A 72,089-nucleotide genomic window follows, 5' to 3' on the forward strand; every position below is an offset into this window, starting at 1 on the left:
CCTCCTTCCCTTCGCACCCTATTTAAACCCTAACCCTAATCCCCCACCACCACTAACCACCACGACACCGCAATAAAAAAACGTAAAAAACAACCAACCACAACCCAAATCTACCCACCACAACCTCGACAACCCAACCCCCAAAATCTGTACTCCAACAACCGCCACCACCACCGCCATAAATTTGAAAAAAAAATCGCAAAAAACAACAAAATTAAATCAAAATTAAGGGAAAAAAGAGATAAATACCTTAATTTGACCGAACAAAACCTCAAAAACCGGGTTTATAAAGCCAAATTTGACCATGCAAATTTTAGATCTAGAGTTTTCATGGTCGAATTTGATCTGAAAACCTTGTTAATGTCTTTGTTGTTGTTGTTGTTCATGCGGTGTTGATTTTGTTGTTTATCGGCATAGGTGTTGTTGTTTAGCGGCGATGGTGGGTGTTGGCCGGAGAAGAAAGAAGAAGAAGAGAGGAAAAAATCTGGCGAGAAAGAGAAGAGGAAACAAAACGAGAAGAGGAGAGAGAAGGATCAAGTTGAGGACAAGAAGAAGAGGAGTAGAGAGAAGGATAACGTTGAGGAGAGAGAGGAGAATGAAGAGCAGATTGAAGAGGTGAGAGAAGAAGGGGAAATAAAAGGAGAAGAGGGGAAGGAGAAAAAAAAAGAGGTGGTCAACAAAACGGCAACTAACCTATAAGGGTTTTCTTAAAAAAATATTCCGACGAATTTTCGATGGAATCTTTGATTCCGTCGGAAATTTCCGACATAATAAAAATTCGTTGAAAATTTTGATATTTCCGACGGATTTACGTGTCCATCAAAACTATTCCGTTGGAATTCAACCTGATTCTAGTAGTGTTATTATATATTAACTTTATTCACTTATTCATTTTTAATCAACAAAACTTTTGTTCTAATCTCCATTTCAATTTGTCTCATTTTCCTAGTTAGTAAACCCTTATTCTCTTCATCTTAAAATAGTAATATTTGGAAAAAAATAATTTCAATATAATAATAATAAGTTTGTTTCATCAAAAATAATTTTTTTATTGTAAAAATCAGTAACTTTAAGAACTTAAAATAAAAAAAAATCCGTATAACTCTTCAATAAACAAATATAATTAAAAAATCGGTAAAAAAATTGGGATCAATAAAAAATAGTTTTAGTTTAGCATAATCAAGGTAAAAATAATATTAAATAAGGATGGATTAATTATTATCGAAAATCAAGGCCTGTTCACTTCAGCTTAATTTCAATTCAGTTCAGTTTAGCTCCAATCAGTTCAATTCAGTTTAGTTCAACTCCAACCAGGTCAATTCAGTTCAGTTCAGCTCCTAATTTCCTTTTCTCATAAAATATTCATTTCAGCTCTGTTTAGTTCAGTTCAGTTCAGTTCAGCTCCAATCAGTTCAGTTTAGTTCATCTCAGTTCAGTAAATGTGAATAGACGTAAGACATATATGCCAATCATACTGAATTATTCAAAACCCTAAGAGTAAGGGTCTGTTCTGATTTACTAAACTAAGTTGAACTGAACTGAATTGATTTGAGCTTAACTGAATATTTTATGAGAGAAGGAAATTAGGAACTGAACTAAACTAAACTGATTAGAGTTGAGCCGAGCTGAAATTAAGCTGAAAAGAACAAGCCATAGTAATAAACCATTTTTAAACATTTATTTACATATTTTTAATTTGTTTTATAAATAATTAATATTCTAGTTTTTAGTATACTGCAATCAAATTCAAAAGTACTCTGATCCATATGTTCCATGAATTATAATTAATATTCTAGCGCGGCTTTGGTGTTGCGTTACGCGCCCGCGCATTGTAGCTGCGTGTCCGCGCACAAACCATGCATAGGATTTGCCTCCATTTTGAAATTTGCTTCTTGTGCGCGCCATCTCACAGAGCAGCGTGCCCACACAAAAGCTTAGATTTCCGCAACACATCAGAAACCGCTGTGCCAAGGCTGCAACATGCTGCTACCTAATTTACTGCTTCTTCGCTTGTGCGCGCCCTCTACCTTGCTTTCTTCGATTCTTCACTCGTGCTTCCTTGGATTCTTCTTTGCAATTCTTTAAAATCCTAAGCACAAACACCAAGGGAAGCAATAAGGTAGAGTAACAGTATGAACACGCAATAAAGGCAAGCATTCAAGCACAAGCTAAGCGCAATTTCAACCAAAATACATCGAGACATGAATGCACGATTATTTGAACAAAACAACATAAGACAAGATAAAACAAAGCAAAAATATTATCTTAAGAGTGATTTAAGTCTCACACATCAAAATCCAAAAATAAGGTTAAATTTAGAAAAATTAAAACTAAAGAATTGTTCTTCGATCAATTTATGTTCTTCAACGTTCTTCATCATGGATGAAATAACCAACTAATTTATGATCTTTATCCCTTAAATTCACTCACACATCGATGGAGAATGAACACATGCCCCAATTTACACACCATTTATGATTTTTGTTGTTTTCGGAAATCGGGGTTCGTGCAAATCTGAGTTGTTTCTTAATCCTTGAATAGTACATATAATTATACAATCTCAATCAAGGGATGCGAAATCAACAATTTTATGTATTCGTAAATATTAAATTTTCACTTTTTCGATAATCTGGGTATGTGAAGAAAATCTTGGAAGAAACTATAAAATATTTTCTTCAAAACCTTATTTAATCTAAAATAAAAGAAGCCTGAATTTTAGATTAAATACCTAGCATATTGATGAATACCTAATACGGAATACCTAGCATTCAATATAAAATTCAGGCTTCTTTTAGGGATATTAGCCTGACTTTTGTAATTATATTTATGTTATCATCAAACAATATTCATTAGATTATCAATGCAAATTAAATTTAACTATTAAATTGATGAGAAATACATTGAATACTTGAACTATTAAATTAATTGATTATCAACTTTTTAATTTTAATATTTTTAATTTAATCTTATGTTTGAATTTTATTAAAAACTGAATTTATATAATTATGAATTAAAATATTTTTGAAAAATAAAAAATTAATTTCCAAAAAAAAAGAAATGATTTTCTAAAAAAAGAAAAAAAATTAAAAAGAAGTTTGACCAAGTATTTTAAAAAAAGAAAATCAACCAATAGGATTTTAGAGTTATGATGCTTATAATAAGGATGACCATAGTAGAAGCATCTATTACCTATTGGTTGGAGTATTAAAAAATTATAAAACAAAAATAATACGGTAATAGTTTATTAAAAAATAGTATATAGTATATATGAGAGAAAAGAAACATACAAAAATGTACTTGTATTACTCCCTCCGTGTTATTATAAATGTTACATTTTCTTTATTGGCAAAAAATTATATTTTTAAAATTATATCTTTCTTCTTTCATAATCCCCACCTAAATTGCACTAGTACTTTTTTTCCAGTCAAAGTTTGACACTTATTAAAATACAGAGGGATTAATAAATTTGGGTATAGACAATGAGATATGAAATTTAAATATAGATTTTTACCAAAAAAAATAAGTGTAACACAAAACCAAAAAAAAAACACCCCGTATTTCGTAGGGTAAAACCCGGTATTCAAATGCCTAATTCTGCAGCTCAAACTGTTAGTTTTTTCATCCACCCTCAGTCATTGGGTTGGGATTCTACTAAAGTGCACGACTGATTTGTGCCAGTGGATGCTTCTGCAATCCTTGCATCGGAAGCACCTGATTCGACTCAAGATGACTTTCGTTATTGGGCAGGTACCCGTTCGAGTAGTTATTCGGTGAAAACAAGCTACACAGTGCTTCAACGACAACTTTCTCCAGAGGCGACTATTTCTTCTTCTCCTTCTTTCTGGATAGTTCTTTGGTCTCTCCAGTTACAACCAAAATGGAAGTTGTTCCTATGAAAACTGCTCCATCATGCACTAGCAATTAAGGTGGAGCTTAATCACAGAGGAGTTTCGGTTCTAGATATGACATGTGACCTCTGTCATTCAAAACCCGAGGATTTACAGCATCTCTTTAGAATGTGCTTTAATGCAAGCTTAGTTTGGAGGGGTGGATGCCTTGGTATCCGCTCAGAATTTAATGGAGACCTTTCTCTCTCAGATTGGATCCAAAATTATATCCAACTTTTTATTAGTCAGGACGGGCCTTCCAGTGCTTGCTTAGGTTCCTCGTTGGCACACTTTGGAGTTTGTGGTTATGTCGGAACTCCACAATATTTAGGGATTCTTCTGCTTTGAGGCCCTTTGATTCACAGTTTGCGGAGGACATGGACACTCATTCAGTCATTGTTTCCTCGGCAGATTCGGCTAATTCCCTTAATATTGCAATAGGTGACGTAGATGCCTCTCCTTTGCCTGGGTTTTACTCACCTCACTACTACAAAAAGCTGTTTTTTGGACGCTTTTTAAGTCTTATTTCGACGCTAAAAAGCGTAAAAAAAAAAATTTCTCGACGCTGCTAAAAAGCGTCGAGAATCCGTGAGTCGAGAATTTTGAGGGACACAGAAAAGCGTCGAGAATTTCGACGCTTTTTTTGTGTCTAAACTAATATACGAAGTGTCAGAAAATACTAATTTCGCGCATTTTCACAACTTTGTATAGTTTTTAGCGACGCTTTTACATGTCCACATACTCAAATTTAGCGACTCTTTTTGTAGTCTTGCGTTTATTCGTGTCAGCCTTTGGTATGGCGTGAAACTTTTAAAATTTGAAAATATGAAAAATATGTAGACATTAAAAAGCGTCTAAAATTTTTTTTTAAGCTTTTTTTTATTTTTTTTCCTTTTATTAAATTATTACCATCATACATACAATAGTTATTTAAATTTATCATAAATTTAATTAATAACATTATAATTAGAGTAAACAAATATTCTATATAACTAGATCAGATTACAAAAAAAAAAACAAAAAAAAAACAAAAAATAATTAATCAACAATAATAAGAGTACATAGTTAATTAAATTACCAAATTTATAAACGAAAACATCAACACAATTAATTATTAAAAAAAAGGTCGCATATTATAGTAGCTTGTCCCTAAATAAATACATCACTAATATAATTAAGACTAAAAACCAAAATAGATAGATGATGGCGTTATAGAAGATGTAGTCGCTTGTTTTGATGCTCAAGTGTTCTGGCCTATTCTCTTGTTGCACCTACATTGCCTTTTCCAATCTTCAAAAAAAAAAAAATACAAAGTATAAATTAGTACATTACACAATATAAGCTTATTAACACACACATACACACATAAGCTTATAATTCCATCTTTCCATTGCTAGCAACCACCACGTACGAAGATAAATCAGCAATCGAAATGAGGAGCACAACCAAATACTAGGGTACCACCAACGGGCTGTCCATGATTATCCACTACAATGCCCGAATTATCAACTAGTAGAAGTACCTTCTTATTTTTTGACAACAATTTGAGACAAGGAATAGCGGCCGTGTTAGGCAGAACAACATGAATTGTAAATACCAAAATTACCAGATTGGTTTTTGTATCTAGTTGATCTGCAATCAAATACCAGAATTGCCAAATACCAGTGTACCACCAACTCAGCAACTGATCTGCATGGATCTGCAATTGTTACAGCCTGTGAAAATATCAAATCAACATGCCCTGTAATACAGGACATCAAACTATAAGCATTATCAATCCCTAAAATCAATGAATCATCAAGCCACGCCATACTCTTCACACCATCAATACACGACATTTCCTTCAAAACCACGAACAAACCACGTTTCCCATCGACCTCTTGATCATGCTTACTACTGCCTGAATTCAGCTCAATGAACACCACTTTCTTCCCCATTGCCACCACAAAAAGGTAGGCACCATTATTATCCACTCCCCTAGAACTGAATTCCTTAACCCTCGCCCCATTCGATCTAACCCCGCCACCTAACTTTTTCATAAGCCTCCCACCTACACTACTACCACTACTACTAACTCCCTGTTCATTAATCCAATTAGAATTTCCAGATTCAGTACTACAAACCCTTCTAGCAACAACATTAACACCCTTCAGAATCCCTAACTTTTTCACAGGTTATAACAATTGCAGATCAACTAGATACAAAAACCTATCAGATAGAACCAAAATTCTACCAATTTGATTAACAACATGAATTGAATTAATACCAGAATGACTGATACTAACACATCAGATATAATTTTTTTGCATTCAGATGCATTTGAAGCACAATAATCCTATAAGATTATTAACAACTTAAAATACCCATTTCATTCACCAATTGTAAATAAGCTTTAAGCATACAAGAACTCAAGAGTGAACTTGATTGCATGAAAGACCAAACACATATTGAAATCAGATTAGTCTACTAAGCAACAACTTAATAGTTAAGTATAAATGTATCAAATCTGATTTTCAGATCTGAAATTTAGTTTTGAACTTCAGATCTGAAATTCAGCTCTGAATTCAGTTCTGAAATTCAACTCTGAATTCAGTTCTAAAATTCAGCTCATAATTCAGTTATGAAATTCAGCGCTGAATTCAGAACTGAAATTCAGCGCTGAATTCAGTTCTGAAATTCAGATCTGAATTCAGTTCTTAAATTCAGCTCTAATTCAGTTCTGAAATTCAGAGCTGGATTCAGTTCTAGATTTCATCTTAGTATTCAGTTTAAGGGTAACGTAGATAATGAGCCGAGGCAAGCACGGGTTCCTCTGCTTACCTCAGTCCAAAGCTCAGAAATTAAAGGCACTGCACTCGGCTTAAGCTATGGAAACAAGATGGAGCCAATATTAATTAATTATAAACCCCCTAAATAATTCATAAGCAATAAGCCTTTTGGTCCAAGTTAATACAACCATCAATATGAGCCATGCAATTATAAGACTTTTGGTCCACAATAATGTTTTCAATCATAAAGCAAAGCAAGCAAATGTTTATAAAATTAAACAGCTTAAACCAGCTGCTAATGAATGAGTAGAACCATCAATATGAGCCATGCAATTATAAGAGTTTTGGTCTACAATAACATTTACAACCAAAGAGAAAAACAAGCAAATGTCTATATATAAAAGGACACAGCTCAAACCACCTTCTAATGAATGTGGAGGAAATTATAATGCGGAAAAAAAAAATACCAATGAACAAAGATATCATGTCTCTTAAGCAAGTTTGAGATTGCTCATGGTTCATAAAGATATCATGTCTCATTATGACTTTAGCAAAGCCACAAAGATTTCAGAAAACCAAGTCAATCTAGTTCTAGGTCAATCTATTTTTCATCAGACTAATAAAGAAATTACACAATTCAATACTTACCATGCAAAGATATACTTCATCAAATATAAATAGGGACTCTAGCATCTAAGCACAAAGAGAAATGCAACCTTGTTACCTGGTGGTTTGCCATTTCTAAGAATTCAGGTGTTTTCTTTAGAAGAATTGGAGATCTATTCCCTTGACGAACTGCACCTACAATATCATAAAACTGTCCAACAAGTGCATTAAGAAGAAAATTACTGTGTCCGACTAGTAATCACCTCTCATAGTATTCTACATAAAATGTGACATAGAGTTGCTACATTATTAAAATATTAACTAGCTAAAACAAAAGTCCAATAAACGAAAGTTTAATAATGCAAGCTAAGCTAAGATACAGAGGCTATACAATGTAACTTTTAGGGGAAAAAATGTATAAACAATATCTTCCATCTATCCTTTATCAATATTGTTACTCAAAATTTTCACAAAAAAAGAAAACTCAAATTTCAAGGAAAATAAAGAGTAATGCAGAGCTATATACCTTCAAATCTGTAACGACACCTAAGGTAAATGAAGGCTAATTTTTCCAGAATTTTATCTGAACAGAAAAAAAAAACAGATTGTTCTTAAGTAATAGCAGGTGAGTAGCCAACTCAAAATGGTGCTTCGCTCAAACATAGAATAAAAGAACAGTAGCACAAAATTGAACTCAAAAGGCTAATTTTTCCAGAATTTTATCTGAACAGTAGCAGAAAATTGAACTCAATAATATGTATAAACAAACCCTAAAATATCAATTGCTCATGAATCAAACCCATTTCAGACCAAATTTTCGTGAAATTATTGCAAAATAAACTCTATAAACAAGCTATAGGACTCGAATCGAAGAAAAACTGAAGCCCCAAAGGAAAGGATGTACCTCGATTTTATCGGCAAAGAGAGGACGAAATTAAACACCATTGAAGGCCAGCGGGAAGAGAAAATTAGGCAAGCAAAATTATTGTTGAGCAGTGCAAAGGGAACGAATTGATGATCTGACATTGAAATCCATGATTTTCTGAATCACTTTGCAGAATTTCGTAAGATATAGGAGAGATGAATAGTAAGGGTTTTCAAGTTTAGTACTGTGGGCAGTTTTATTATTTCCGAAATTTTAAAACCGTACGTGGGTAGAGCCAATTAAACTCACGATCCCTGCACGTGTTGTTCTCGACGCTTATTTATGTCGAAAATCAATCTAGGCGTCGAGAAAACACGCATATTGTATTTACCACCTGACGCTTATGCCTAAGCGTCGAGGCTAAAGCGTTGAGAAAAGACTCATTTTATAGTAGTGTTAGCTAGGTCAGAGTAACCATGGGGGTTCTTTATTGTCACTACAAGTTGATGGTGCTTGGTTCCAAGACTCTCGTCATGCTGGGATAGGTTGGTGCTTGGATAATAATGACCCGTTGGATGCCCGAATCATTCGAGGAAGTAACTTCGGGGTGTGTACATCAACTTTACATGTGGAAGCTTTGGCATGCTTGTATGGGCTACAATGGACTTCTGATCGTCGGTTTCATTCTATCACGGTTTTTACTGACTCTTATAATCTTGAAACCCTTCTTCGGGAGGATGGCCATGGTGATGTGGATAACCTCTGGATTATCCGCAAGATTCAACTGCTTGGCTCAACCTTTCAGTATTGTAGCATACATAAGGCGGATCGTCCGCGCGTTCATCGAGCTCATCAAATTACCGGGGAAGCGGCGGTGAATTTTATTTGCTTTAGTATTAGTATGGAATTTGTTTGTATCCGTTGTGAAAAAAAAAAAAAAAAAAACTTTAAAAAGCATGGAGAGGGAATATTATTGCCAAGCTACTAGATATCGTCGTGGCGTGAAATTGTTCGCCGGGCAAAAAATTAACTTGTGGAGCCACTAATGTAGTAATAGACGGTTGGAGATGATCTAATTAACGTATCAAATTACTAGTAATAAAAACCAAAAGCTAGAAACTTCTTGATCCCTCTTGTAAGTACGTTCAAAGCATCCCTCTTTATTGATTCACTACTTGAGCTTTATATTAACATATATCCCACGCCAATTTCAGTGATCATCGCAATCAACTAATAAGAAAAGCCTAAATTTCTCTTTATCTTCAACGTACTCTAAAGTTTTTTGCAAGGTATGTATATAATATGCAACTCCCATTTTCATGATCTAATACTTTATTGCCGAAAGAACTAATTGCCATATTATTTTATATCGTCGCCTTCTTTTAATTAGTCAAATTGTAGTTTTAAACTAACTGTCTCATATTCTCATTTCCCATTCTTATATATATATGTATAAATGATATTGGAGTATAAATGTATAATGTATCACTAATAATAATTCAAATGCTAACTTGTAGAGAGGGATACAATGAGGATGACATACCCAAGTGTTAGCAAGGAATATCAGGAAGCAGTAGAGAAATGTAAGAGGAAACTTAGAGCTCTCATCCAAGAGAAGCAGTGTGCTCCAATTATTCTTCGCTTAGCGTAAGTTACTGTTGACAACTATATACATATATTAAAGTAGTGTCTTTATTGGAGAGAATTTTCTACCCAAAACTCTACTCACTCCATTCCTTAATACAAAGCCTCTTTGTAGCATTTTTAACTCACATTTTTTTTTTTTGAAGCAAACTAGAAACATGGATTAATTAAGGGACAAAACGTCCATAAGTACATATGGAGAAACATCTTGAGGACAATGGTTTTCCCAAGTTTGTTCAAAACCAAAAGGAACTAGTTTAGCTAAATTATGAGCAACGGTATTACCATCACGTCTCACATGAGACCAACCAACAGACGAGAAATCAGAGCAAAGGGCGAGAATATCACCAAGGACCCCATCCACCTCCAAGGACAGTGCATTCTTTGAAAGCTTTGCAATAACAAATTTGCAATCCGACTCAAGCAAAACATCCAAAAAACCATACCTTTTTCCAATTTTAAGAGCAAACAGCAAGGCCTTTGCTTCGGCAATTTCAGGGGACCAGAAAGCACGACATCTTCTTGTTGCAGCCACTAAAACTTGTCCCTCGTGGTTCCTAGCAACAACTCCAAGGCCAATCCACCCCTCAACAGATAAGCAGGCATCAGCATTTATCTTGATGATGTTCTCAGGTGGCGCATTCCATTTGTTTGGGCTGGGAACAGGAAGGAGGCCAACTGCTCCATAAATTCGAGTTGCATAGCTCCCTTGCTCCTCCACGTATCTAGCAACACGCCCACAAGTTACAGCATTCGGAGTTTCTTTATCTTGAAACACTTTAAGATTCCTATCCCCCCAAATACACCAAGCTAGAAACATACCACGTTGAACAACCTTTGGGTCGAGATGTTTCCAACTTATCACGAGATCACATATGGAGTCGAATTCACCCCAGTTCGCCATCTGAGGACAGTAGCAGTCCTCCCAAAGGCCTTGAACACGACAGCAATCCACAAAGGCATGGCTAATGGTTTCGGATTCATGGTTGCACCAGGGACAGGAGGCATCAGTTGTAAGGTGTCTATAGTGCAGAAGACTCTTCACAGGTAGAGTATTGGAGCAGAGTTTCCAGAAGAAGAGACGCACCTTCGGGGTAACATTTGCTTTCCAGATTTCGACCCATGCCTGGTGGAAAAGGTCTAAGTCACACCCTTTCCCTAGTAGATATGCGGATTTAACAGTATACTCATCTGGTTTGGAGAAAGCCTAGGAGGCATCTGATATGCGGATTTTTAACTCACATAATAAAGAGAAAGAAGCTTTGTATTAAGGGACGGAGGGAGTTCTTTATTATACTTATTCATTTATAAAATTATTAATTTGCCTAAGAACTTTATTTACTTATTCATCATTGCTATGATAAACTTTTGAGCTAGAAATTTCTGTATTTGAATTTCAATTACCATGTTTTAAAAACCTAAGCTACATGGCTAGAGAATTATCTAGACTTTGATAAATATGTCCTCTTGTTATACGGAGTATATATGAAGCACAAATGATAATTTCTTGTTAGACCCTGTTTGATTCACCTTAAAAAAATAATATTAAGTAAAAATAATTTCAGTTCAGTAAAAATATGTTCAGTTCAGTAAAATTAATTTCAGTTCAGTAAAAATAATTTCAGTTCAGTAAAAATAAGTTCAATTCAGTAAAATTCAGTTTTATTAAAGAAGAATTATAATAGAAAATCAGTAAAAATTATTTTAGATCAGTAAAAATAATTTAAGTTCGGTAAAAATAATTTCAGTTCAGTAAAATTAAGTTCAGTTCAGTAAAAATAAGTTCAATTCACTAAAAATAATTTCAGTTCAGCAAAATTAAGGTGAATCAAACAGGGTCTTAGTCTTAGTTCTTGGAATTTTTAACGCATGTCCAAGTTTTAATTTTAACTACTTGGTGATACTTGAGTTTACCGTAGGCTACCAAACTGTAACTTTTTTTATTTCGTTATAATCGCAACACTTATTTATTTATTTTTATCTCTTTCATAATAATTGCAATATTTCCTTATTTGAAAAGAATCCATTACTATTTTATTACAGTATTTCTCTATTATCTTTTGGTATTATTTCTCTCTCATATTAAAAATTAAATAACTAACTAAATTTTATATTATCAAATAATCCCTTTGGTCCTCGTGTCCTCCCTATTGTTGCGATTATTACGAATCTAATAGAGTAATGGTTACTCCTTTATTTTATAATTAAATGTTACACTTTGTTCTACGCATAGCTTTAGGTAAATTAATTAATTTTAATACTTCCTCCGTTAACCATTATATGCAACTTTGGACATAATCACGGACTCCTAGGCAAAATTTGCTAATGTTGTTTAGGAAATGTTAGGGAAAGTAATTAAAACAAAGAAGAGAGAGAAAGTGGGACTGCCCACGTGTTTCTTTTGCATGAAATCTGATTTTGGAGGGGAAACTTTTTTCCCTCACTTTTTAGCCAAAATTTAAAATTTTACCCAAATTTTTCCCCACCAACATAAACTTTAACTTTTCCAACATCATTATAGTGGCTTATAAATACCAGCCACCACATTTAATGTTCATCACCATATTCTTGTTTCACCAATAATACAGTCCAAAATACAGACATGTTTCCCAAAAAAATAAGTTAGCATTAATTACACTTCATAATCCCATATTTACCCAAAAGACTACATACCCCTGATCTAAATTAGTGCTCTAATATAATCAGCACCATCTTCATTGTGCTCTCAAAATCGTGGCAACTTCACCAGCACCAAAAAACGACTTCAGCCACCACCTTTTCTTCTTCCTTCCACTCTGAAAATTAAAAAAAAAAACAGTCAGTGTTCAAAAAAAAAAAAATACCAATTACAGAACAATGGATGATCATTATGGATATGATGATTATTTCTATGGAGTTGATCAAATGTTGATGGATGAAGAAGATGCAGAAGATGCTTATGAGTTTTCAGACCTTGAATCTGAAAATGATGAAGATAACAACCAGCAACAGCAGTCACAGAACAATCAAGAAGCTGATGCATTTCAAGAAGCAGATGCATTTCAACAACCACAACCAACATCAAGAAAACAACTGAATTTGGATAAAAAAAAAAGAGAAATCATTGATGCAATGTTACTTAAAATGCAAGATGGTCAGCTAAGAAGGGGACTCAAGGCTCAATTTGCATTGAGATTTGAAGTCCATAAGTCAACAATCACAAGAGTATTTGACGATCTAAAGAAGCAGATGTCAGAGGGAAATGTCATTGATGTCAGAAACAAGAAGTTGGGGACATGTGGGAGAAAACCAGTGGAATATTCAAATGAATTTCTCCAATCAGTGCCTCTGTACAAGAGAACTACTGAGAGAAGCTATGCAGCATCTTTGAAGATATTACATGTCACCATACACAATCTGAAGAAAAGAGGCAGACTCAGAACTCACACAAGCACCAACAGACCAACACTTACTTCTAATCATAAAGTTGCAAGGTTAAAGTGGGCTTTAGCTCATGTTAATCCAATTCCTGCAGTTAGGGACCCAACATTTGTGAACATGCAAGAGACAATTCACATTGATGAAAAGTGGTTCTGGCTGAACCCAGAAACAAGGAGGTTTTACTTGCTGCCAATAGAAGAAAATCCATATAGGTGCCAACAGTCCAGAAGGTTCAAAATCAAAGCCATGTTTATGGCAGTGGTTGGTAAACCTCTATATGATGCTAACAAAAACTTGTTACATGATGGAAAATATGGAATTTTCCCTTTTGTGTTAAAAAAAAAAGAGCATTAAAGTCAAGTAAAAACAGAGTTGCAGGAACAATGGAAACAAAGGCAATAGAGAGTGTCACCAAGGAAGTGACAAGGAAAATGTTGATTGAGAAAGTTATACCAGCAACCAAGAGCAAGTGGCATCCAAGCCTACCTAAAAATGTATTCATACAATGGGATAATGCAAGACCACACCAAATCCCAACATATGCAGAGTTTCAAGAAGCATGCACATCAGATGGTTTCAACATACAGATGGTTTTCCAGCCACCCTAGTCCCCTGATCTGAATGTGCTTGATCTAGGACTGTTTACCTCAATCCAATCCATCCAATATCAATCTTTTCCAGAAAATTTGGATGATTTGGTTAAGAAGGTAAATGAGGCTTATGCTGTTTTTGATCCTAAAGTCAATAGGAATACATGGATCACATTGCAAAAATGTATGTCTGAGATAATGATTAAGAATGGAGGCAATAACTACCCACTACCACATATGGGCAAAAATAGGTTAGAAAACCAAGGGATTCTGCCAGAACAGTTAGAGGTCAGTAGGGACATCATTCAACAAGCAGTGGAACATCTCAACACTTTGTTCAGGCAAGTAAACCAAGCAGAAGATGAAGACACACAAATGCAGGTAGATGCAGATTAGAAAAAAAAGCAATGATCAGCAACCTTTTGGGACATAGACTGCCACACATAACCACATTATTTTGTGTAAGAAAAAACAAGTTGTAGTAGGGTACTTGTAACTTTTAGCTTATCTTTTGGGTGGTTAGGTGTATTTTGGTTATTAGGAACAGAGGAATGTCCAAGGCAGTCATGTAAGAGCAGTGGTTGTATTTAGGACTCAGCTTTTGTAATGGAACAACATGAATGAAAATCAAACTTTTGGCTATAAATTTGGGACTCATTTTTTTTACTTTCATTCAATTATTCCACTACTCAATGTTCAAGAAAGGCAGAACTTTTTCCCTCAAAAGGATTATTCTTTTATTTTCTCAACACCTTATGTGCAAGTGATTTCCTCAACAACTTTCATCACAGAAGTTGGAGCTAATGACACTTACCAAAGGTACATCAAATGAGTCCCTTCATCACTTGGAAATGACATACACACAACAATAAAATTGTGTGGCATCCATTATCAACCTTAAAGTAACAGAAAAGAGAGGCAACCAACATGCTTAACCTACAAATTTGGGACTCATATGTTCTCTCATATAATGGTCATTGAGAACAACATCAAATGTGGGACAACCATAGATCATACATCAATGCACATCATACATGTATCATCATTCATCAATCACATTTCCTCTTACTCTAGCACAACAACATCAACATAGCAAAACAGCAAACCAACATAACCAATTCTCAGGGACTCATAAACAAATCAATCCACAACACAAATACACATCAACACCAGTATCAGCCAACAAGAATGAATAAATGATTTGGGACTCATAAACAAAATGAAAGAATAAGAAAGTTAGGTTTAGACATCGTTACTGAATGCTTCATTCAGTTGGGGAAAGCACAACTCCCAGCTCATCCTCGGTATCATGCCCTTCAGGGACTCCATCATTTGGATCTTCAGGAGGAGGAGCACCAGAACCACCGACTTCATGGGCCACCACAGCAGGAGGAGCACCATCCCCAACACCACCTTGATTAGGGTCTTCATCATTAGAAATGTCAATCACCCCAGTCAGCTTAGCCCCACGAATTCTGCTTCTAGCAACCAAACTAGCACGGTGCCTAGATCTGATAGTGGTAGGAGGTGCCTTAGAAACCTCAGATCTGGGATTCTTCGCAGCAGAAGAACCCTCACCCTCACCAGACGCTCTCTCCTTGGTAAAATCAAGCGCCCTTTTGCTTCGACGCCTGATTTCCTGTCTCCTAGCTTCCTCAACGTCATCAATGGATTGCAGAACTTCCCGAAGGGCTTTCCAGGTGTAATCGCTTATGTATGGACCCCTATCCCCAGCATCGTACATCCTACGAAGCCAAGGGGCGTCAGTGTTGAAGGAGTGAATCAGCATTTGAATGATATTTCCTTCCTCTTCAACATCAGTCGCAAAGAAGGCATCGTGAAGTTGATCTAGGTTAATCATTTTTAAAGGGACTCAATTGTAAAGAGGAATCAACCCTCAATTTGACAGAACCAAAGAGAGAGAGCACAAGTAACAGATCTGGGAGATTAACCCAGAAAAGAAGAGATAGAGTGTCAAAACCTAGAAAAGAAGACATAGAGATGAACCCAGAAACGACAAGAGGAGAGAGAATGAGGAAGAAGATGAACATGTTTAAAGGGAGATGAAGAACCATAGATTGTTCTTCCAATTAATGCAGGCAGTTGGGGAAATGATTTAATGTGGGCAATTGAAGTGGGGTGATTGTATGGGAAATTGGTGGGAATGGTTAGGGTAATCCTAAAATCTGATTAATTGATCAAATATGATTAGTGAAGATAATAGGCATATTTAGATTTTTATATAAGAGCATTTTAGTCATTTTGCTATGTTTTTTTTACTAAAAATGGAAAAAAAATTGTTACACATAATGTTTAGGGTCCAAAATTAGTAAAAGTTGCAGATAATGGTTAACGGAGGAAGTATAAAAAGCTAGTGGGGTACGGTTGTTGGGATATATTAAACAAAAATATAAGAAAAAATTAATTTTAGTTCAGTAAAAAAAAATAACAATTTAGTAAAATTCAGTAATTTTAAGAAAAAAAATTTAATGGAAAATTAATATAAATAATTTCAACTCAGCAAAAAAAATTTCTGTATAGTAAAAATAATTTCAGTTGAGCAAAAATGAAGTAAATGAAACACGGCCTAACACTTAAAGGATACAAAGGGAGTATGATTATATTTAGCTAAGAATAAATGCAAATAAAAAGATTAGATTGTATCAATCTAATCTGCGTTTTACTTAAATAAGCTAATACAGTATCAATTTTTTTTTTAAATAAAAACAATACTGTATCAAAATTAAGCATTATATTAAGCGACTTTGATTTTGGAAAAGCATTGTGTTTTAAATTTACAAGTCTAAAAAGTTAAAACACCATATAGTTGTTCTCCTTTTCAATTTGAACTATATGAAGTTTTATACTCCCTCCATCACTAAAAACATGAAAATTTTGACTTTTTTAATTTCCACTATTCATGCATTAGGTCTAGTCATAATTTTTTTATTAACATAATACGTATTAATAAAAATAATGTTGTTAAATAGGTATTAATGTAAAGTTTTATATAATTTATAAAATAATTTTCATTAATTTTTAATCATATAAAATTAAAGTCAAATCAGTTCATTGACATGCATGTATGTGTGTAATGCTCACTGTATCATACATTTTTGGGACAGATGAAGTACTCCTATATTAATAAATTGTTGGTAAAATAATTGTTGAAATCAATAACAAACAAAAAGATTAGAACTTTCCTGAATTGAAGATCCTAAACTCACAGTCGCGTCGTGGAACAATAATCCACTACCTTAGAAGCGAAATACGCCACCACCAATACAAGTTTCCTAGTGACGCACGCCCCCCAAGTTTAACACAACTCTCTCGTAATCCGTGCACCCGAACCCGAAGAGTGGAATTGCTCAAGAACTGTTCAGATCTCTAAGGGTAGGTTTGTGTTTTTGGTTTTGAAAGTGAATGAATGAAGATAGAGAGGCAATGCTCATATTTATATGAGTCCCGAAAATCGGAGACAAATAAAATAAACCGACCTAGGAAAAAAGGCGGGGCCGATCGGGCAAGCAGCCGTCCGATCGGGCGCGAGATGAAGTTTTCCAAACCTGGTGTCTCTCCCGGTCGGATGATCTTGAAAACCCACCTCGGGCGAGAAATCGGGCGAGAGCCGCCCGATCGGGCTCGTCAAAGCTCGACTCTGTCGCCCGACCCGCCCGATCGGGCGAGAGAGCCCTTCTTTTTCCTTAGCCAACTCCGCCTGATCGGGCGCGAGAATCCATTTGCATTACCATTTCTAACATAAATTAATGTTGGGACGGCCAAAAAAAGATAATATGATATGAAAGCCAAAAAAAAATAAAAAAAAATATATAAAAAAAAAATAAAAGATACATTTCTTAATTAGATGACTACAAATTATTGGTAAGTTCAAGAACTTCAGCTTTTACTATAACCTATGTAAGTTTAATTACTTCATTTTTTACATGAAACAATGGTTTGTATTGATTACATCATAAACTGAAATACTAAATATCTGAATGGCCGGGAAAATTGTAGATGGCACTCAGCTGGGACATTTGACGTAAACTCGAAAACCGGCGGCCCGTTTGGGACGATAAAGAACCCACAGGAGCTGGCTCATTCTGCAAATAATGGTCTGGATATCGCTGTTAGACTGCTGCAGCCAATCAAAGACCAGTTTCCACTACTAAGCTATGCTGACTTCTACCAGGTAAACCTATATTCAGCTACATTTTCATTTTGTAATTTGGTTCATAAGCTACATTTTTTTCTGTTGCATATGAAGTACATGCTTATTGTAAATTGACATATTGTATGTATTGATCATTCATAAGTTTATGTTTTATATTTTTCTCTATATATTTTAAAGTTGGCTGGAGTAGTTGCAGTTGAGGTTACAGGAGGGCCTGAGATACCATTTCACCCTGGGAGACATGTAAGTGGACTCTAAATTATATTGTTTGAGAAATATGTGATAGTAATGCATGATTTTGTTCACATTGTGATTTGCTATGGATGCATTATGATTTTACCTCATCTTACATGTTACTAAGTGTTTCCTTCGTTTTCTTTTACTTGCAATATAGGTTTTAGGCACACATTTTTAAAGGTAACTAGTTTTGAGCTTGGGCGATTCTAAGGGTCTGTTCTCTTCAGCTTAATTTTATTTCAGTTTTGCTCCAATTAGTTCAGTTCCTAATTTCATTCTCTCATAAACAATTCAATTCAGTTTAGTTCAACAACATCCTATCAGTTCAATTCAATTCAACTTGGTTCATTAAATCAGAATAAGCCCTAAATTATTGCGTCATTTTCCTGGTAGAAATATTTACTAATATTCTATTTTAATAGAAAGGGAAATAATATAGCAATAGTTTAGTGGCTAATAGCTTAGAAGTTAATAGAGCAAATAGTTTTTAATAGAGCAAGTATATAAACTCTTAAATCTCAAATTGGTTTAAGAGGCAAGATTAGATCAACTATCTCATGATAACTAAGGTTAGCGGAACAAGCCTTTATAAATGTAGTTTTGTATATTTTTTTTTTTTGGTTTAATTTTTTTAATCAATTCATAACCTTAATACGTGGTAACATGAGTATAAAAACTATCAATTCATAAACTTTTTTTTTTTTTTTTGAAAAAAAAATCAATTCATAAACTTAATACGGAGTAATTCGAGTATAACTTTTACGAACCAAATGTTCATAATTTTGTTAACCTTGAAAAAATGATATGCTATCAACATTGTAAACTTAATTATTAATACGAGTATAATTTTATATTTTCGCATATAAATGACAAAAAATAACAATAAATATATTCATAAACCAGGTTACATAATTTCATATATAAATTTGTGTGGTTTTTTATTTGAAGGATCTATAATTATTAATAAAAACAAAGAAAGGTATTTAAATTAATTTTGAAGTCATTGTATGTCTATGCCGGAAATGAACATTAAGTATTTTTCTCATGTATCCGGTGTCAATTGAAAGTTCCAAATTTATCTCACATAATTTCATATATAAATTTGTGTGGTTTTTTATTTGAAGGATCTATAATTATTAATAAAAACAAAGAAAGGTATTTAAATTAATTTTGACGTCATTGTATGTCTATGCCGGAAATGAACATTAAGTATTTTTCTCATGTATCTGGTGTCAATTGAAAGTTCCAAATTTATCTCAAATTTCATTGTGTTTTGTAACATGATTTTTAGGACAAAACTGAATCACCACCGGAAGGCCGCTTTGTTGGTTGTGTGCTTCAAAGTAGTGGATGTGGGGGGTTTAATTTAGCATATTATTAGGAGTCATTGTTAGTGGGACTAGGTTGTATTCATTGGACGTGGGTTTACTCCCTTAGTTTTAGGGAAGTAGTTGTCATTAGTTTTCTTATATATTTGCTCTTGTACTTTGTTATTAAAATGCATAATATCAGTTTCGTAATTCTTTCCTATCTCTCATCTCTCTCTTTAGTTTCAACACGCTTGCCTGATGCCGAGAAAGGTTAGTTTTTGTGTTTTAAGCCTACATTATTAGACATACAAGTACTCTTAGTTCTTTTATTTCCTCTTTGTCATTTGTATAATATTTGTTGTATAAACTCTGGACCTTATGAATGTAGGATCTGACCATTTGCGAGAAGTATTTTACCGAATGGGTTTATCTGATAAGGATATTGTAGCACTATCTGGTGGTCACACCTTGGTTAGTCATTATGTTCATCTATTTAATTTGGTATTTTCCTGTTTACAGCAATTACAAATATGCAAATAACAACTTAATTACTAATTGTCAATTGTGTAGGGAAGGTGTCATAAGGAGAGGTCTGGCCATGAAGGATCTTGGACCAATAATCCTTTGGTGTTTGACAACTCCTATTTCAAGTATACTTCGTTATAACCGTAAATAGACATGTTGTTATTGAATAGGCTTAGCCCATTGAGTTTTGATTTTGGGTTAAGATTATAAAAGGGTTTTACATGTGACAGGCTCAATGTAGGAGCAAGATAAAAGAGTATTTTATTGGACAAATTCAAAATAGAGATGCAATATTACCTCAATTTAATTAAAAAAATACCAAGCAAAGCTTGTTGAAGTTGGTGGGGAACTCACCTTGTAACTTTGAGGTCATGAGTTCAAGCCCCATCAACTTCAAAATGCTTGGAATTAGGGGGATTTCCTTACCTCCTCTAGTCCTCTCCTCTGCTCTCAAAAGATGACCAGTGGAGCTGACTACCTAAACTTGTGAGAGGTGTTGGTTCTTGTTTACACATGTTAACTCAAATGTTCTTGTTTACACATGTTAACTCAAATTTCATAACAGGGAGCTTCTTAGTGGAGAAAAGGAAGGTCTTATCCAACTGCCATTGTAGTCTCAAGGTGTTGATGAATTTCTTGTGATGTCCTGATATTATTATTGTAGGATGAGGATGCCTTCTTTACTGATTATGCTGAAGAAGCTCATTTGAAGCTTTCCGAGCTTGGGTGAGTTTTACTATTCTCATTTAACAAAACTTTTTTTGGTGTTAACTTTCATTTTTGGCTATAATTAAGATTTGCGGAGGAAGTATGAGGGTGTACAAAGTTGGACCGATGCATTGCAATACAAATTCTTTTAAGAGCTTTGTTGTAGAAGTACCGTATCCTGTACAAAACTTACTGAATTTCTAGCTATGTTCTTATGTAATGTATTTTTGGAAGTATTTATGATTGTAGTATGGAATAGCAATGTTGTGCTTTTTTAGTGTAATCAATTACATTATACTAAAGGCGATACTTAGAGAACACTTGGCAAAATATTATAAAAAGTTTTTCCTCCCAAACCACTTACTAAAAAAAAACTTATTTTAATTAAATTATGACTTTTAGTTTGTATGTATTTGTTAAAAAAAAAAAAATGTAATCATTATTTGAGTTCAAATAAGCCTATTTGGGTCGGTCATTAAATTACCCAAAGCCCAAGGGTTCAACCCTCCAAATGTCATATAAATTTTACACTACACCCTAGCTTAGATACTGCTCCCTACGACCCTACACCCCTTTACACGTCGTCGTATTTTAAATAGTCTAACCTTTCCAGATTATCTCCCTTCCTTATATTCATCCTTCTTTTTCTCCTCTCTTCTTTTTGTTCGCCATTGCTAACTGATCGTTCTCATAAATGCGTTCGTTGCAAGCTTCGTCGATATCTGTATGGGAGGATACCGATAACTGCTACAGTGCCGATAACCAAACTTTGAGAGACTAAACAGGCTTGGGTTTTTAGTGATAATACCAATATCGGCACTGACATATAACGACATACTATACATATCGGCGCCTCTTAAAACTGAGCACGTGGTGTTGATTAATCGACACTTGGCGTAAAAGTGGTTTGCATGGCATGCAACCATTTGCCATTTGAAGTTATTATAAATAGATAAGATTATCCATAAAAAGGTAGCATTTATTACACACACTCTCTCTCTCTTTCTCTTTCTGTATTTCTCTCTTTTCATATCGTCCTCTCTTTTCTCTTAAACACATTCTAAGTTTATCATCGGAGTGGTTATCCCCGGATTCACCATGGGGTTAGCTAATCTTCTCTTCATGTGTAGGTGTGTAGCCAGACGATAGGGTGTTCACGGATCTCAGATACGGACAATCGGATCTGAATTGGAACAATTTGGCGCTAGAAGGAGGGGATAGTGATTACTTCTATCGCCTAAGGACCTCACGCAGAGAAGTTATGGTTGGTCAAAGAAACACTTGGAAGTAACAATGGAGCAAGTAGGATAATCAACCCTAGAGCTGGAGCACTGCCGGAGGTGGAAATAGAAGATGAAACCCACACTTTGGAGGAAAATCAATTTAATATGCCTATAACTCCAGAGCGGCATATTGTTGTAGTGGCAGATCTCATGTCCGAGTTTACCCCGGAGGATTTGGAGATAGTGGCCAAGGTAATGTCAGCCCTGAGCAAGAAAAGAAAGGAAGCCGAGGCAGGAACCACCAGGGCTGCAGGAGGGGTGCCCATTGTAAATCTAAATAGTCAAATCAATCAAGCAGTAAACTCATCGAGGCAACCCCGTAGAGAAATGTCGCCTCAAGGGACACATGCAATCTCTCAAGAGACAGAGGCACAATCCTCTAGTTGTGCCGTTAACACCAGAAATCAGCGGCAGAGAAGGTCGCCGAATGAAAGGCAGGGGTGATTCGAACATTGTTCAGCTGAGGGCATTGCCGTTTACACAGGAAATTTTGGATCAGTCGATGGAAAAGATTAAAATGTCAACATGCAAATATGATGGAAGAGGTGATCCAAGCAGCTTCATAATGTCCTTTGAGGGACGTATAATTTTGTACACCAACTCAGACGCGGTTTGGTGCAAGGTCTTTTCGACCACCTTAACCGGGGCAGTAGACGATTGGTTCAATAACCTGGAAAGTGGTACGGTGGATAGCTTTGAAAGGCTAACAAAAATGTTCGTGGGGCAATATATCAGCAACAGTGTTTGGCAGAGAACCTCATGGGAGTTAATGGCTATAGGGCAGAAAGCGGAAGAGTCTCTAAAGGACTACATCAGGAGGTTCTATAATGAGGCAAACACAATTCCAAAGTTGCAGCAGGAGATAGCCGTTATGGCACTAATGAATGGCTTGAATGACTCTGAGTTCAAGCGGTACCTAACAAGAAAAAAAAAAATTCCGACAGTGGAAGCAGCTTTTAACATAGCTCATGATTATATAAAGAGCGAAGAGTTGATGAAAACAAGTAGCCGAGTTGTCCTGGCCAATAAAGTACCGCATTCATCTGAGGGGGCAGCCTCAAGAAGTGGAAGGCCGAAAAATCCGGCCCCAATGAGGGGAGGAGGAAATCGGTAGAAGGTTAGAGGTGCAAAAGCACCGATGCAATACAGTGCATACACTCTGCTGAATACGCCCAAGGCTGCCATATACTCAGTCAACTAGAACAGGGAGGGATGGGTGAAACCTATGCCCATGAAAGCCAAGGGAAGAGATGCTACGAAGTATTGCATGTTCCACCGAGATGTCGGGCACTATACTAAAGAGTGCACGCAATTGAAAGATAACATTGAATAGCTGATAAAAAGGGTCATTTGACTTAATACCAGCTACATGCGGGGGGAACCACCACCATATCGGCAGCCAGAGCGTCATCAAATAGAGGCAAGGCCTTAAAGGCAGCAGGTGAAAATAAGTCGGCAAGGAGATGGTGTGAAACCACCATTGTCAATTGGGAAGAAGATTGAAGTGATAATTGGTGGGCCAATTCACGAAGGAACAATAAGTGGAGCATAGAAGCATTTTTCGGAGCACCACAACATAGTGAATGCATTGGATGCCGACAGCCACCCTCGACCGGCATGAATACCTGATGTGATGTTTACAAAAGAGGATGCAAGGGGAATTGTCTTTTTGCACGATGATCCCCTAATGCTGATAACGACGATCAACGGGGCCGACATCAAGCGGGTCTTGGTGGATGGAGGCAGGTCAGCTAATGTCCTATTTTTGCAGGCATTCAATTAAATGACACTACAAGAAAAAGGCGAATTAGCGACGGCCAAATTCGTCGCAAATCCGTCGCAAAAATGAATTTGCGACGGATTTGCAACTACTTTGGCAAGTCGCTGAAGACCTCGTCGCAAATTCATTTTTGCGACTTATTTTTGGATAGTCGCAAATTTAGCGACGGATTTGCAACGACTTTGTGACTACAATTTAGCGACTAACTTTAAAATTTTAGCAACTAAATCACTGTCCGTCGTAAAATATTTGCGACGGATAAGCAACTATGAAGACAATAATTTAAGACTACGGAGACCAATATTTTGTGATGGATTAGCGACTGCAAGACTAATAATTTGCGATGGATTAGAGACTACTAAGACCAATTATTTTGCAACTAACCATTCAGTCTCTAAAACAAATCTGCAGTCACTAAATTTTTGTAATTGACTATAAATATTTGGAGACCATAATTTAGTGATGACCAATATCAGTCACCGAAAGAAAAGAAAAGGGTTCCCAAGCGTAAATTAAAATAACCAAAATGTCAATTTTATTAAAATATCAAAAATATCATCAATTTGTATCAATATAATAAAAAATAATATTCTAAACCACATGACTAATTGTTTCAAAATTACCACCCATATAAAGGAAGCTACTTCAAATAAGAACTAATGACGATATACAAATATGCCTCCAAATATTAAAGATCAATAGTTATCCACAAATCGTTCTTGAAGTACATTTATGAAGCGCTCCCTAAACCGTAAACTTTTCCTTTCTTTTGCCCACATACAACCTCTAAGTAGACTTTGTTGGAGCTTATCTCAATTTCTTTGTTCTTATATTCCTCAAGTTTTTCCATATATTCTCCCTGCATTAAGCTATGTATTAGTAAATATGGTCTCAAATGTTCAAATCATAAAACATGCACCAAAGGACTTATGTGCCAGCATAAAAAGTAAAATTAAAGACCCTTAATTAGATTACAGATAAGAACAATCACCAACACTTGAAAACTCTCAAGACTAGTATTGGTACATTGTAGCTATCTAAATAAAAGACTAACCTGAAATTCATAATCATTGTTTCGGCAAAAAATGAGCTAACTGGGCCTCGAAGGGGTGCCTGAGAACCTCGAATTTGGGCCTTAAATCGACATGAAAAATGAACCCCGAGCCCCGGGGGTGGGCCCCGGGGTGGAGCCTCCGGCGCCAAAGTTAGTAGCCAAACAATGAATATATTGAGAGGAGTTAAGGGGAGAGAGTGAAGGAGTATGGTCATCTTAGATGATGAGAGTGACCTTCTTTACCTTTGGCCCCTTGAGGGGTATATATAGGAGTACATGGTGGGTGTTAGTGAACCCTTAGAAGTACATATGTGGGCCGTTGAAGGCTATATTGATGCATTTTACTTATTTGGGACCTTTTAGACCTTTTTATGCCCTTTAAGCTTAAATGGGTAGAATTACCCAAGACTAAAATGGGTATGACCATTTTAGTACCCAAACACTCATGAAGCAATGCATTTATGACCGGCTTCAAAAGTTTATCCAACATATCAAGAATAACCATAATTAAGCAACTCTGTATCACAAATCAGTACAGAGATGAGAAAACTTATAAGAACAAAACAATCAATACAAAGAATTCACATAAACCTAAAGTCACCGTACCTATAATTAAATCTTGGCTGTAAGGATGTAAGCTCAATCAGGGTATCTAGATCAAATTTAAATAGCAAATGAGTCACATTTGGTGCGGCCTGCTGATATTGTCAATAAGAAGCTGTAAAAAAAAAGAGATGATATCAATAGAAAGCGACATAACAAATTCAATAGTATAAGCAACTCACTAACAATACTCTAGCACCTAGAGCATAAGCAAACCCAGATATCACTGCTATTATCCGCAATCTGGCCTTCTTGTTCACGTGTCTCTAGGCTCGGGGCATAATCATCTATCAAGGAGCTTGCAGAATTAGATTTCAGCAGCAACAGAACTAGCACAACCATACGAGAGCTGGCAAAGATAAGGACAGTAGACATGACTTAGTTTCCATTGTAAGTACAATGAATATTTAATAAAATAATCCACTAGCAAGTGATGCGTGAAGTATGAACTATGAAGGAGAGTAAGACAAAATAAAGTTGAGTATTGGCTAACTAAGAAACATTCACTAATGTTATTAAGAACGGTTGATCAGTTATAGATGTAAACAGCCTCAAAAAAAATCAAAACTTTATAGATTAAAGAATATTGAGGCAGAATGATACATAAAATGAATACCTCAAAGAGCTCATGATTTTGATTGAGCATTGTTGAATAAGTGGTTGTAGATCATATCTCACATACTCTAACCAATCAACCACATTTAGAGGAAAAAAAAGTTGGAATAATATAACTTGGGATCTTTACATTGAAAATAATTAGGGCTTTTTGCATAATCAATCAATTTTGATAGGTTTTTCATTAATTGACTATGATAATCCTAAAATTTGCAATTGGCAGCCAGATTAAAATCAATTCTCAATGGAAACCAGAGTTAAAATCAATTCAATCAATTCGCAAATAAATCAACTCGAAATTTAATAAATTTAATTAGATTAAAATCAATTCACAAATCGCAATGGAAACTAGATTTTAAAAAATTGGGCAAAAAAACTCAATGATAAACTAAAATTCACAATTGGCCAATTGTAGTAAGAGAAAGATGGAATGGACAGTAGGAAGGGGAAGAATACGTGACTAACCTGGGAGGAGATGTGGTGGCGCAGCGGCGACACATGAAGACGACGACGACGGGTTGATTGATTACTCTGAAGTGCCTTCTGTTTTGTTTTTTTTTTTTTTTTTTTTTGGAGGAAGAAGAGTATGTAATTACGTATTATGAATGACTCAAGTAAAAAAGAGCGATTTAGTTCTTGGTTTGAGGGAACAACATGTAATACTAAGGGTTTTTTTATGAATTTTTTTCACTATTACCCAAAAAAACACACAAAATTATTTATTACCACCAAAAATTTTAAAATTTTTAGGAAAATTTGCAAATTGCAGTCATTTAAAATTCATATTTTGCAAATTGCAGCCATTTTTTTTGTTGCAGCCCAAAAGTTCATATAAATTGTAAATTGCAGCCCGATTCAATTTTTTCATCGGTTTACATGCTGAAAAATCTTCGGTTAAGGTTTTAGGGGTCATTTTAGCCCTTAGGGACCCGAATTGAGCTCGGAATTAGCAAAAAAATAACGTAAGTGTCTCATATTTACAGTTTCCCACAAATCGATACATTTTTGTTGCGCAAAACAAGATACTTGCGTTTTTTTTTTTGCTGATTCCGAGCTCAATTCAGATCCCAAAGAGCCAAAATAGCCTCTAAACCTTAATCGAAGATTTTTCAACTTGTAAACCGATGAAAAAGTTGAATCGGGCTGCAATTTACAATTTATATGAATTTTTGGGCTGCAATTTGCAATTTTTTTTTAAATGGCTGCAATTTGCAAATTTTCCAAAGTTTAATTTTACCATAAAAAAAACTAAATTGTTTTTTTCAACCTACCGTAAAGAAAACCGTTACATCTAACGGTTTAAAAAAAATTCTTCGATTTTCGTGCGCAAAACATGTTTTTCATAAGCTTAAGGGAGCATTTTGGCATTGTAGATTCAAATTGAGGTCAGAATTGACAAAAAATGATAGAAAATGAGTCGTTTTGAGTATTCCACGCAAATCGATGTATTTTTAGACTCGCAAAAGGAAACAATTATGATCATTTTTTGTTAATTATGACCTCAAATTGGATCCAAAGTATGAAAACCCCTAAAGACCATGTATTTGGCACAAAAATCGAATAATATATAAATTTCGATTAGGTTTTTGGCGACATGTGGTAAAAAACAATTTTTAATTTTTTTTGGTGATAAAATCAAAGTTTTGGTAGTAAAAAATTAATTTTGTGATTTTTTTTTGTGGTAAAAGTCAAAAAAATCCTTTTTAATTTCTCCTTTAATAGTTTTTTTTATTTCTCTTTTAATAAATTTTAACAACAATGGTAGCAACTATCAAATAGTTGCAAATAGCAATCGCAATTTTTTTAAAAAAAAATTTAAAATTGTTAACCCAGCAACTATAATTTAGTCGCAAAACTTATAAGAGTTTCGCAGATTAGCGACCGCATAACAACTACTGCAAAATCGGCTGCAAAATTTGCGACTATTCATCTTTTTGCGACTTATTATTATGGTAGTCGCAAAAATCAGTTGCTAATTAGCGACTACGTAGCAACTATTAAAAAATTAGTTGCAAACTTTGCGACTACTCGTCTTTTTCAGTCGCAAAAATAATTTTTGCGACTGATTATTATGGTAGTCGCAAAAATCAGTTACTAATTTCCCTTTTTCTTGTAGTGTGATGATAGGTAGGCAGGATCTGACGCAAGTGTCTTATCCAGTGATTGGTTTTAACGGGTCAACAGTGAGGCCGGAGGGCAGTATAGTCTTACCGGTCAGATTTGGTGACGGCGTGGCCACAAGGATGTCATGGCAGAATTCCTGGTGGTAGATGTACTATCGACATACAATGCGATCCTTGGACTATCGGTAATACACGATGTGAAGGAAGTGGTATCAACTTATCATCTCACCATTACATATGTATCAAATTTGGGGAAGGTGGAGAAGGTACATGGGGGGGGGGGGAAGTAATGGCAAAGTCTTGCTATGTGGCTGCTTTGAAGAATTCGGTGCGAGAAATCCCAATTGCAAATAGCCCGTAAAGGGACAGGGATTCATCGGCTCGAGATTTGTCGATGGAAAACTTCGATACGCGGTTGTAGGGAATATTTCAAGCATCCCAAACTTGAGCCCCACTGTGATCATACACTTAAGCATGGTGGCGTCCAAAGAGAAGGAAGCTAGAGTAAAAGAGTCGCCAACAAGTTTTAGGAACTTGTAAACCGTTCACAGGGTGAAGGTTACACCCCTTCACGATCCATGAGATTTCTAACTCCATAGTGATCTGGAGCCATGACTGGATTTTCAGGGATGAAGGTACAAATTCAACCTAAAAGAGATTGAACCTGCCCTAATAATAGGCCTCTACTAGATTCTTCTCGCATTCATGTGCGCTTTATGACTAACATGCAATCAATAGATTAACCCTAAACATGTTTAATCTATGTTGGTTGAATATTAATGCACAAACAAATCTATTATTGGCGATCACTTGAATTATAATCATATTAGCTTAAACAAGATTATTAATTATCTTACTAAGCGTGATTACAAGTACAAATTCCCTTTAAACATGCATAAAAGGCTTGATCAAGCAATAACAATAATAATATAATATCAAGCAACATAAAAAATATTTTGATACAATAAATCATCATCATCATAATAATCTTAATCTCATGAAAGCATAATAACATAGCAAGATCCTAGGCATGATACTAACATAATTAATACAAATCCTAGCATGTCACTAAACAATAAAAATCAAAGCTTTATCCCTAAGATGATACTAACATGATATAAGAAGATAAGAAGCAACCCATAGAAACATACATGATATTAGAAATCTTAGTTATTACCCTAAACATGATACTAGGAATTAACATAATTAAATCATGATTTCCTTATGAAAAGAATAATCAATTAAATTACTTACTTGGATGCCTCGTATCTCTTTCTAATAAAAAAATACATGCGTTAGTAACTTCAAGGAAAATAATAAATCAAAACAATAAAATTAAATGATTGAAATAGGGATTTGGAACCAAATCCTCAGAAATTATCAATCTTTCACGTCTAGGGCGAAGGCAACTTCGAACTTGGCTAGGTGTGTCTAGAACTAATGAATGTGGAATTTTGTAAAAGGGGAAGGCTTAGAAAAAGAATAGAGAGAAAGAAAGCTTCTAGCTTGAGATTAGAGAGGGATGATGATTTTGAATGTTTCAAACTGTGGAGATACGACCCCCATTTATAGAAAAAACACACCGAAAACAAATCAAGTCATATTCGGAATGAAATACCTCTTGTTGCCAACGGCAGGAGTTAGCGCTAGACAACAGGCTCAGCGCCAGGCAACAGACTTGTCGTCTTGCGCTAAGTCAGAACTAAAACGCGCTTTTCACGCGGAATCCTCTTATTAATACGATTCAGCAGCTAATTCCATGTTGATCAGATTAAAATCATTTTTGTGACAAATCACATATTTTATTCAAGATGAAATATAATTATTAATCCTAATCTCATTAGAATTTAAAAGAAACTTCTAGATATTCTAGAAGATTAAAATCAATCCTAATAACTTTAGGAATAATAATTAATAGGCCCTCCTCTAGATCATTGGGCAACATATAAATTCATTTTGGGCCTAATTTAATTTAATCCATAACTTCCTCATTATTCATCGGAATTGGGCTTATAATATATCGTTGGAAAGCTCTTTTCAAGCCCAATCCAACTACACTATTATTAGAGCCTTATCATGGATCAAACTAAATTGGGCAGACTTTTTTCGTAAATAGAGTGAAAGAAGAAATATTTTCAACAACCACATCACTAGACTTTTCACACTTTCACTTCGTTCGATAATCAAATGACGTGAAAGGTATTCATCACTGGGTTTGGTTTTGGGGAGACACATTTGGGTGTCTACAGAGGTCGGTAACAGTACCAAGGCCAACACCAAGACGAGAAATAGTGCAAGTCAAACTTCATCCAGGTGATCCTAGCCGGACAGTGAAAATAGAAGCCGACATGGATTCGAAAATGAAATGCCTGGGATTCACCTCGACGTGATGGTGCATAAGCTGAATGTTGATAGGAAATTCAAGCTAGTGAGGCCAAAAAAGCAGAACTTCTCAACAGAGAAAATTGAGACAATATAGGTCGAGATCAATAAACTCCTGGCGGTTGTAAGGAAGGGGTTCCCATCGTAAGGGGTCCTCTCCTTAAATGCCCATTGGCCCTTTAGAAGCCTAGGACTTTACCCTTGTTAGGGTGTAGTAGGATTTGAATTCCTGACAGTTTGGGAGACCTTGAATTAGAAATGATACTCTCATCACGCTTTTTTGTAAGAAACAAGTAGGAGTCACCAATGAGTTTTAGGAAAACTCATAAACCTCGTTCATGCCTTTCGTCCATGTAGAGTTCATGGAATAATTAGCACGAATCATAAGTTTACCCATGCCTAAATTGGTCTACATAAACCATAAATGAGTTCGAGAGCGAGGTTACTAAATTACCGTTCCTTTTAGGGAGGAATCACTATTCTATCCCTAGTACGACCTCTACTAGCTCTTCCTTTTTCACAATTTCATTACTAAACAATATGTGCAACGTGATACCTAAAATTATGTTAGTTGATTTTATTTACAAGCATTAATCACATAGGAATTACATTGCAAAATTCGTTATTCTCATTTAATAATATTCGTGACAAAACAATAAATAAACAAGATTCGCCTTGTCTTAAGTGATAAAACAACAATTAATTATTCAAATTCTAGTCTTGATTAACGAAAGAATACTATGTGAATTAATTAATTAATATTATGTTTAAAGTGATCAAACAACACTAATTAATAAATTAAAGTTATTTAAAAAAATAAAAGAAAAGTGATTTATCTAAGTGCTCAGGAAACTAACCGTTCTTCTTTTATGTTAAATCCCCATTTTAATGTGTTTATGGACTTTCTTTCTTCTTCGTACCTCCAAGGACTTCATGGAATCAATTAGGGTTTGAAAGTATTTGGGAATAGAGAAGAAAAATTATTATGATAGTAGGAGAAGTAGAGAGATTAGGGTTTTGAGAATAACAGGGTTTTAATTCTGATTTTTCCGGTCCCCGTAATGCTGAACGAAGACCCCTATTTATAGGCGTAGGGATCTAGGTTTAGGGTTTTAGAGCCGCGCCTTCAGGTGGCGCGTACAACTCTCTGAGTCGCGCTGGGTGCCGCGTGCATCTCAATGAGTCGCGCGCGCAAATGATTGAGTTGCGCTGGTTTGCGGTTTAACTTATACAAAACGCGTTTTTAAAACTTCCATAACTTTTGATTGCGGAAATGGATTAAGGAGTGTGAGATATCATTGGAAAGATATAAATGTCTTATTTCCAATGCTGTTAAAATTAGGTTAAAATATGTTATGGATCAAAAGTTATGGCCGTTGGAGTGCAAGGGTGTCGGTTTTAGGGCCCGATTTAGTGTTTTGATCATAACTTCTTCGTTTTGGCTCGGAATAGGGATTATAATATACCGTTGGAAATCTCTTTGAAAGGGATATCCATATGTATAAGCCTTGAATGGGAATTTGATGGTTGTTTTACCTGTTGTGCTTGGTTTTTCAACGATGTAGGTTCCATTGGATCCAATCATAGCATTTGTCGCATTTAGGTCCGTTATTAATCAAGTTTAAATATGTATGAACATGTTTTACACCTTATTAGTAACCAGAAAAGGATCTAATATAAGGTCTCAAATATGGGTTTATAATTACTTCATAATTCTTTTCATAGTTCATAAACACTTCAACTTTGATCTAGCATGAAGAGCGGATTTTTGTAACATCATCGCACTTCCTTTCAGGACAAAAGGTCAAAAGTATGTGTCTACAGTTATCCCCCAATTTGATCGAGTCTAGAAAAGACAATGATCAAAGTAGTCAAGGAAATAAATCCGAGACTCATTTTGTGAAGTTCCCTAAGAATAAAGAATCTTTCAGAAATGTTAAGGATGTCGAAACGATCCTTGGTTCGCTAAGTGTTTGAAACAAGTAGCTATTTAGGCTAGAAAAATTTATTTCTAGTCTCAACGCGCTAAAGAATCTAGATTGATCCCTTGCATTTGTAGAACACTTTTACAATTAAAGATGTTCTGGGTGATGTCAAGTCATGAGAAGAGATAAGTTTTAAAAAACAATAAAAGGGGACAATTTCCTCTCAATCGTTTCATCGTTGGTCTAAAGTCCCTCGATATGTCATTGAAACTTTAGCCTAAATTTAACAAAGTAAAAATGATGAAAAGGGGATTTTAGTATTGTAGGGAATATTTCAAGCATTATCCCTAGCTTGAACCCCACTGTGATCATACACTAAAGTACGGTGGCGTCCAAAGGGAAGGAAGATAGAGCAAAAGAGTCGCCAACAAGTTTTATGAACTTGGAAACCATTCACAGGGTGAAGGTTACACCCCTTAACGATCCAAGAGATCGTCAACTCCAATAGGTCTGGAACCATGACTGGTAGTTCGGGGATGAAGGTACAAATCCAACCTAAAAGAGATTGAACCTACCCTAATAGTAGGCCTCTACTTTATTCTGATCGTATTCATGTGCGCTTTTTGACTAACATGCAATCAATAGGTTTAACCCTAAACCTGTTTAATATATGTTGGTTGAATATAATGCACAAATAAATCTATTATTGGCGATCACTTGAATTATAATCAAATTAACCCTAAACAAGATCATTAATTATCTTATTAAGCATGATTACAAGTACCAATTCTCTTTAAACATGCATAAAAGGTGTGATCAAGCAATAACAATAAATAATAATCAAGCAACATAATAATCATAATAATAAAAATAATCACAATCATAATAATAATAATAATTAAAATAATCATGTTAAAGCATAATAATAGCAAGATCCTAGGCATGATACTAACAAGATGAATAACAAACCTTAGCATGTCAATAAGCAAAAGAGATCAAATATATAGCCCTAACATGATACTAACATGATATTAGAAAAGAATATGAAGCATTGCAGGAATCACAATAAGCATATTTGATATTAGAAATTTTAGTTGTTACCCTAAACATGATACTAGGAAGATCAAAATGCCCTAACATAACACTAGGAATCATAAATACTTAGACATGATTTCTATATCATAATATCAATAAATCAATTAAAGCACTTACTTAAATGCCTCGTACCTCTTTCTAATAACAAAATACACGCGTTAGTAACTTCAAGGAAAATAATAATCAAACAATTAAATTAAATAAATGAAATTTAAGAAAGTTTAGACTAGATTTGGGACCAAACCCTCAGAAATCAAACCTTTCACGTCTAGGGCGAAGGCAACTTCGAATTTGGCTAGGTGTTTCTAGATCTTGTGGATGCGGAATTTTGTATGCAAAAGGCTAGTTTAGAAAAGAGAGAGAGAGAGAACCTTGAAAACTAGATAGAATAAGAAAACTAGAGAATTGATGATTGAAAACAGAGGTTTTAGGAGGCTATTTATAGAGAAAATCAGCCGGATGTGATAAAAAACGAATCAGAGTTTCAACGAGAATTAAACACTATTGGCGCTAGACGCTGGACATTAGCGCCAGGCAGCGCCAAGCGCTAATAACTGGCGTCAGGCGCTAATAGCCTTTTTCACGCGTTTTCTTAATTTTGATAAAATATAGCCGTACAGAAGGGCAAAATCGTATTTTCCTTAAAAACACTCTTTTATTCTGATTAAAACTCTAAAAAGTCAACCAAAGTCAATTTATCAATGCTAATTGAATTAGGAATGAAAAGAACCTTCTAGAAGAATCTAGAAGACTAAAATAAATTCTAATTGCATTAGGAATGATAAATCCATATTTGGCCTTCATCTAGATCATTGGGCCGCATATAAAGATCAAACCGGGCCCAATTTAGTATTTTGGCCATAACTTCCTCATTATTCATCGGAATTGGGCTTATAATATATCGTTGAAAATCTCTTTTCAAGCCCCATCCAACTATTCTATTATTGGACCCTTGACATGGACCAAACCAAACTAGATTGACCGTTTTCTTAAAATAGGTTTTCAAAAACAGTGAAAAAGAAAAGAATTAAAAACTATCCGCTACACTAAACTTTCCACACTTTCAACTCGTTCGATAATAAAATGACGTGAAAGGTATTCATCACTAGGTTTGGTTTTGGGGAGACACATTTGGGTGTCTACAGAAGCCCCCACTTTGACTGAGTTTGGAGAGACGCAAGTTTTGAAAACGAAAGTCAAAGTATCGATAGGGACAGAGAATGATTCAGAACGTTCTGCGATCCTAAACCATTCTTGTAACGCCGATACCTACAAACTAGCGTTAAATAGATAAGAGAGTTAGGAGACGCGTATCTTGCACCGTCGAGCACACGTCTGACGATAACCGATTTGTTGTTGTTGTTGTTGTGACAACCTTCTACAAGCCAGGGAACGCTATCCTGCTTTTTGTTTTGACGATCTTCTGCAAGCTATAGAATACCGCCTGAAGACTGCTACGCCTGTAACTTCCTCCAATTCCGCCGTGATAGTCTTCGAAAAGACCACTACTTGTTGATCCTTAATGTTGCTTGAATTTTGCTTTTGATGCTTTGGGTGATGACAATCCTCTTTTTTTTGGGAATAGTTGCCAACACAACTCTTGTATGATGTATGAAAATTCGATTTAGGGAAAGTTTTCAATGCCACGTAACAACCATCCTTGGAAATATTGCTACGATGAAGCGACAATCCGTGTCTCAGAAAATTTTCCAAAATCCAATTTTGGGAAAAGTTGCCAATGCTTTGTAACAATCTGTCATAAGAACTTTGCTACGATCGACAATCCATATCTTAGAATATAACTCTTGAAAGCAATCCACCTTGGAAATTTGCCAATGCTATGCGACAATCCTTTTAGGAAAATATTGCCACAATTGACAGTCCGTGTCTTGGAACATTTGCAAAAAAGAGTTGGCCGACAATCCACTTCGGGAAAATTTGCCACTTACTAAAATGAATGACAATCCACGTTGAGGAATCTTTGCCAAAATTTATGATGAGTACAGACCTACAACAGTACTTTGGGAAATTTTTATCATAGGGAACTATTTGTATGACAATCCAATCTCGGAAAACTTGCCAGAGATTTTGACAATCCGAATTTGGAAAAAATTGCCAAACAGAGAAGGAGCACGACAATCCACGCTTGGAAATTTTTCCAGAGATAAGAATCCAATCTTGGAAAAATTGTCGTTGAAGTTGATGCACGACAATCCTCATTTGGAAATATTGTCAGTTGGAGATGACAATCCAATGTTGGAAAAATTGTCGTATAAGTGATGCGCTTGCTTTTGAACTGATGCCTTGGCGATAGTAATGAGACAGTGTTTTAGGCGCTTAAGCTAAGTGAGACGATTTTTTGTCAGGTCAATCACTTACTACGATTGTAATCGAGCCGACTACTAATCATGTCAATTTCCTTATAGGGGCTAACAGGCGTACCAAGGAACCCAAAATTGTTGTATGAGGTCGAAATAACCGTTCTGAGAGGCTTCGAGCACTGTTGCTACTGAAATATTGCTGGCGCCAATAATTGGCTCTGTCGCCAGACGCTGGAATCTAGCACCAGGCGGTGAACTCTATTCCTAGACGATAGATGTTGTCGTCAGGCGTCAGCCTTGTCGTATGACGCTGGAGTTGGGTCTTCCCTATTCTGCTCTTGCTGCTGCTGTTGCTTGGTTTTGCTCCGAACTTTGAGCTTGGTCGTTTCCTTTCAATTAAAGCTCTTCATCTCTAATTTACTGATCTATGTAACTCCTCTTATGTTGGAGGAATCTCCTGTGTCATACTCGCGGTTTTATTTTTTCGAAAAAAATCCGGGAATGTTCTTGCTTGCTGGGATGCACCTGCATTTATATTTTGGACTATAGGACTTTGCTCATATCGTTAATTATCTTAGGGTTAACCTAAGACCTAGTGTTGACTCAATGTGATAACACGACATGACTCAATATGTACATGACTCGTGTGTGCATTGTAATGTGATCGTGCGACTCGAAAATGCAAAAAAGAAAAAATTTTCCGACATTTTTTTGGAGGGTACCGACTTTCTCTCGAAAAGGAAAGACACGAAAAAGAATCGAAGTGTTTGAAGGTGCATGTTGAATGAGCTTAGTCAAATGTTGTTGATACTATATCTCAAGGTGCAAAGATTAATTCATCCTAGACTATCTCAATTGTTGATTCAATGATGAAAGTATGTAGGTAACTTAGACACGGAGACTAAGCACTTCATACTTTGTAATGCAATGATGATCGATCTTGATATGACAAGGTATGCTTCAGCGTTGTGTTAAGATTTCATGACAAAGGGTTCCTAAGGGAAGTATATTTGGTCATGTATCTGTGCAGTGTGTGAAAGTGACACTAAATTTAGGCCACAAAGGCTAAGTGTATGGAAAGATATATTGAAAAGAGTCAAATGGTGGTGACTCTTAGGCTGGGTAAGCTAATAATGTAGGGATCAAGCCCTCAAGTCTAGCTCTAAGTAGATAGGGATGAGCATAGGAGATCCCTTGATATGATCATGGTGTAAGTGTGTGAATGTGAATATGAATGAATGTTTATTATGGCCGCACCTCGATGTGAGGTTGCCTACGTATCCGTTAGGAATCAGGCCGAACGTAGCTCTAGCCGAACCTCGGACAAGTGTGTATACCTCAAAAAGGTCTTTTGAAGGGTTGTAACGTGGTTAGGCTAAAGGTTATAGAAGAAGGGGATAAAAGGCTCAAGACCCTAGTGAGCCCCCAAGGTGTGCAACTTTGCTATTGAATATTTGTATTTTCATGCTTGAGATTTTCTACTCTTTTTTAGCTCTTTCTTTTGCTTTAGCATTTATTTAATTTTTATAAGTGTGAACAATCCTGATCATGCGGTCTATCACTCACTTGACATTCATGTTTCTCAAGCACGGTACCGAGCACTCGATAAGAGATGCAATCTGAGACGTGTTCATATCAAAGACATATTCATGTCAAAGACATTGGAACACTTGCCCTTTTGTACACTTTATTTATTTATTTTTATTTATTGTTATTTTAATTTATTTTGATCTTTTGAAATCACTCAAGCTTTTTATGAAATTGAAAATTGCATAAGTTACACACCATCCCATCCCAAAGTTAGGTAGATGTGGGTTGAAAAAGAAAGTTCTATCGTTAGACGAGGCTCAAAGTGGTTTATAAAAAAAGATTGCATATTAGAAGGGTGAAAGATGATATGATGTGGCTACAAGGGCTGCCTCAAATCATTGGTATACCTTGTGCTTAGTTTGACATGGATTTTTTTTTCTATTTTTTTGCAATGTAATGAAATGATCATATGCAAGAAAATAAATTCTCATTTTATTAAAGGAAAAAAAATAATGATCCTACAAAATTAATCTAAGGGAAAGAATCTACAAAATTAATCTAAGGGAAAAGAAAGGTGCCTATGCTAGACTTAATGGGGAAAGGAAAAAATGAAAAAGAAATAGAAAAAGAGGTCATGAAATCTTGTCGTTGAAGCTCGCCTCTTGTCTTGCATCGTTTGCTCCGACATCATCCAGTCTTCTCGCTAGCAAGAGGCAATGGGATCTTGTTTGCTTCTATAAGATCTTGAATGAGATTTTGAAACCTGTATCATTGATCAGTGGTATAACCGTTTCCTCGATGGTACTTGTAATAAGAGTTGGGATTCCATCTCGAAGATCAATTTTCTGGCGTTGGATCCTCGGTAGGGCCAATAGGTTTGATTAATCCACGATCATAGAGACGATCAAAAGCAGCATCATAAGTCATTCCAATGGGTGTGAACCCTCTCTAGGGTTTTTTTTTGTATCCTTAATTATCCATAGCTAAGACACTTTTATGGTCAAAGGTACTAACATTGTTACTAGAGTGGGCGTTTTCAGAAGAAGAAGGATTGTCGTTCTTTTTTCCTTTCCAGCCACCGTGGTTACTATTGTTAGTAACTTTTTGCTTTGCGAGGTCATCTTGATTTCAATACCGATATCATAGACGGCCTTGAAAGTATTCAAATTATGTTGATACTTTAAATGCTTCAAATAGTTCTCTTGGAGATTCTTGATAAACATCCTCACAGATTCTTTTTCAATGGGAACCTCAATCATCTTAGCGGAGGTTTCCTTCCACTTATTTAAGAAAAAAGTAAAGCCTTCATTCTCCTTTTGTCTTAGCATCTCGAGTTGTCTATAATCGGTTTAGACTTGAATATTACACTTATATCTATTAATGAAAGCGTTTACAATAGCATCCCAAGTAGAGGATTTCTCTTTATCAAGAGAAAAGAACCATTGTTGACAAATGGTTTCAAGAGATAAAGAAACAAGAAATTAAAGACTGGAGAATTACATGTCTCAAGACTGGAGGCATATATTCAAATCCAGTGAGAAGGAAGAAAGTCAGCAAGTCTCACTAGTTTTGTCCACAAGATGAGTACACGTGTCTCAAGACTGGGGGCACGTGACTACATAGGCGCGACATCGTCTCGTCGCTTCTTTATATAGGGGGTTGTCGGACACCCTAACCGTCTGGTAAGTTAGTAAGCGCATTAACTACCGTATTTGCTTCCATTCAAGAAGTGCCTGTTCCTAATGGTTCGGCGCGCCTGTCGACTCATGAGCTAACGCCTACAGTAATTCTCTACCTTTTAGTTTCGAGATGTAGATCTTGCAAAGCTTGGGCTGAAGTGAAATTTTACGCAACACCTACGCCGTACAATTTTGCGCCGTACGATACACCATTTGCATTTTTTACACTACATGAAAACGCCTTCCTTTTTGCTTTGGATGTGAAAAAATAAAAATAAAAAACCCGGACATTTGTAACGACAGTACGGTAAAATGACAAACTTGCCTATGGGTGCTTTTACGTAAAGCACCACCACGGAACGTCTTAAGGCACTCTTACGAAAAAAACGTTCAAAACGTATGCTTGGGGAAGGAACAAAGCACGGTGTGCATGAAATATGATGCGAAAAAACTAACAAAGAAGGAAATAATTTACAGAATGCAAAGCAATTTAAAAGATTTTGATAATTTGCGCGCCATTACGTCTAATAACGAGCAAAAACCATTGAAAAAATGATCAAACGGATCAAAATCTGGATACCGGTCATTTTAGTGACCAGTAGGTCGCGTTGGCCTGGAGCGCGCATCGTTCGGAGTTGCGCTGGTCTGTCACGCGCAACATTTAAGTCAGCAAAAAGAGAATTGAGCGCGATTTTTCATTTCTCTTTCTCTCTCCTTCCTTCACGATTTTTGCTTCTTTCTCTCTCTAAAGAGCTCGGATTTTCTTGTTTTTCAAGATAATGGAAGTAGATCTCGTCCCTTATTCATATTTTCCATAATTCGTTCATTCTTGGCTGAATTTAGGCGATTTTCGAACCATTAAACCCCAAATTTTGAATTTGGGGGTTTTTTATTTGACTTGTTTTCATAAATTTGTTTGTTTGTCGTTGTGACATGTTTAAGCAATATATTGCAACAAATTTCATGTGAAGTGATAAAGTATTGATCATGTATGAGCATGTCAAGCATATATGTATTTTTTTGTTCTAATTTTGACTTTGTGCTTGAACTTTATTTCTCTTTTGTTTTGCTCACATAGACTATACTTGTTAATTTTTATGTAAATTGAAGTGTTTAGAACAACAATTATATATTAAAATTATAAATGAAATTTTGTAATAGCATGAATTTGTTCTTGCGACTTAAGTTTATTTTTTCATGCGTAAGTTTCAAAATTGGTTTAATCAATGATAAAAATAACCGACGATTATTATTATTCACTTATAAAACTGTGATCTCAAGATTTGCACAAAACTAGTTAGTTTAGGGAATTCTTGAAGACATCATCTAACTAGATTAGTTTGGCTATACTTCGGGCTTTTGAGCCTCCATTTTATATTATCGAATATTGTAGCCCGCAATGTTGGGTGACTTCGATGACTTGTTTTTTTTTTTTTTTTTTTAATAATTAGACCTTTCATGTTGCTTGAAATGGGTCTAGAAATCTTGTGTTTCGTCTTATTACGATAACAACTAGGATCTTGAAAACGATTAAACTAGTGTGTTTAAATCGTTTTTTGACCATTCATAGTTTTAACAAAGAAATTTTGCTAAGTCTAGTAATACTGGTCATTCATTAGAACAAGTAAAAGGAAAAATGAAATGTTGTTCAAATTTTTTCGTCTATTCTTGCTACTTTTGAATTCTTTCTTTTGAATTCGAATTTTTTTCACTGTTTTTAAGCTCGAGAAAGTAGATGTTATCCCCCATGCGAAATTCTAATGTGTGGAACAATGGATAATAATGAAGACTCCTTAATTTAGAATTTAGGAGTCTTTTGTTTACATTCTAACTCCTGAAATAATGTGTCTTGATAAAATTTTCATTATGAATGATTGAGTACTAAACTTTCGTATGAGCAAGTATGTTTTATGCATCATGATTTTGTTTCTTTTGCTCTATACTAGTCACACTCTCTAATCTCTAGTGTAAATTAAAGTATTGGAACAACAATTATGCACTAAGATTAGTTTCTGAAGTTGAACTTGAAAATGGCTTGAATATGTAACATGTTTAATAGCCAAGTTTAGTTGCAAACTTAGTTTTCAAAGGAACAACATGATTATTAAATCATTGTGATACGTTTGAAAATTGCAAGGCTCGAGATCTACGTAAACCCTTTGTAGTTTAGGTGATTCTCAAAAGTAGCTCGAATGACATGAATATCTCATTTTGTTTATGTTGATATTGGAGCCCCCATGTGTCGAGTTATGCGCATTCTTGCTATTTCACAAGTCTTGGAGCCCCCATTTTGGGTAGTTCTAATGACTTGCTATTGTTTAGGCCATCCATATAATAATGATATTGGGATGGACCTGTGTATATATCCTATTTTTGTTTTTTGAGATATTTAGGATAATGACATGGCTTTTGTATTTTAGTTAAATTCATGTTCAAGAAAGCAAGTTAGTTCTTTGCTTGTTTACAAACCAAAAACAATTGTGTTCAAGGTTTAGTAATCTTACCTAATGTCTAGACGTTTGTAAAGATCATTGCGGTGATTTTATTCTCAAAGTTGATTTAGAACATCAAATATTTTCTTTGTTGTTATCAATCTTTGATTTTGGTCTTGTAGGGCGATTAATCAAGGACAACACCTTTGTTCAAGTCTTACTTTTTGATAAACCGATTCGTCAAAAGAGGAAAGCTAAAAAGATAATGGTAACTCAAGAAGAAGTCAACAAAATTAGGAATCAATTCACTAATATAACCGAGGTGTTGAAGATTTTAAACCTCCAAATCAATGACCCTGTGAAGCAACAACAAATGGATCTCATGCAAGAAAGCTTGAGCAAGCTACCTAGTGACTACAAGTTCTAGGGCATTAGTTCACAAGGGGTTCTCGGTGGGCAAGAAGCTTCTTCCACAGAAATTCAATGTCACTGACATCCCTAAATTCAAGGCAACAAACAATCCTTATCTTCACTTAAGAGCCTTTGAAACTATAATGAACATTAAGGGGATTGATAGGAAAGTCTTTCATTCCTTGTTTTCTTTATCTCTTGAAACCGTTTGCCAACAATGGTTTATTCTCCCTTGACAAAGAGAAAACCTCTACTTGGGATGCTATTGTAAACGCTTTGATTAATAGATATAAGTGTAATATTCAAGTCAAAACCGATTATAGACAACTAGAGATGCTAAGACAAAAAGAGAATGAAGGCTTAACTTCTTCTTCAATAAGAGGAGGGAAACCTCCGCTAAGATGATTGAGGTGCCCAATGAAAAAGAATCTGTGAGGATGTTTATCAAGAATCTCCAAGAGAAGTATTCGAAGCACTTAAAGTATCAACATAATTTGAATACTTTCAAGGCCGTCTATGATATCGGTATTGGAATCGAAGATGACCTCTCAAAGCAAAAAGCAAATAACAATAGTAACCACAGTGACTGGAAAGGAAAGAAGAACGACAATCCTTCTTCTTCCGAAAACGCCCACTCTAGTAATAATGTTAGTACCTTTGACCATAACGGTTTCTTAGCTATGAATAATCAAGGATATAAAAAGAAACCCAGGAGAGAACTCACACCAATTGGAATGACCTACGATGCTGCTTTTGACCGTCTCTACGATCGAGGATTAATTAAACCTATTGGCCCTACCGAGGATCCAACGCCAGAAAATCGATCTTCAAGATGGAATCCCAACTCTTATTACAAGTACCATCGAGGACGCGGTCATACTACTGATGAATGCTAAAAGTTTCAAGATCTCATATAAGCAAATAAGATCCCATTGCCTCTAGCTAACGAGAAGACTGGGTGATGGTGAAGCAAACAACACAAGACAAGAGGCGAGCTGCAACAACAAGATTTCATGACCTTTTTTTCTATTTCTTTTTCATTTTTTTCTTTCCCTAATAAGTCTAGCATAGAAACCTTTCTTTTCCCTTAGATTAATTTTGTAGATTCTTTATTTTTCCCCTTTTAATATAATGAGCATTTATTTCCTTGCATATAATCATTGCATTGCATTGCATTTAAAAAAAAAATCATGTCAAACTAAGCACAAGGTATACCAATGATTTAAGGCACCCCTTGTAGCCACATCATATTACCTTTCACCCTTAAAATATGCAATCCTTTTTTGATAAACCACTTTGAGCCTCGTCTAACGATATACCTTTCTCTTTCAACCCATATCTACCTAACCTTGGGATGGGATGGTGTGCAACTTATGCAATCTTCAAAGAACAAAAGCTTGAGTATATCAAAAGAATAAAAATAAGCAAAAAAAAATAATAATAAAAGTGTATAAAAAGGGAAAGTGTTCCAATGTCTTTGATATGAAAATATCTTTGATAAGAACACGTCTCGGATTGCGTCTCTTATCGAGTGCTCGGTATCGTGCTTGAGAAACATGAATGCCAAGTGAGTAATAGACGCATGATCGGGATTGCCCACACTTATAAAAATAAAATAAATGCTAAAGCAAAAAAAAAAAAAAAAAAAAACAAAAAACCAAGCTAAAAAAGAGTGAGAAACCTCAAGCATGAAAATACAAATATTCAAAAGCAAAGTTGCACACCTTGGGGGCTTACTTAGGGTCTTAAGCCTTTTATCCCCTTCTTCTTCTACCTTTAGCCTAACCACGTTACAACCCTTAAAAAGACCTTTATGAGGTATACACACACTTGTGCGAGGTTCGGCTAGAGCTACGTTCGGCCTGATTCCTAACGGAAACGTAGGCAACCTCACATCGAGGTGCGGCCGTAACAAACATGCATTCATATTCACATTCACACATTATGATCATATAATGGGATCCCCTATGCTCATTCCTATTTACTTAGAGCTAGACTTGGGGGCTTGATCCTTATATCATTAGCTTACCCAGCCTAAGAGTCACCATTATTTGACTCTTTTCAATATATTTTCCACACACTTAGCCCTTGCAGCCTAACCTCAGTGTCACTTTTACACACTGTGTAGATACATGTCCAAATAGTCTTCCCCTGAGGAACCCTTTTCCATGAGATCTTAACATGACATTGAAGTATGCCTTGTCATATCAAAATATCTCATCACTTGTAATCGTTATCGCATCACGAAGTATGAAGTGCTTATCCTCTGTGCCTAAGTCACCTACATACTTTCATTATTGAGTCAACTAAGATAGTCTAAGATGTTACAATCCTTGTACTATTAGAGACAACATTAACAGATTAAGCTCATTCAACATGCACCTTAAAAAACTTCGCTTCTTTTTTTTTTTTTTTTTTGCATCTTTCTTTTTCGGGAGAAAGTCGGTACCCTCCAAAAAAATGACAGAAATTTTTGTTTTTCTGCATTTCGAGTCATGTACATATCGAGTTTCATGAGTCAACACTACGCACACACGAGTCACATCGAGTCGAGTCAACCTCAAGTCAGTCAATCATAGTGAGTCAAGTTTATACCTAGAGTCATGTCAAGTCAATGAGTCAAGCAACACTAAGTCTTAGGTCAACCCTAAAGAAAGATAAGCAAAGTCCTATAGTCAAAGATGTAAATGCAGGTGCATCCCAGCAAGAGAGGACATTCCTGGATTTTTTTTCAAAAAAAAACCGCGAATATGACACAGGAGATTCCTCCAAGATAAGAGGAGTTACATAGATCAGTATTTTAGAGATGAAGAGCTTTAATTTACAAAATATTTGAGCGGATTTGGTTGAAAGGAAACGACCTAGTTCAAAGTTCGGAGCAAAACCAAGCAACAGTGGCAGCAAGAGCAAAATAGGGAAGACCCGACTCCAGCACCAGACGACAAGGCTGTCGCTTGGCGACAACATCTGTCGTCTGGCGACAAAGTTTAGCGTCTAGCGCTAGATCCCAGCGTCTGGCGACAGAGCCAATTCTTGGTGCCAGCGATATTTCAGCAGCGACAGAACTCGAAGCCTCTTAAAATGGTCATTTCGACCTCATACAGCAATTTCAGGTTCCTTGGTATGCAAGTTAGCCCCTATAAGCAAATTGACATGGTTAGTAGTTGGCTCGATTACAATCGTAGTAAATTATTGACCTGACAAAAAAGTGTCTCACTTAGCTTAAGCGCCTAAGCATTGGCTCATTACAAGCACCAAGGCATCGGTTCAAAAGCAAGCGCATCACTTATACGACAATTTTTCCAAGATTGGATTGTCATCCCCAACTTAAAATATTTCCAAAATATGGATTGTCGCGCATTCTTCTTCGACGACAATTTTTCCAAGATTGGATTGTTATCTTTTGCAAAGTTTCCAAGCGTGGATTGTCGTGCTCCTTCTCTGTTTGGCAATTTTTTCTAAGTTCGAATTGTCATCGTTGGCAAGTTTTCTGAGATTGGATTGTCATACACCCAGTTCCCTATGGCAAAATTTCCCAAAGGATTGTCGTAGGTATCTATTCATCATAAGTTTCGGCAAAGGTTCCTCAATGTGGATTGTCATTCATTTCAGTAAGTGAAAAATTTTCCAGAAGTGGATTGTCGATCGACTCTTTTTCGCAAATGTTCCAAGACACGGATTGTCAATAGTGGCAATATTTTCCTAAAAGGATTGTCGCATAGCGTTTGCAAATTTCCAAGGTGGATTACTTTCAAGAGTTATATTCCAAGATGTGGATTGTCGATCATAGCAAAGTTCTTATGACAGATTGTTATGAAGCATTGGCAACTTTACCCAAAATTGGATTTTGGCAAATTTTCCGAAATACGGATTGTCGCTTCATCGTGGCAACATTTCCAAGGATGGATTGTTACGAAGCATTGACAACTTTCCCTAAATAGGATTGTCATACATCATACAAGAGTTGTGTTGGCAACTATTCCCAAAGAAAAGAGGATTGTCATCACCCAAAGCATCAACAGCAAAATTCAAGCAGCATTAAGGATCAACAAGCAGTGGTCTTTTTGAAGACTATCACGCCGAAATTGGAGGCAGTTATAGGCGTAGCAGTCTTCAGGCGGTATTCTCTAGCTTGTAGAAGATCGTCAAAACAAACAGCAGGATCGCGTTCCCTAGCTTGCGGAAGGTTATCACAACAACAGCAACAAATTGGTTACCTTTAGAGACGTGTGCTCGACGGTGCAAGATACGCGTTTCTTAACTCTTTTATCTGTTTTAACTAACGCTATTTTGCAGGTATCGGCGTTACAAGAATTATTTAGAATCGCCGAACGTTCTGAATCAGTCTCCGTCCCTATCGATACTTTGACTACTGTTTTCAAAACTTGCGTTTCTCCAAACTCAGTCAAAGTGGGGGCTTCTGTAGACACCCAAATGTGTCTCCCTAAAACCAAACCCAGTGATGAATACCTTTCATGCCATTTTATTATCGAACAAAGCGAAAGTGTGAAAAGTCTAGTGATGAGGATGTTTTTATTAAAATATCTCTTCTTTCTTTTTTTGAAAATATTTCTTTTCTTACCTAATTTATGAAAAACGTGCATTCCAGTTTAGTTTGGTCCATGATAAGGGTCCAATTAAAGTGTAGTTGGATAGGGCTTGAAAAGACCTTTCCAACGATATATTATAAGCCCAATTTCGATGAATAATGAGGAAGTTATGACCAAAATACTAAACTAGGCCCGGTTTGGTTTTACCTACGGCCCAATGATCTAGAGGCCCAATGATCTAGAGGAGGGCCTATTATTAATTATTATTCCTAAAGCTATTAGGATTGATTATAGTCTTTTAGAATATTCTACAAGGTTCTCTTAAATCCTAATGGAGTTAGGATTGATAATTATGTTTCAAAGAGTTTGAAATTGAATAAAACTACTCCTTTTTAGAATCCTTGTTTTGTACAAAGTGGAATATATTTAGATTTTATTTTTGTGCCTCATAATATTTATCTAAATTTTATATGGTTGGATATATCTTGAAATTATCTTTCTAATGATACATTATAATATTAAATCCGAGTTATAACGAAAAAGATATGAATGAGATATGAAACTTTATCCAAAACTGACACCCTTCCACTATTTCAGCCATATATTTTTATCTACAAACGATTTTATTCTTATTTTAATTGGGTTGGAAAGTAGAATTCAATAGCTTTCCAACGACATGTTATATGACTTATTTGGACTTTTGGATCAAAAGATATGATAAAAACAAAATCCGTAAAAACTGTTTTGCAGCGTCGGACGCCAAGCGTAGCGTTTGGCGCTGCACTCAGCGTTTGGCGCCACGCGCGTGTTTGACGCTGCGATCGTGTTTTATTCTTTTCAAAACTCTGATTCATTTTTTATCAATCCGGCTGATTTTCTCTATAAATAACCTCCTTAAACCTCCGTTTTCCATCATCAATTTCCATCAATTCTCTAATTCTCTCTATCACCAACTCTCATCAATAATCTCTTGATTACTCTCTCTCTCTCTCTCTTTTCTAAACTAGCCTTTTGCATACAAAATTCCGCATTCATAAGATCTAGAAACACCTAGCCAAGTTCGAAGTTGCCTTCGCCCTAGACGTGAAAGGTTTTAATTTCTGAGGGTTTGGTCCCAAATCTCTCTTTCAATTATTTAATTTAATTGATGATTTTATTATTTTCCTTGAAGTTACTAACGTGTGTATTTTTTTATTAGAAAGAGATACGAGGCATTCAAGTAAGTGCTTTAATTGATTTATTGTTATTATGATATAGAAATCATGTCTAGGTTGTTATTTTAATTCCTAGTATCATGTTAGGATGTTTTTCTTAATTTGATTAGAATGACAACAATAAGTTCCTAGTATCATGTTTAGGGTAAAGAATAAGTTCCCTAATCAGTTATGATTTCTATGATGTCTTTTATTGTCTTTCCTAATAGCATGATAGTATCATGTTAGGGCTATATATTTGATCTTTGATCTTTAGTGACATGCTAAGGTTTGTTATTAATCTTGTTAATATCATGCCTAGGATCTTGCTATTAATATTATGCTTTAACATGATTATTTCAATTATAATTATTATTATTATTATCATGTTGCTTGATTATATTTGTCGTTATTGCTTGATCACACCTTTTATGCATGTTTAAAGGGAATTGGTACTTGTAATCACGCTTAATAAGATAATTAATAATCTTGTTTAGGGTTAATTTGATTATAATTCAAGTGATCGCCAATAATAGTTTTATTTGTGCATTAATATTCAACAAACATAGATAAACAGGTTTAGGGTAAACCTATTGATTGCATGTTAGTCAGAAAGCGCACATGAATACGATCAGAATAAAGTAGAGGCCTATTATTAGGGCAGGTTCAATCTCTTTCAGGTTAGATTTGTACTTTCATCCCCGAACTACCAGTCATGGTTCCAGACCAATTGGAGTTAACGATCTCCTGGATCGTTAAGGGGTGTAACCTTCACCTCGTGAACGGTTTACAAGTTCCTAAAACTTGTTGGCGACTCTTTTGCTCTATCTTCTTTCCCTTTGGACGCCACCATGCTTAAGTGTATGATTACAGTGGGGTTCAAACTAGGGATAATGCTTGAAATATTCCCTACACCCCCCCCCCCCCAACCCTAATTTCTTCTCAGCCGTTTCTCTCTCCTCTCCTCCTCTTTCCTTCTCCTACTCCCCGATCTCCTCCTTCTCCTTCTCTTTCTCTTTCTCTTTCACGATCTCCTTCTCCCTCATCTCCTTCTCCTTTCTTTCATTCGAAGACCACCAACATGCAACACCGTTCTGGGTTTTTTTTATTCGATTTTAATAGATTTTTATTTTCGATTTCTGGGTTTTTTTTTTCGATTTCAATTTTGGTTTTTTTTCGATTTGGATTTTTTTTTCGATTTCAATTTTGATTGTTTTTTTTTCGATTTTGATTTTTTTTTCGATTTTTGTTTTTTTTATTCGATTTTGATTTTTTTTCGATTTCTGGTTTTTTTTCGATTTTGATTTTTTTTGTTTTCGATTTCTGGTTTTTTTTCGATTTATATTTTTATTGTTTTTTTTCGATTTCTGGTTTTGTTTTTATTCGATTTTTATTTTATTTTTATTCGATTTTGATTTTTTTTTTTCGATTTCTGGGTTTTTTTTCAATTTTTTTCCAGGGTTTTTTCGATTTCAATTTTGTTTCGATTTCAATTATTTCGATTTCTGGGTTTTTTTTATTTGTGGGTTTTTTTTCTATTTCAATTTTTTTCGATTTCAATTTTTTTTTCTGGGTTTGAATTTTTGGGGTTGAATTTCTGGTTTTTTTTGGTAGCTTAATTGTATTAATCAATTTTTATTTTGTTTTAATTGGTGCAGGTATATTGATTTAGATCTTAAATCGAAGAATCAAGATGTAAGAATATTGATTTAGATGTATATGGGGTTTATTTTTTTATTTATATTGTAATTTTTTTTTATTTATATGTTGTAATTGAACTATTTTATTGATCTATATTATAAATTTTTTTTGATTAAATATTGTAAATATTCGATTTTATTGATTGATTTTCGATTATATTTTGATGTTCTTATTTATTTTAGTCGATTTAATTTTTAAGTGAAAAAGACAAAATAAAAATAAAAATATAAAATTATTTTTTTGGGCACTTTTGGCACCGGTTAATCGGTGCCCATAACCATTTTTGCCACCAGTTTGAACCGGTGGCTTTTCATGCAAGCAATAGGCACCCCCACATTGGCACTGGTTCAAAACCGGTGGCAATCGGTGCCAATTTCGTTTTTTCACCTAGTGTATGTTAGGAAATGACCATCTACTATTATCAAAATAAACAACTATTTATACATAAATGAACATATCTACGTCATTCAACATGGAATTGAACATCTTTTAATATCTAATTGAACATTTATTAATTCGAACATGACCATGAAAGATAATGATCGATGAACATGAGATATATACATGAATAAACTCTTAAAGCTATCAATATTTGATTTAGCATACATCTATATTAGGACAGACATATATTGAAATTCAAAATTGAAATGAACATGAAATATTTGAAGAAAATGATTAAAATATGAATATTTATCAAAATTCTAAAAATAATATATAAATATGTGAAATTGTGAATGACCCATATACTTTTGTGTGATTGAAAACCTACCAAAAAAAAAGAACATTCATCAAAATAATTATCCGCTCCAAACTATGAAAAGGAATGAACATTATTACATAAATGTCTATGTTTAAATATATAAATGAACTTGTGTATTAATCATTCATTAAAATGTGAGTGGTTGCATACTGATATATAAATGAACATTAAACAAAATGGAAATGAAACTTCATTTAAAAAAAATACTACAAACTAAATTTATTAATGCTTACATTTCTTCGGAATCTTTATTTTGTTCTCTGAAACTATTTCCTTCGCTCTACAAAAAAATTGAAGAATATTTTGATTTTATTTACTAGTTTTTTTTTAATAAAAATTACTAAAACTATAATATCATACTTACGTTGATCAAAAAAATTTCATGGTTGATGTTTTGATTATCTTCCCAAAATATATCGCAACAAAAAAATTAGTAAAATCTAGGGCTTATACTATTTTTCGTTCCAAATTTAAATAAAAAAATTACTCTTTTGAATTTCGCCTTGTTTTGTTGAATTTCATTGCAATATTTTTGTAAAAATTTTGCAGTTAAAGCTTTTGATTAGAGAAGAATTGTAAGGAAATGGGTGTAGAGAGAGAAAATTTAGAGAGATGGGTGAGGAGAGAGAAAATGATTGTTGTTGTTATATATATATATATATATATATATATATATATATATATATATATATATATATATATATAATATGTGGGGTAGGGGGATCAATTGAATCAAATGAAGGTTAGAGGTTAGTGCTCGTAAAAAAAAAAGTTAGAGGTTTAGTGGGGGAGTGAGATCAAACGACCTCGTTTTGCATGGGGGTGTAGGTAGAAAACAATGTTCAAGCCAGCCACTGCCAACAAGACAACCCCCCTCTTCATCACAAGCCAATACCAGAGCGGGACCCTCTACTCAGCCCCCTCCTTAGCCTTCAATCCAAGGCATAGTTAGTCCTAAGCATCAGAGGATATTGAATAGGTTGGCCATGTTGTGAACCAGCTGAATCATGGTGGTATTTTTTGCACAAAATATGTAATTAAGGGTTGGTTTTTGGAAAACAATTGTGAACTGTTTGGTTATATAAATAAGGGTTGGTTTTCGGGAAACACTTATGAATTGTTTGGTTATATAATTAAGGGTTGGTTTTTGGTAAAAAAAAAAAACAGTACTTAAATGGTTACGTATGGGATTTTTTTTTTTAGACATATACTTATACTAAAATGCATATGATTATCATGGATATGTATGGTTATTTTTTTTATATATATATTATTATTTTGACATATACAATATCAATGGAATTGTGATTTTACTTGTAAACCTTAAAGTATTGTTTATCTTATGAATATCAATATCAAATGTAACTAACTAGACTCAAAGACAAGTAATATTATTAATAAGCATATATATATATATATATATATATATATATATATATATATATATATATATATATATATATATATATATATATTGATTTTCCATTAAAAGCAACTTAGGGCTTGTTCACTTCAGCTTAATTTCAGATCAATTCAGCTCAGTTCATTTCATTTCAGCTCGAATCAGTTCAGTTCAGCTCCTAATTTCCTTCTCTCATAAAATATACAGTTCAGTTCAGCTCCAATCAGTTTTGTTCAGTTCAGTTTAGTTCAGTTCAATTCAGCTAAGTTCAGTAAATGTGAACAGACCTTAAACCATTCATTTCTTCACTATACAATCAAATTCCACCATTTTTAAGCAACACAATTACCCTAAAATCACATACATAAAAATTCCTACTTTAACAACCTCCTTTATATAAGATATCAAGTCATTCAATTTATCCTTCACACCGTCAGCATCCTTCAATGTCTCCACTCCACGCAAATCACCTTTATCGAGCCACTTGAAGAAACCGCACTCATTGCACTTGAAAAATGCTTTCCTTGGGTTGTGACTTGTGGTTGATATCTTAAGCTTTGCAAGTTTGGAAGGTGAGCAATTGTATTGGGGGCTTTAAAATTCTAACACACAACTGGAATTTGAGGAGAATCAGCAGTGATATTGCGAGAAGAACACATGATACTTGGTGAATGAAGAACACTACGTACAATGGAGAATTAAGAAAAATTAGAAAACGGAGGGGGGAGGTTGAAGCAGAGGGGAGTAGGACTTAAATATAATAAGAGGAAGGATGGAGGGAAAAATTCCCACCAAAACTAACAGCAAGGTACTTAAACTGCTTGAAGACCATAAAACATAATGCCGTTAAAGCTAACGGTGAGGGTACCGTACAGTTACAAAAATGTATCCTGAGGTTACATTGTGGAATTTCTCAAAAGGATGGGCACACCTTAGAAAACCCAACACCTCGGGGTAACTATGTAGAAAAATCCTAAAAAAAAATATTGGCCTAAGATAAAAGGAGACACTTATGTCATTATTTTAATAAACTTTGAGATAAATTTTGATTATTAGGAACTAAAATATTTTTAAAATATCGAAATATTTAGAGCTGGGCCATTAATATTAGAAGTTAATCTATAGATATAGAATGTAAAATCTAGTGAGAAAATTCTTGAATGGAGTAGAAAAATCAAGTAAGGTTGTATCAATAAATATCATAGATATATGTGGTAGAAATTTCATATACATGTAACATAAGACAAGTGTAGCAAAAATTAGAAAATAGGAACAACAACTATAAATATATTACATGTGTATAATTGATAGAACCTAAAGATTCTATCAAGAGTGAGAGACATAAGCTCTCATAAACATGTCCATTTAACTTCTGTGTCTGGCCAAATTATAACAATTAATACTAAAATTTAGTTTTAATTACGATACTAAGTAGTATATGGCAAAGTTAGTTACGATACTAACTATAAATATATGTTATTGCTCAAATAAATTGTTTTGAATTGTCATTCAATAAAATATTCTAAATTTATTTTAGTGGATAATTACAAACGTATTCTAAATATTGCTCGATGATTAATTTTTGTAGATAATTACAAACCCTTAATAACCAGTCATGTTGTGGAAAATTCATGTAGTATGCTTTCTAGTTAAATTAGTTGGCAAACTCGACCACCAATAGTTCACAACTGTCGTTATTATTAATGATGCTCCTACTAACCTATAGTTATGTAGCCAAAAATTTAAAAGTCTCATTGTAAAACAACAAAGTGTAAAATAATTTATTGAGACAATTCAATCTTTTAATAAACAAATTATAGGTAGTGATATTTACAAAGTTCTCCTTTGGTTTTTACAATTATCTAAACATAATATGATTTTACTAGGTATAAAAAAAATAAAAAAAAAATAAAAAAGTTTTTGACCATTAATTTGAATTCTGCATTATAACAAATTGTAAATATTAGGCAAGTTGACATATAAATCTAACGATTTAATAAGATCCTACCTAGCTATTTAACAAATCATGTTAGAATAGTACAAAAGTAAAGTGAACATCACTAATTTCGGGCCTATCCAATTCACCTTAATTTCACCTATTTTATATATAATAAGTTATGTTAAGTTCAATTTAGAAAAAATAAGTGTTCATAAGGGTTACTCATACAAATTACACCTCTAAAATAAAGTTTAATAAATTCAATTAAATTTAGATAAGTGAAAATCATGTGAGTACATGCAACACATCCTTTAACCATTGAAAATTTGAAATGTTGAGCTTATTTATAAACAGATAGATTATTATTACAATGAATTGAAAAAACCTCATTGAAATTGTACCTATGTGTAGGGATGGCAACGGGGCAGACTCGGAGCGGATTATGCTAAATCCGACTCCGACCTTACAGGAAGTCGGAGGCTAAATATGACTCCGACTCTGACTCCGAGACTCCGACTTCGATATCCGACCTTCGACTCCGATCCGACCCAATTCTGAGTTTTTTTTCGTTATTCAAAATACTTTAAGAAATTAGACTATTTGGGCCTTTACAACTGACACCCAACACAATGACCCACACAAAAATCCACTATCTATCGGAGTCGGATAATCCGTCAGTCGCACATTTAATTTGTCAAAGTCGGAATTTTTTCTCGGATTTTTTGTAGGATCCGACTCCGACCCTCCTCCGACTCGGAGTCAAATTATTTTAACGGACTCGAACTCTGATTACTTTTTTCTCGGACTTGAAGCGGATTTTTTTACCTCGATCGGATCGAGCGGAGTAAAGTCGAATCCGGACTGGATTGCCATCCTTACCTATGTAAAATGTACTTGAATTGAGCAAGCCCCATACAGCTTCTCCTCCCATGGAGTAGCCAATGACATAAAACTTAGGGCCTTATCCTAATAAGATAGCTCTTTTACATCTAGTGCAAGACTTGTTGGTGTTCGATTCGAGTCCGGGGTACTTTCTCCATATTCGGATCTATCAAATCCCACAATATGTAACCCCAAACTTTTCATCATATATTCGTATCCTTCAACCAAAAAAAAATAAAAAAAAATAAAAAGGAAAATATTGCGCATATTTTCAAAATTAATGTGTGAAATAATGAAACTAAATCAGTGGGTAATTACTTTTAAACATAGTGTGCATAACAGCATGAGATGGTTTGATTAAACTTATTTGTGTTTAATTAAATTGAAAACATAAGGTAAATGAATAAAATATGACCATAAGTATTTATCGATTTCACATAAATTTTGATTAAATGTTGATTTTAATTTTTAAAATATCTTTTTTATTGTGTATATGAACATAATGATGCTAGTGCATTTAAAAATGTGTCAAAAGGATTAGGGTCAAACGACAGAGAGAGTATAACATACCGATGTAACTTCAGTGGCAATGAAAGCATGAAGCCTACATGAATCAAATCCATAAATAAAGATGAAATTGTGCTTAGCCTCATCTTTTGGGACACCATACTCTTTGTAGACCAAATGCCTTCCATCCCTTAGCCTTATTCTCGGAGTCGTTATCGATGGACCGCCAGGCAAACCTCACTGTTTCGGTGGTGTTGGACGGAGTGCCCTATATATCAACCCAAGCCAAACTAGCAACAAGCACAAATAACACAAAACGTCAAGTGTCGCTGTCTCATGACCTAGCTAAAAGTTTAGCTTTATATATTAATTATATGATGTTATTTGATTAGTGTTATAGGGATTACTTTGTTAGTGTTTTAAGGGTTACTTGGTTACTCGGTCAGTATTACAGAGGTTACTTAATCGGTGTTATAGGGGATAATTTTTATTTTATAAGAGGTCACATGATATGGTCACCCGCACACAAAACATGAGGATTTATTTACCATACCCTATCTTAGTCAATAAAAATTTCCACATTTATATTTGGATGAAATTACATTATTTTAGAAAATAGTTGAAGTTGTAATAATACTTGGGAACGACATACAATATTGCAGGGCCGTCTCAGAGATTATGGGTGCCCTGTTCTAAAATATAATTTGGGGCCCTATATATTTAAAAATCTATACTAAATTAAAAAAAAAATTTGGATACAGTTGAAGATTTTAGTAAACAAATGTTGTTACAACAATATAAGTAAACGTTAGAAGATGCAGTACTAGGTTGTTGGCTTGTAGCATTGTAAAAAAAAAAAAAAAAAAAAAAAAAAAATAATAATAATAATAATAATAAATTCAAACTTTGACAAAAAATGAAATTTAAAAAAATATACGAACTTCAGGCACTTCACTACTTGTAGTTCACTTCAAATTGCAATTTTGCATAGTAGTAGAGATGAAACCAATTATAAAAGTAATATTGTTGTAGTTTACCACAAATTCTCAATATTGAATAATGATTTTTTTTTTTTAAATGTGTTAGGAATTTCTAAATCTAATTGACATTCCTGTATGAAAAAGAGGGGAAGTATTGAAATTAATTGATTATTTTGGAAAAGAAATAAAATTTAATGGGAAGTTAAGGGAAGAAGATGGAATATTGAAATTAAATTCAGTAATAATTGTAATTCAGATTTGATAATTTGAATAAGCGTGACTCTTTCTTTAAAAAAAATAAAATAAGCGTGATATGATGGAAGAGAGAGAGTACAAAAAACTGATTTCCAAGCCATAAAAAACAGGAATACAACATTGTTGGGCCCTCTAATTTTTGGGGCCCTGGGTAGTAGCACACTTTGCACACCCTCATCTACGGGCCTGCAAAGTTGACCAATCAAAGATAGAAACTTGTTTGGTTGAAATTATATAGAATAAATGCATTATATGAGGCAAGATAGAAATTTGTGTGGTTTAAGTTTTGGAAAAATTGTCACCATTAAATCCAACTTTGCTCTATCCGCTGTTATTAATCCCAACATTCATTTATTTTCTATCACTCCTAACTTTGTAATTTTAATCACCCCTAACCGGTCATTCAACCTCATATTACAGGTTACAAGACACGTGCCAGCGTATGACTGGTTTAAAAAATATAAATTAATAAAAAAAAATCAAAAACCACCCATGCCCGGCCCGCTGCCACCAAAAGCTAGCCCAACCCCTCCCCCCCCCCCCCCCCGACAACCGTCAAACCCCTTCCTCTCCCTCGGTGCCAACGCTTCCTCGACCACCTACCCTTCCCCTTCGATCACCACGAAATCCAGCAAAAATCCCCAAATCCCAAACTTAACATACATGGCCTTCGATCTCTGGCAGCGAAAAGCTACGGCGAAGAGAGAGAGAAAAGGAAAAGGAGCGCGCAAAAGGCTAGATCGAGCAGCGCCGCAACGGTGATGGGGATGCTGCTGGCCGGATGTTTTCAATAGTCAAGGAGGATATTTAATGGTTTTTAGAGGGGAGGGGGAGGGTTTACGAGAGGTTCTAAGGGGAATGGGGAGGGTTGGGCGTGGATGTTGGTGGCAACGGGCTGCTGTGGGTGGCTAGGTTACTAGTTTTGGGTTTTTTTTTTTTTTTGTTTTTATTTATTTTTCAACCTATCACATGCTAACATGTGCTATTAAATTTAAACAAAAACAAAGGTCACTGGTCACCTGGGAGTGTTATTGGCGAAAAGGATACAAAGTTTGGATTAATAAAAAATTAAACTAAAGTTGTGAGTAATTTAGGCGGATGAGGCAAAGTTGAGATTGATCATGACAATTTTTCCTTAAGTTTTTGATTCACCATATTCAAAAGTTAATTGTGCGCAATGGAGTGGCATCGAACTTATAGGTGAAACATATTATATGTTAACTTTATTCACTTGTTCATTTTTAATCAGCAAGACTTTGTTCTAATCCCCATTTCAATTTGTCTCATTTTCCTAGCTAGTAAACCCTTATTCTCTTCATCTTAAAATAATAATATTTAGAAGAAAAAAAAATTCAATACAATAAAAATAATTTTGTTTCATCAAAAAGAATTTCTAATCAATAGAAATAAATTTTTTATTGTAAAAATTAGTAACTTTAAGAACGTAAAATCAGTAAAACTCTTTAATAAACAAATATAATAAAAAAAATTGGTAAAATAAAAAAAAATGGATCAATAATAAAATAGTTTTAGTTTAGCAAGGTAAAAATAATTTTAAATAAGGATGAATCAATTATTTATCGAAAATAAGCCAATGAGATTTTGATTTGATCATCACTCTAATGGAATCATATGTTGACTTTTTACGTACAATAACAACCTGTTGAAAAAAAAAAGTCCCACATATGTTGTCACTTGAGTTGCGCGCGGTTCCTGTCATTATGGTGCACTACGTACTTGCTCTAATTTCCTTGTTTCTTCTAAAGAATTTTCCTCGGAAGAATTGTTGATACAGACAACAATATTTGTCGCGCTTTCTTCATCATTGTTCGAGACATGTATACAGAGGATCATCATTAGCAATCAGCCAGTAAGATCTAGCTTCTAATGATATTTCAACATTTTTATTAATCAAACTTAAACCCATTCTCTTATGATGTTTCTTTTTTTGACAATATCTCTTATGATGTTTCAAAGTTATAGGGAGTATCACATAAACAAATACAACTAGGATGTCAGTGGAGCAGGTCAAGTAGGGGACCCGCCCCATTGAGGCGGGATAGGTCTCGGTTTGGCGGGTGGTGGGGCAGGGATGGGGATATATAAAAACCATACCCACCATAGGTGATGGGGCGGGGGTGGTTTTTAAGTTATACCCGCCCCATCCCCATCTCCGCCCCCACCCGCCCCACTTCGTACCCGTCCCTTCCTCGCTTCATACCCACGTCTATATATATTTAAAAGCAAAATTATATACTTTTATACTATTTTATAAAATAATTACGTGAGATAAAATATTAATTATAATACTTTGTACTATACTTATACTATAAACAAAAATGTGTGTAATATTAAGAATGTTTTTTTTTTTATTATTATTATTACTATTAATTATTTACGATCGTGTATTTGAGAGGCGAAGATTAGGTAAGTCTTTGGTGGGGATTAGGCAGGTCTTTGGTGGGGATTGGGTGGGGATTAGGTGGGGATGGATATCCAAGTGGGGGCCGGGTAAGGCGGGGCAGGGCAGGGCAGGGATGGTTTTGGAGTTGTACCTGTCGAGCCGAGGATGGGGATGAATGTTGAACCCATCGTGGGGATGGGGATGGGATGCAGATGGGGATGAAAATGTTAGGTGGGAATGGGGATGGAAGGCCAACATCCGCCACATCCCGCCCCATTGACATCCCTAAATACTTGTAAAATCAAGAAAACAGTTACAAAGTATATGTTAGGGTTTGTTCTGTTTAGCTTAATTTCAGTTCAATTCATCTCAGCTCCAATCAATTCAATTCAGTTCAGTTCTTAATTTTCTTTCTCTCATAAACAATTCATTTCACTTCAGCTCCAATCAATTTAGTCCAATTCAGTTATATTCAGTAAATCGAAACAGACCCTTAGTGTTACATCATGCTTAAAAGTCTTAAAACTAATACTAGTACTACTACCTAAAGTTAGTTTAATAATTTAAGTAAGCTTACGTTTTCGCGTTTTGGCAGTAAATCACCCAAATCTATCTTTAAAGTATTTTATACGCATTATACTATGGCCAATCTACAAAAAAAAAATGTATTTATGCATAAGTATCTAACAATAAGACCTTTTTTTTTGACAAAATACTAAGACCTTATTTGATATATCATGTTAGAATTATATAGAAGTTTACCAATTTTACAATTAAAATGTTAAGATTATTATTTAGAAACGGAAGAATTGTTACAAGAAGCAAATGGAAATTAAACCTCATTATTGAAACGCATGTGCTCTATGATCTGGGATACAATATTAGCCATTAATTATACTTTCTCTATTAAACATTAATTGCAACTTTGGGGTATGATTTGTGAGATATAAAATATTCCTAAGTTGCAACTAATATTTAACGGATTGTAGGTAGTACTTTTTAATTAATTCACTATATCTTGACAATTAAGTAACAAAAAAGCTACCTTTATGAAACATAACTTCCTAGGTAAAAATATTCTCAGAGAAAACATTGGAGCTTAGTTTAAACATGTATATTAATCAAGTTTCATGACTATATTCTTCATGAGCTTCAGCTGCAGCTATCTCAGAGTCTAATTTGTTTACAAAATTCTCGCTCACATATTTTGCTACTAAGATCATATCAAGAAATATGCATGCTTGGATCTAAACATGCACCCCCACAATTGGTAAGACCATATATAAGTAATACCAAGTAATAAGCTAAAGTCCAACCTGTTGATAGAGACGGACATCGCGAAACTCATTTTAAATTCTTCATTTTCTATTGCATCATGCATAAACATGGTTGTAAAGATGATATGTATAACCTGTAGATTATACCACGTGAGATTTCGGGAAAACTCCTCAATTTGGAGTGTGTATCATTGATCAATATATAGAGTTTACAATGTTAGTCCTAATCACGTTAGGAAATCTAGTACGATAAGGATACAGAATATACATTAAATCTATCCTAATTTGCGATAAATATTATCATAAATATAATATCTATCAATCAAGTATGTAGTGTTCTACACATTTGATCAAATATTCCTCATTTTCTATTACCATAGTAGAATATGGTAATTTTACCATTGGAAGTTGTACAAGTTATACATATCTTCTTTACAAATCTGGCCAAATTTGCAAACCCTAATACGGTTTATTATTATCGTTTGTAGTGGTCACTCGTCTCGCAAATTCATTTTTAAGACTACACCACCTCATTTCCTCTCAAATTTGTTGTTATAATTACATTACTTTATACTCTCTTCATTTTTAAATACTTATTTATTTTTTTATTTGAAAAGCTTTTACAATATATATTTAATATGTTTCTCTTAACCAGTGGACCCAATTTAAATCATATTTTTATTAATTTCATATTCTCTCTCCTTTAATTCTCTTAACTACTTTTATTTTTAACAATTTTTTATTCTTTCACATATTCCACTACCGCCATATTTTATTACTTTCTCCAATTTCTCAACAACTACCTAAAAATGAAGGGAGTACATGATTACATTTGTGTATGACCTTTTGAAGGTGGGTGTGGCCTAAAAAACAATGAGCCCAATTTGAGATTATGCTTGCATCAGCATAACCTTGCTTGATTCATTAAAATTTATAGCCAAGCTCTTGGCTTGCCGCAAAACATTCACACTACAATTAAAACTTGCACAATCATATTGTTGGGTATGACCCATATTTTAGGCCCATTGTTTTGGTGTAGTATTTGTGCATATTCACAAATATTTAGGAAAAAACAAGCTTCCATTTTGTATTTAATATAAACTTTTTTTTTAACGTTCTAGAGAATGCTTGAACTTGGAAGCAACTACTCCCTTTGTCCCTTTATTATGTTCCAGACTCTCTTTTTTTATGGGAATTAAGGAGAATAGATGGAGTGGAACATGTTCTATTGTCCGGGAAAGATAGAAAGTCGGGGAATATTATAGGGAAAAATAAAAGTAATTAATCATATTTTGGATATAGGTGTATTTTATACTAGGTTAAACCCCTACAATATATGCACGGTTGTTAAATACGTTTAATGACAACACAATTAAAAAAAAAAAAACAGTATAAAAAGTAAGTACTCCACACACTAATTATTTAAGAGTATGAAGCATATTTGAGAAAATAATAATAGTTATAATAACTTATTTGATATATTATAAAGTTTAGTTTAGATTTTATGTAAAGCGGAGGTAATAATCTAGATACAATTCTTTGTTAGAGTAAAAAAAAATTAATTTTAGTAAATAATATCTTTGGAGGGAAAATTAATAATATAGTGCTGCCAAGTGTCCCTTTAGGTTTCGCCTTTAGTAATATGTAATGAGAAATGTACGGTTGTAATATAAAGAAAAAAATTTAAGGGAAGGTAAAAAGCTATGTGGATTATGATCAAATTATGTGATCTTTTTAGAAACAGGCTCCACATTCTAGATCATTTGAATGGAAAACAGACACATAATAAACGGACAGATGGAGTAGAAGATATGGTTCTTGAAAATTCTAGAAGATTATTTTATTCATTGTCTTTCTACCTTCAACTATAAATATTGGTGATGGTCATATAAACAAGAGATACGCACACAGGCCATACCTATACACAAGCCTTCCTACCTTTCTTGTATACTATCCACCTTCTCAATCTAACAATTTCTCTTTTTCCCACCACTTAGCTTTTTTTTTTTTTCTTTTTTTAATATCTTAGCTTTGCCTTAATTATGTTGACTAATTATATACCCTCTCTAATATTCTCACAATGCTAGGATTGTCCAACAATTTCATTCTTCTTCTTTTAAGGTTATGTTCTGCTCACATTAAATTTATTATATTATGTAAAAATAAATAACTATTGATATATATGAAATTAAGTTAGTTTCAGCAAAAATAAGTAGTAACTTTAAATTATTATATTTGTAATTCAATAAATATTATAAGAAGTGAACAATTCCTCTAAAAAATATAAGCCTGCGAGTAGCCATACAGAATGAAAAGCATACAACAATATCCGAGTACAAATTACATATATATTTACTTTCTTTACAATGGGAAAATTAAAAACCATTACTCTATCTAAGGCATAGATGAAAAGCCAATATATTGATCAAACAATTTTACAAACTGTGAAAGACAAATTCTTTTGAAAATACTTTTAAAAATAATTTAAAAATACTCTATGTAAGGCATAGATAAAAAGCCAAATATATATTGATCAAACAAGTTTACAAACCAGATACGTCTCACATCTGTTATGACATAAACAATTTTAAAATATTTTTTTCAAAACACAAATTCTTTTGAAATAATTGACAAGATATAATTATCCATTGAAATACGAAATTAATTAATTCAGTTGAAACTTGAACTATACATGACAATTGTACTAATTCCAAATTGTGATAAGACAAAACCAATTAGAAAGATAAGAATCATTCTTTTGTATGTCATTGGCATACTCTTCAGAACATTGGAAAGTCTGCTTTTAATTTAATCTCCAAAATTCAAATTAAACAATGAAATAAAGACTTGCATTATTATTTTCTTGCTCAATTTCGTCATTTCACTTATGTTGCTCTTTTTTCCTTACAATTCAATGATAAGCGCTACATTGTGAAAGTTATATATAAATTATTTGGGCAAAATGAAATGCAGTCATAAAGATTTTAAATCACGTGCTTCACTCTAAAGGGAGAAAACATGTAATTACATAAGTTCATATCTACTCCGTATAATAAAACAAGTTGTCATTTAATTTAATACTATCTCTAAACTTTTTTTTAAGTTCCCATTTAATTGAATACTAACTTTTTTTTTTTTTGATGAAATTGTGAAACGTTTCTATGGAAAATATGCCAATGTAAAAAATGGATGTTTTTACAACGGTTGTTTGAAAAATGACTACTATAATATTTTATTGATATACAATATGATCGGTTAATTTTTTTCATGTTATAAAATTAACACAATTAATCTACTAATATCTACCATGCAAATATAATTTTTAAAAATTTTAATCCAATATATAATAAATATTTTCGAGAAACTATAAAATAATAATAAAAATTAGATATTAAGAGTATGCGTACCATACGTATACCCATATCAAATGAGTCCGTAAAGCATAAAAATATGAGAAGGTTTTGCGTGAGACTGTTTCACGTGAGTCCGGATTATAATGCACCCCCACCCATTTCATCGTTGTCTCCGTCGATCTCCGTCGTCTCGACCATCACAACCACCTTTGCCCCCGTCATTTCATGCCCTTTTCCGTCATCGACAAAACCCAACAACCTGAATTCAAACCCGAACAACCCACCAATGCAAGACCTAAATTCTTACCTCTAATGCTCAGTTCTTTGAGGGAAAGAACCAAGGATATTCTCAGTGTTTTGCGTCGCTTCTCTTTGGTGCTGCTTGTGGTGCTCTTACTGCTGGAACCATGTACTTGATTTGGTCCTTGTTCAATCACCGACATGGATCTTACTTGATGGGTAATCAGACATTTCTTTGTTTCGTGGGTAATCAGATATTCTCACTGATTAGTAAAAAATATTAAGTAATTTTAGTATTTTTTTTTTTATCATAAATAAGATTTTGTTAGTCAGGTTTACGATAATTTTTTTCAGGATTTAGATATTGTTAGTCAGGAATAAAATTATTCTAATAAGTAATAAGTTAGTTTTCATCAGAAATTGGATATATTTAGTAGGAAATAAAACCATTTTAGTCAGGAATAAGTTAATTTTCATCAGATGTAGATATTTTTAGGGCCTGTTCATATTTACTGAACTGAGGTGAGCTGAGCTGAACTGAACTGAACTGAACTGAACTGATTGGAGCTGAACAGAACTGAACTGAACTGATTGGAGCTGAACTGAACTGAACTAAGCTGAAATAAATATTTTATGAGAGAGGGAAATTAAGAGCTGAACTGAGCTGAACTGAACTGAACTGAACTGATTGGAGCTGAACTGAACTGAACTGAACTGATTGGAGCTGAACTGAACTGAAAATAAGTAAATATGAACAGGTCCTTAGTCATGAATACAATCATTATAGTCAGGAATAAGTTAATTTTCATCAGGAATTAGATATTTTTCTGTTTTATGATCGGACTAACGTGAGGCTGTTCTACCCAATAATTTTACTAAAAGTATAAGCATAAGGACTAAGATCTAGAATATTTGCCTAAGTTATGTACTAGAACCGGTAGCACTAGTTTAAGGACTTTTAAAGTTTTAAGCATGATGTTGCATAAGTTATGTAGGAGTACTAGTTTTAAGACTTTTAACTGTTTTAAGCATGATGTTGCATAAGTTATGGAAGTACTAGTACTAGTTTTAAGACTTTATTAGCCATATGATGTAACACTAACATATGAATGTTTTCTTAATGTTATATGTTATATTTGATTAATGTAAAACTACGTATAACTTTGAAACATCATAAGAGAATGGATTTGAGCGTTTGAGTTTGATAAATAAAAAAAAAGTTGATATGTCATTATAAGCTAAATCCTCTGTTTGACGAAGAAAGTGCTAAAAATACTTTTATTTGTTTCAACAATTCTTCTGAGGAAAATTCTTTAGAAGAACAAAGGAAGTGGAGCAAGTAGTGCACCATAACGACGGGAACCGTAACTCAAGTGACAAAATATCTGACTGGTTTTTTCTGGTTTTTTTTTTTTTTTTTTTTTTTTTTTTTTTTTTTTTTGTCAACCGGTTGTTATGGTACGAAAAAAGTCAAAATATGATGATCCCATTAGACCATAAATCCATTGGATCTATTCCCTCTATTTTTAATTAAAAGTTCTACTTCGTATTTCGTATTTTCTTTTGTTGGGATCGATGGCCTATGGTGTGGGACTTTATTCTCTTTACCTTAGTTTTGCTAAATTAAAATAATTTTTATTAAATTACTAAACTAAATAATTTTTATTATGAAATTATTTATATTCATTTTTATATGTTAAGATAAGGAAGAGCTCCTGACCAGCCAGCTGGAAATCCAGCGGCAGCTGGGTGCCGAGAGCAGCCCACTGACCAGCACGCTGGAGATCCAGCGGTTGCTGGGTGCCGAGACGAACAGCAGCGCCAGCAAGCTTCCCTGCCCAATGTTGCTGCCACGGAGGATGTAGGGAGTACGCCAGTAGTACAAGAGGCAGGGGGGAGTGCAGGGCAGCCGCATAATTTGCGTGAGAATGAGGGGGAAGGGGATAAGTTCGGGAAAGGAAAAAGACCAAAAATCCCGAATACTAAATATAAAGATTTTGTGACACACACTATACGGAAATACAGTCCATCATCCCGCAATTCATCTCCACTATCATCTTCCTCATGTACTCCTTATCCCCTCACTTATTTTATTAATTGCTCACGTTTTTATGAGAAACATAAAAAGTATATTGCAGCTATAACAGCAGGGAATGAGCCTAGATCTTTCAAAGAGGCAATGAAACATGCCGGTTGGCGAGATGCAATGGCTGTAGAAATAAAAGCCTTAGAAGAGCAAGGTACGTGGGTTCTACAAAAACTTCCACCAGGGAAGAAAGCCTTGGGAAGTAAGTGGGTGTACACAGGAAAACGTGATGAGCACGGAAAATTGTTGAGGTTGAAAGCTCGATTAGTGATATTAGGCAATCATCAGGTGGAAGGCCTTGATTACAATGAGACATTTGCACCAATTGCAAAGATGACTATAGTCTGAACGTTTCTAGCAGTAGCAGCAGTGAAGGATTGGGAAGTACATCAGATAGATGTGCACAATGCATTTTTACATGGAGACTTGGAGGAGGAAACATACATTAAAATTTCTCCAGGTTTCAATAAAAATAACTCTGATTTTGTGTGCAGGATGAAAAAATCATTGTATGGTCTGAAACAAGCTCCTAGATGTTGGTTTGCAAAATTAACTGCGGCGTTGAAGAAATATGGATTTAAACAATCTTACTCAGATTATTCTTTGTTCACATTTACCAAAGGAACATTGCAGTTGAATGTGTTGATATATGTTTTAACTTGATTGTTGCAGGGAACAATAAAGTAGCCTTATCAAAATTTAAGGCATACTTGGGAGATTGTTTTAAGATGAAGGACTTGGGAGTATTAAAATACTTCTTAGGAATCGAGGTTGCAAGAAGTAAGCGGGGCATCTATATTTGTCAACGGAAATATGCATTAGAAATTATTTCTGAAACTGTTTTGTTGGGAGCTAAGCCTGCAGATTTCCCGATGGAACAAAATCATAAATTAGCTCTTGCGGAAGGCATAGTATTTGAGGATGTGGAGAATTATAGACGGCTTGTTGGTCGTCTGATTTATTTATTATGTGTAACTAGACCGGATCTAGCATATTCTGTTCATATTTTATCTCAGTTTATGCAGAATCCGAAGGAAGCACATTGGGAGGCCGTACTTAGAGTGGTGCGTTATTTAAAGAAACATCTTCTTCGCTCGGATAGTGCATTGCAACTTGAAGGTTGGTGTGATTCTGATTGGGCTAGTTGTCCTTTGTCGAGGAGGTCTTTGACGGGTTGGTTTGTGTTGCTTGGTTTTTCCCCAATATCATGGCGGACCAAGAAACAACCCACAGTTGCTACATCATCTGCGGATGCGGAATACAGGTCCATGGCGGCTACGACATGTGAACTAAAGTGGTTGAAACAACTACTAAGAGCTTTGGGTGTACAACATCCACAGGGTATGAAATTATTTTGTGACAGCCAGTCAGCTTTGTACATTGCTAAAAATCCAGTATTTCATGAAAGGACGAAACATATTGAAATTGATCTGCATTTTGTAAGAGATGCAATTCAGGAGGGACTAATTTCCCCTTCGTATGTACCTACGAAGGAGCAGCTAGCAGACATTTTTACCAAAGCCTTGGGGAAGGCTCAGTTTGAGACATTACTTTCCAAGTTGAGCATTCGTGATCTCCATGCTCCAACTTGAGGGGTGATGTTAAGATAAGGAAAAATATCTTAGGATCATATTTGATATATTTGTAATTATATTGTGTTATCTTTAGGTAGGATAATATTTACTAAATATTTCCTAAGATAGATATGAATTAGATTCCTATGTTGATTAGGTTTCTAAGAGATGTGTATAAATATTGAATTGATGATGAATGAGAAGAACAAGACTTTGAGATTATCTTGACATTATATTCGTTATTTAAAGAGTTTTACACATGTTTTACTACTATTACAAAGTTTTATTTATAGCTGGTTATACTATAGTCGAAATTACCTGATTAGGGTTTACTCAATAGGGAGTTACTTGGTCAAGGGTTACTTAATCAGTCAGAGGTTACTCAATTGGTGTTTTGGTGTGTGACAGCTGGGTACACGGTGTAGTCAGCTACATCAACCACACAAAAAAAACGTGTTGTATTACTATAATTTCTTTAAAGATACTAACTTTTATTTATTTATTTTTATTGATCTAAAATAAGCCTCACTATAAGTTTGATTCGACTCGCCCACTCAATTGCACACAACTATAGAATATGGTGAAATCAAATAACAGGCCACACAAATTTCTATCTTATTACCTCATATAATGCATTGATTATGTATTATCCTTACCTTGTAAAAAGTAGAAAGTAACTCTTAGGAATAGTGTGCTACCAACTATACCCTAAAAAATATGTACAAAAATGTAATGTGTACAAAAATGTGTATTTACTTTTTTTACCCTCATTAATAAGTTTGCTCTCATTAATATATTTATTGTTTTTTTTTCATTAAACATATCATCAATTAATTCAAAGTTTTTTTTTTTACTTTTTTTAAATATAAAAATTGTACTTTATATGTTATTATTATTACCACCTCCGGTCCAAATTACTCGCAACTTTGGGATATTATTTGTGAGATATAAAATATTCCAAAGTTGCGAGTAATTTGGACCGAATGTAGTATTTAAAAAGAAAAAAAAAATTGTATTTCTAAAGAGATTGTTTATTACCAAGAGACTGTTTATTTTTACTCTTTCGTGGTTACTCTTCTTATTTACAATCTTGTCATCCTTTAATTGCAACAGTATTGGTAAGGTTTCTTAGCTTTGGAATTGTACGTTGTTTAATGGCACATAAATAACATTATGGAGTTTGAATAGGATTTATATTAAATAGTGATATTTAAGCAGATGTTATCAAGATGTGTAAAGAATTTGAAAATCCTAAACTCAATGGGAAAAAAAATCTAGACTGGTACGGAGTATTAATCATGGAGAAAATTTACGAGGAAAAAAATAATTGAGAGGTTATTGATTTAATATTAGATATAGATATAGATATTTGATGGTCGTAAAACAATAAAAAAAAATAAAAAAATAAAAAAAAACTTAGATTATTAAGTTTTTAGCTAAAACTAACATTTCACATATTATTACTCATATGACCAAAGCTCAAAAAAAATAAAAAAATAAAAAAAAACTTAGATTATTAAGAGTTCTAAACTAACAATAGTTTAAGATATGAAGGAATGCAAATCAATAAAATATTATTTAATAATAATTTTAAAATAATAGTGTCAAACTTTTGAGGGTTTCAAATAATAATTGTCATAAAAGATTTTCGTGGCATTTTTATACTTCTATAAAGTCACCACATAGGCATACAAACCAAATAGTACGTATTAAAACTAGCAAGTTTACCACCCAAACCAAAGGTGTAAATCCACGCCAATATAACTTCTCCACAAGAGCTAACTCCTTCGTATGCATCGCGCGCGCATAGGCCACCTAGTTACAACAAAATAATTAAGTTTCGATATTTATTTGGCTAACTTTATGTAATTCCTATATATTATTACAATTTTATCTATATTCTACGTAATAAATTTGAAAATTTTGTGAAAAACTACCTATTATAGTCCAGAATTTGCGAGTAACTACCTATTAAAAAAAAAGTTGTAATTGACTACCTAATTTTTGAAAAATGTTGTAATTTACTACCTTACGCCTGATTATGAAGGAGTTTGACCAAAATTATCCGGCGTTGACTTGGTCACGTGACACTTAATGACCCTTTTCTTTCCTAAATTTTCTCACAATTTTCCCACGTGATGGTCACCAAGTGTCACGTGACCAAATCAACACCGAAATTTTTTTGTCAAACTTCATAATCCGGAGTAAGGTATTAAATTACAACATTTTTCAAAAATTAGTTTGTCAATTACAACTTTTTTTAAATAGGTAGTTTCTCGTAAATTCTGGACTATAATAGGTAATTTCTCACAAAATTTTCAATAAATTTTTAAGAGCATATTGTAATTTCATCCAAATATAAACATAGGAAGTTTAATCGAACAAGGTAGGATGGGATAAATTAAATCTCATTTTTGTATCTAGTAATTTAATTTCCTAAGCAAATTTCCACTTTTGTAATTTTTACAAATACTAACTTGCCTAAGCAAATTTCCACTTTTCAAGTGTGTTTTTGTCATGGCTTTGACTCTTGTAGGCATCATGCTTTCATTGCCACAGAAGTTTCATCGGTATGTTTAGTTTTACCCCCTTCGTTCCTTGTTGTTTGTCCCCAGCTAATTTTTTAACACATTTTTCAATGCACTAGCATATAATAATATTTTAAAATTAATATGGAGATAAATTAAATTTAATCAAAATTTACGTGAGTATGTAGTTCATGAGTCCGTTTTCTACTTTTCTTTTCTTATAATCTTGTACATAAAGTAGTCGATAAATATTTTTGGTCATATATTTTACCTTATGTTTTTAATTTTATTAAACATTGATATGCTTAATCAAATTTTCTCAAGCACACTATTATGAGTTAGATTTCATACACATCCATTTATTATGATCAATAGTTTATTTTATTTTATTTTGTTTATTTATTTATTTATTTATTTATTTTGAAGGATACGATTGAAAGTTTGGGGATACATATTGTTGGATTTGATAGACCCGGATACGGAGAAAGTACTCCTGGACCCAAATCGAACACCGAAAAGTCTTGCTTTAGATGTTAAAGAGCTAGCTGATCAGCTTGGTTTAGGCCCTAAGTTTTATGTCGTCGGCTACTCCATGGGCGGAGAAGCTGTTTGGGGCTTGCTCAAGTACATTCCACATAGGTACGATTTTAATTAGGTTTTTTCAATTCACTTGTAATAATAATCCTTTATTTCTAAATAATCTAATTATTTCAAATTTTCAATGTTAAAATTGGTGTACTTTCACCTTACTTTTATACTATTCTAATATTCGGTATAACTTTTGTTTGGGTCCAATTTAGTCAAAATTGGGCCTGAGCACTAAATGATCCAATTAAAAGCCCAAGGTCAAGGTTCAACTCTCCAATTGCTCAAAAGTCAAAGGTCAGCCCACAAAGTAAGCCAATTGGGCTAAAGCCCAACCTCTCCATGTATGATGAGGTATAAAAGCCATCATATTAACACATTCACATTATGATGATTGATATTCCAATTCATATGCTCATTCTTGCATTCAGAAATATTCCACAAAAGCCTCAAGCTACAAACTCTCTTGCATAGTGTCTTCCTTTTACACATTGTACTGACTTTAGCATCGGAGGGGTCTTCCTCGGAAACACCCCCGAGGCTAGTTTACGTGTGTTCACTGTGCAGGAAACCTTCGGCCCAACACAGCTTGGATCGAATCCAGTCTTCTCCATTTCAGCGGACCTTCGGCAAGGTCCCATTGTTTTCAACCGAAACAATTTGGCGCCGTCTGTGGGGAAGACTTTCAAAAATCTTTAAGCCAAATTCCTAACCGAGATCATCTTGCAATTATCTTAGCAGCCATGGCTAAGAACCGCAAGAGCAAAAGCCTCCGTCAAGGAGCGGGCGAAAAGCCTAAAACCCCTACACCATCGCCCTCGCCGAACCGGAACTCTCCCAAGGGTGCCGGCTCGGGGGGAGGATCATACAAGGAGGATTCCCTATCTCCTACAATGCATGACTCTCAATATAGGCCGGACCACTCTCGGTCTAGCAGGGGTCAGTCTGATCAGAGGACATATTCAGTGTCCCAAAGCCAACCATCGGCTGCACGGCCTCATGCCCACACTCGGCCGGGGACCCCTTTGACGGGGCCCAGTTCGGAAGAGGTGGCAAGAGCGCTGGCAGTACTCATGGAGGCAATGAGGGCACAGAATATGCCACCGCCTCGTGATCGAACTCCCCCGCATACCCGGCATCAGCGGAGGAAGTTGGACCATGACGGTGGGAAGCTTCCTTCCTTCCGGGAACTGGAAGAGTGGGAGGAGGATTCTTGGAAAAATGAAAAACAGAGGAAAAAGAACTCTCAATTATTTAAAGGATCCTCATCCTCAAGACCAGCAGCGCATAAGAGCAGCAGCTCAGCTTCTCGGCCAGAATCTACTCGCCGGGAACCCGAGACTGCTCGCAGAAGCGTCCTTGACCGACTCGGCGGCCAGGAACCGAGCGTGCGTAGTCGCCTCTCGTTCCCTGCAGCCGAGGCCCAGACTTCCCAGCCAGGGACGAAAACCACTCCTACCTCTCTAAGAGGGCGGAGCGCGGTCCCTTCGGCCAGGAACAAGGGCAAGGCCATTATGCTTCCCGCTAGTTCACCATTCGAGCAATGGATACTGGAAGAGCGCGTACCCACGGTTAAAATACCGTCGCATATCACATATGACGGGACCACGGATCCGAAGGACCACGTGGCCTCGTATGAGACTCATATGCATCTCTGCCCCAGATCCGAGGCGACTTGGTGCAAATATTTCCCAACCACTCTCAAGGGGGTCGCGCAAGCGTGGATCTCCAAGGGAGTAAGGCAAGGCTCCATAACAGGTTGGGATGATCTGTCCTCCAAGTTCAGGAGCAAGTTTTCCACGGCAAACCGCCGAGAGAAGACTACCGCAGAGCTCATGGGTCTGCAACAGGGGGAAACCGAAAGCCTCCGAGACTACCTGACCCGTTTCAGTAACGAGTCATCAAG

The 72,089-nt window shown here is 34.7% G+C and overlaps 3 protein-coding genes, 1 long non-coding RNA gene and 1 pseudogene across 10 annotated transcripts; 3 read left to right on the forward strand and 2 right to left on the reverse strand.

Annotated features, from left to right (window-relative positions):
• Positions 1 to 4,925: 4,925 nt before the first annotated feature.
• On the reverse strand, positions 4,926 to 8,512 carry LOC110695746. 6 transcript variants are annotated; one of them, XR_002506196.1, is made up of 4 exons: positions 8,166 to 8,509; positions 7,788 to 7,844; positions 7,372 to 7,472; positions 4,926 to 5,177 (listed from the first exon to the last, which is right to left on the reverse strand). XR_002506196.1 is itself a non-coding variant. In XM_021872972.1 (2 exons), the coding sequence occupies exons 1-2, from the start codon at positions 5,924 to 5,926 to the stop codon at positions 5,128 to 5,130; spliced, it is 483 nt and encodes a 160-aa protein (XP_021728664.1). In that variant the 5' UTR covers positions 5,927 to 7,365; the 3' UTR covers positions 4,926 to 5,127. The 6 variants fall into 6 exon arrangements, 1 of the variants encoding a protein (XP_021728664.1); XR_002506195.1 differs by having other exon boundaries at positions 7,380 to 7,472; positions 8,166 to 8,499; XR_002506198.1 differs by lacking the exon at positions 7,788 to 7,844 and having other exon boundaries at positions 7,380 to 7,472; positions 8,166 to 8,504.
• Positions 8,513 to 9,319: 807 nt separating this feature from the next.
• LOC110695745 (L-ascorbate peroxidase 2, cytosolic-like) lies at positions 9,320 to 20,640 on the forward strand. Its single transcript, XM_021872971.1, has 9 exons — positions 9,320 to 9,415; positions 9,644 to 9,773; positions 17,798 to 17,972; positions 18,132 to 18,197; positions 19,483 to 19,519; positions 19,742 to 19,771; positions 19,890 to 19,972; positions 20,072 to 20,151; positions 20,592 to 20,640. Exons 2-9 carry the CDS (start codon positions 9,655 to 9,657, stop codon positions 20,638 to 20,640), a joined length of 639 nt encoding a protein of 212 aa, XP_021728663.1. The 5' UTR covers positions 9,320 to 9,415; positions 9,644 to 9,654.
• Positions 20,641 to 22,534: 1,894 nt separating this feature from the next.
• LOC110695853 lies at positions 22,535 to 23,131 on the forward strand. Its single transcript, XM_021873078.1, has one exon. The coding sequence runs from the start codon at positions 22,535 to 22,537 to the stop codon at positions 23,129 to 23,131; it is 597 nt and encodes a 198-aa protein (XP_021728770.1).
• Positions 23,132 to 24,309: 1,178 nt separating this feature from the next.
• On the reverse strand, positions 24,310 to 26,804 carry LOC110695747. 2 transcript variants are annotated; one of them, XR_002506201.1, is made up of 5 exons: positions 26,535 to 26,804; positions 25,654 to 25,803; positions 25,458 to 25,569; positions 24,852 to 25,368; positions 24,310 to 24,656 (listed from the first exon to the last, which is right to left on the reverse strand). It is a non-coding gene; the product is annotated as an uncharacterized LOC110695747 (long non-coding RNA). The 2 variants fall into 2 exon arrangements; XR_002506200.1 differs by having other exon boundaries at positions 24,852 to 25,569.
• Positions 26,805 to 66,224: 39,420 nt separating this feature from the next.
• Positions 66,225 to 72,089, forward strand: part of LOC110695854 — a 14,718-nt pseudogene continuing 8,853 nt past the window's right edge.

Source organism: Chenopodium quinoa, unplaced genomic scaffold, assembly GCF_001683475.1.
Source record: "Chenopodium quinoa cultivar QQ74 unplaced genomic scaffold, ASM168347v1, whole genome shotgun sequence".
Taxonomy (NCBI): Eukaryota; Viridiplantae; Streptophyta; class Magnoliopsida; order Caryophyllales; family Amaranthaceae; genus Chenopodium; species Chenopodium quinoa.

Bases quoted from the DNA above. Each gene is read 5' to 3' on its own strand.
- LOC110695853 (XM_021873078.1), top strand. From the start codon at position 22,535: ATGTCAACATGCAAATATGATGGAAGAGGTGATCCAAGCAGCTTCATA.
- LOC110695746 (XM_021872972.1), bottom strand. From the start codon at position 5,926: ATGAAAAAGTTAGGTGGCGGGGTTAGATCGAATGGGGCGAGGGTTAAG. The intron at 5,178-5,493 runs GTAATTTTGGTA...TTTTTTTTGAAG, and splicing joins TAGATACAAAAACCAATCTG to ATTGGAAAAGGCAATGTAGG.
- LOC110695745 (XM_021872971.1), top strand. From the start codon at position 9,655: ATGAGGATGACATACCCAAGTGTTAGCAAGGAATATCAGGAAGCAGTA. The intron at 19,973-20,071 runs GTTAGTCATTAT...TCAATTGTGTAG, and splicing joins TATCTGGTGGTCACACCTTG to GGAAGGTGTCATAAGGAGAG. The intron at 20,152-20,591 runs GTATACTTCGTT...ATTTCATAACAG, and splicing joins TTTGACAACTCCTATTTCAA to GGAGCTTCTTAGTGGAGAAA.